Source organism: Lactuca virosa, chromosome 5 (genome assembly GCF_052849685.1).
Source record: "Lactuca virosa cultivar CGN04683 chromosome 5, Lactuca_virosa_CGN04683_v6, whole genome shotgun sequence".
Taxonomy (NCBI): domain Eukaryota; kingdom Viridiplantae; phylum Streptophyta; class Magnoliopsida; order Asterales; family Asteraceae; genus Lactuca; species Lactuca virosa.
The window spans coordinates 377796855-377868943 of record NC_136430.1 but is presented as its reverse complement, the minus strand read 5'-3'; the positions used below and the strand labels follow the sequence as shown (position 1 = coordinate 377868943).

Sequence of the window (72089 nt, the reverse complement as noted above, 5' to 3'; positions counted from 1 at the left end):
TCTGCTACATAATGACAAGCGATAGGAGCACTTGCCTGATCAAATCCAGATCCGAAGGTACTATGTATCCTCTGGATGTCTCTCTAATCATAAGCAAACCGCAACTATGCTTCCACTACAAATAAAATGACACTTAGTGGCACAGAAAAAGTGCCACTAAAAACCAAAAAAGTGCCACTAAAGACCCCCTCGTCAATCAGCGGCACAAAAAAAATAGTGCCACTAAAAGCGTTGCCACTAAAGGCCTTTAGTGGCACTTTTCAATTGTGTCGCTGCAGCCATATTAGGTTTTAGTGGCACTTTTTATTATGCCACTTAAGCAATTGTAGTTTTAGTGGCACTATTTTTATGTCGTTGTTTAACTACTAAAATAAATATTATTTTCATGCTTGGTGACACTTTTTTTACCACAAAAAAAACTATATTCATAAATTAGGTCTGATTTTTTAATTTTAAACGGATTATAAAATAATAACAAGACAATTAAGATAATAAGTGAAAAACATAATATCATTAATTTAATTCAAACTGTTCTAACAACAATATTATCAATATTTAAAACACAAGGATTTTCAAATGTTTTTGTTATCCCGTCTTTACATCTAAAATCTTTAGTAATTCTCCATCTCATTGGACTACCATTTCTTGCTCCATTTCTTGTTCTCTTCCTTTGAAACCTAGAATTGGAAAGGGGAAACAAAACTGTTAACTACGAAGAGACATAGCTAATAAAAATTGTTAAACAATAAGCATATATCTTATATTCTTATTCATGTACGAAGAGACATAGCTAATAAAAATTGTTAAACAAAACCATTAAACATGGAACAAATACAAAGTAACTAAGTTGGAAATGCAAAACAGTTGAGCATAAATCTTATTCATGTCCTCTGTTAAACAATAAAATTCCACTAAACAAAAAAATTGTTAAACAAAACCACCTCAGCTATGTACCTTTTCCTTGGGCCACATAACCATTAAAAAAAGCAACCAAATGTATCAAACCTGTTGAACACAAATTAATCATCGAGAGTAACAATCAACGCAAAATCAGTTTTCAAGCATAAATTAGTTCATAATATCAAAGAAAAAAAATCATAAATTGGAGTGAAATAAATTCATATTCTATAAACCATTCATCAAGACAATTAGACAATCTCATTTCAATATAGAAATGTAACAAAGTTGATAGTTCAAACCCATTTCTGAAAATTGAACACAAATCAAACAAAATCAGGGGAATAAGCTTACCATCACCTCATGGTTGCGGATCCACCAGGTCCAGCATTGCTTCTAGCTCATCCACCATCGACCTTTTTGGCAGCCCTAACCATGATATCAGCCCCCTACTACAATCAAAACCATTTCCTCAAAAACTACACATTAAAAAACTCATCATGTCAATGGTATAAAAATTGCAATTTACCTCAATGGCGTCAACAATAAGAAGCAGCACAATGACCTTCTCAGAGAACTTCTGCCTCTCCTCTGCATCGACAACATTGTACTGTACTGCACCTGAATGACAAAAAAAACATCACTCAAAATATGATTCATCTTCACCTTCTTCTTGATTAAAATATGAACTTTAACTTGAACTTTTTATCTTAGACATTTCATCAAACAGGTTATGTGCATCAAAAAATTCATCTATATTTTAAAGTCCTTCATAAATTTCTTCACCCAAAATTATTTCAAAACATAAAAATAGGATTAAATACTTGAACTTTTCACAGAAATCGAAAATCAATCCAATTATCCAAGGCTGAGACTGAAGCAATCAGTTGGCCAATTGTTTTCAGGTTGAAGGAGAGTGAAATTATTGAAGAATGCATACCTAATTAGGATTCTTGTTCATCATGAGGGAATCGGCGGAAACCCTAAATCTGCTCCAATGTGCGATAAATATGATTTTATATACCATACCATCCGATCCTATGTGACATACATATGCGATTGACCTCCGAAATATAACATACATCATATTTGAATATCTGATGTGATAGAAGAAAAAGCCTCAATATTGGGGGGATTATTGGAGGTTTATGTTTGATCCATAGAAGATCAAGACAGTGTTCTGGTGTTGTTGATGAGGTCCGTGAGGAAGATAAATAGTGGTGCTCCATTGATCGTCGTGGTGAGGAGAGAAAGAGAGGTGGAGAGGTGGCTTGGAGAAGCGGCAGTGAGTTTATGAGGATGAAAATATGAGTGCTCTATTCCTTTGTGCCATTTGATTTCATGAAAAAAGAGCGGACCATTTGATTTCACCAAAAAAAGAGCGGACCATTGAGGGAATTAGGAGCGGGACATTAAAAATAGAATTTTAAGTAGATATAGTGGCACATAAATACATGTGCCACTAAAAAAAGATATAGTGTCACAAAACAAAATGTGCCACTAAATGTAATTTTATTTGTAGTGTTCCTATCCAAAGCAGTATCCGAAGTCAGCTGGCTATGGCACTTCAAGCTAGCTCATCTCAACTTCAGATACATCAACAATCTGGTCACCGGAGAACTCGTCCGAGGTCTTCCAATCCTCAAGTTCAGCAAGGATACTCTATGTCTTGTATGTGAATGTGGAAAGCAATCCAAAGCAAGTCACCCTATGGTGATTGATTCTTCAATTTCTGAACCACTAGAACTCCTGCACATTGATCTCTGCGGTCCATCTACCATAGCCAGTCTTCATCACAAGAAATACATACTGGTTATAGTTGATGACTTCACTCGGTTCACCTGGGTCTTTTTCTTAAGACTCAAATCAGAAACTCCGCAGATACTAATCAATTTTACCAAAGAAATTGAACTTCAGATCAAGTTACCAGTACGCCGCATCCGAAGTGATAATGGAACCGAGTTTACCAACCATCTCTTAAACAGTTTCTTGGTTTCTAAGGGCATCATTCACAACTTCTCAGCTCCCTACACACCTCAACAGAAAGGAGTAGTAGAGCGAAGGAACCGCACTCTGGTAGAAGCAGCCAGATCTATGCTCAACTTCCCACACCTTCCTCTCTACTTCTGGGCCGAAGCAGTGGCCACAGCATGCTTTGTGCAGAACCGAAGCATTATGTGCAAGCGTCTCAGTAAAACTCCTTATGAGGGCCTTAACAACCGCAAGCCAAATGTCCGATTCTTCCATATCTTTGGGTGTAGATGCTTTGTAATCAACAACAGAGATCATCTTAAAAAATTCGCACCAAAGTCTGATGAAGGCATCTTCCTTGGCTACTCAACAAACAAAGTTGCTTATAGGGTTCTCATTAGACGCACAAGGCTAATAGTTGAAAGCTTCGATGTCAAATTCGATGATTATCACATCCGCAACACTGCTCCATCAACCGAAACCAAAGCAATTCTGTAAAGTGATATTCCTGCCTCTTCGGGTCCACTAAACCTATTTGAAGTAAACTATGACGATCTCTTCGACCCTGTAGAAACAACCAATTTATCCGAAGTTCTTGTGTCCCTGGAAGCTCAACAGTAGCATGCTGACGTATCTGGTCCTACACCGTCCGATGAGGTATCACTAAATACTTCCACCTTGCCGGTTGAGGGGGAAACTCAACTCCGAACCATACAACAACCATCGAGGTTCCAGTACTAGAAGATGCAGATCCAGTCCCTCTCCGCAGAGGATTTCAACCATCACACGTTTCTTCGGACTCGGATGATGAAAACATAGAGAACATCGATACAAGAACAGACTCCAGAGTTTTCACAATTCCAATAATCCAGGGGGAACCTTCTCAAACTCAAGAGGAACTTCCATCATCAATCCAGGGGGAACCTCTTCAAATTGCTCAAGAAAATGCTAATCTCGCTCCAACAGCCCAAGATGATTCTACAGGATGTTCTCAAGTCCAGGGGGAACTGCCGTCTCCAACCGCAGAGTCTTCTAATATTGAAGACATTCCCTCTACCGCAGCTGCTGATCATCTACAACCCCGTCTACACGTATGGACGAAGGACCACCCACCAGGTCAAATCATCGGCAACCCATCCGCAGGTATCCAGACTCGATCTACCAAGGATTTATCTGATCACTGTCACTACGCAGCATTTATGTCCTCGGTCGAGCCCCGAACGATCAAAGAAGCATTACTAGAACCAGACTGGATATCCGCAATGCAATAAGAACTATAAGAATTCAAAAGAAACAAAGTGTGGCAACTCGTTCCGAAGCCGCAAGGTCACACTATTGTTGGTACTAGATGGGTGTACAAGAATAAGTTGGATGAATCTGGTGCGGTCATCAGAAACAAGGCAAGGCTAGTTGCCAAGGGATATAGTCAACTTGAAGGTATTGACTATGATGAAACATATGCTCCGGTGACACGAATGGAAGCCATCCGAATCTTCTTAGCATACGCAGCTCACAAGAACATCAAAGTACATCAAATGGATGTGAAAAGTGCTTTTCTCAACGGTGAATTAAAAGAGGAGATTTATCTTCAGCAACCTCCGGGCTTCGAAAGTCTTGAATTCCCAGACTACTGCTACAAGCTTGAAAAAGCAGTCTACGGTCTAAAGCAAGCCCCAAGAGCGTGGTACGAGACTCTCTCTGAATTTCTTGTCTCGTCCGGATACAAAAGAGGAGTGATTGATCCCACTTTATTTAGAAAAGCAAATGGTAATCACCTTATGCTTGTACAAATATATGTGGATGATATCATCTTCGAATCAACTGACCAGGGAATGGTGGATGAATTTGCTAAGCTTATGACCAACAAGTTCCAAATGAGCATGAATAGAGAGATTAACTTCTTTCTAGGACTTCAAGTGAAACAAGTCCCTCAAGGGATACTCATCCCTCAGGAGAAATACACCACTGAACTACTAAAGAAATACTCAATGGACAACTGTTCTTCGGCTAAGGTCCCCATGGCCTTCGGATATAAGATATCTGCTGATCCTTCCGGCGAATCAGTGGATCACAAGACTTATAGAGGTATAATTGGTTCATTGATGTACCTCACCGCAAGCCGACCAGACATCGTCATTGCAACAGGTGTATGCGCAAGGTACCAGGCTGATCCAAAAATGTCACACATGACCGCAGCCAAGCAGATTCTAAGATACTTAAAGGGCAGCAAGACTCTTGGTTTATGGTACCCCACAGGGAATGACTTCAGCTTATAAGCATTTACTGATGCGGATCATGCCGGATGCAGACTAGATCGAAAAAGCACCTCCGGTGGATGTCAATTTCTGGGTGGAAGACTCGTCAGCTGGTCATCAAAAAACAAAATTGTGTATCACTGTCTACCGCAGAAGCTGAATATGTGGCCGTAGCCAGCTGTTGTTCACAAGTCTTGTGGATGAAAACACAACTTATGGACTACGGATACAGGATGCTGCGGATACCAATTTATTGTGACTCTGAGAGTGCTATAGCGATTTCCCACAATCCAATTCAACACTCTAAGACAAAGCATATTGAACTACGGTATCACTTCATCAAAGACCACATCCTGAAAGGTAACATTGAACTGATTTTGTCCATACTCATGAAGAGATTGTTGATGTCTTCACAAAGGCACTTGACTCTATAAATCTCAACGGTTTCTTACAAATGTTAGGAATGATGAATCCGGACCCACAATTCTTTTTGAATTGATAGGTACCGCAGACCATCCTTCGTCTCTGTTGCGGTCCTAATTGAAGTTATTTATGATAGATAGTTTTGGTATATCCTATGTACCACAGTATATTCTATGTACCGCAGTATATCTCATGTACCGCAACTATATCTCATATCTATCTTTCAATGGTCCTTATTGTTTGTTGTTACTAATTTTGTTCAAGTGTTCTCCTCAGTTCTTCTACTGCAGTCATCTAACCATCCATCCGCAATGACAAAAGATTCATCCTCGATGAAGTCTCAATCCGCAATCACATTGATTGATTTCTCAACTGCTTCATAAATTCTTGGAAAGTGGTGTGCTATTTAATGATCCTTCATTAAATAAGAAAAACATTCAAAAACATTCTTTGTGTAGCATATCACTGTCTCAGTTCTACTTTTTGAATAAACCTTGTGTCAGACCTATTTTGGGTATGATGACAAAAAGAACGATTTTCCATAAAAATCTCTTTTAAATTGTCTCTTCCTATTACCCCCAAAACGTCAAATCCATTACATCTTCCTCTTTTGTACAACGGATTAACCCCTCACCACACGTTCTTCAGACGTGATGTTATAGGGACTGACATTTCATTAAATGCTACCCCTTTTGGAAAATTTCAAAAAATAAAATAAACCTTTTATTATCTCATCTGTGGCTGAGATTACTTTTCCTTAAAAAAAACAACCCAAACGTTTTTACCTTATCCAATTTCAGTTAGGGTAAAATCAATAACAGTTTCAAATCTGCCACTATAAAACCGTCTTCTTCTTCCCCAAGAAAGTTTTACGCTTTCTGAGAACTCTCAAGACGAACTTCTTCTCCTTCATCTTCTTGCACTCTGTTTTCCTGCAAGTTCTTCAAACTTTTCTAAAAATGGTGAAATCGGGTATCTCGAAGAAACACTCCAAGGCATCTGCCTCTGGTCATCCAACTGGTTCAGACTCTGCTTCAAGGAACCAAATGCCAATGATTTCTTCAAGCAATTTTAGGGCAGTGTTCGACGATCATTCTTCTTACAATGCTCCGACCAAGTTGATGATCAAGTTTCTGTCAAATCACCCACTGTTTGGCCCCTTTGATTCCTTCACAGACGTGGTACCTCTATCAACACTCTTCAGATGTGCCTTCTCTGCATATCGACCCTTCAACAACCTTCAAGAAGTGCATTTGAATCTGGTGAATAATTATTTGGTTATTCTGACCAAAGAGAAATTTCTCAACGCCATCAATCTGTTAGTTCATCCTTCAAAGAAGTTCCTCACCCCAAGCATGGCGGACATTCTTTCTGCACTTTACCAAATGGGTTACCAATAGAAGCTGAAAGGCATAGGCGAATTCAAGAAAAATCAGTTGCCTACGGTATGGCAGTTCGTTTGCCATTTCGTGATCCGCAGTCTATCCAGCAGAATCAGAGGCACTGATAATATGGGCCTCAAGCTGTTAGAGTTGGTGTGGAGTATTTTTACTGGCCACGATGTCAATTACGGTCAGATCCTATGGGATGACTTCTTATAGTACATCCCCAAGGAAAGTCCAAGAGAAAATCCTACCGAGCTCATCTTTGCAAGATTCTGGTCTCTATGCATCTCAGACCTTCATGCGGATGCAGGACTGAGCATGGGCAACGATATCAACCTCTTCATCACCAGAGATCTAAAAAGGTACAACCCCTCTAAAGATCAATCTACTTTTGGACCCATTAGACGGCTACCAGTTCACATATTGTCTTCACTTGGACTTGAAAACATTGATGTCCAAGACCACATAGAGGCTACGGAAGGTATTGACCCATACCTTCCTACCCCACCTCTTCCTAGTCAGAACATACAAGCCTCATCCGCACCCATCATCCCTGGTAGTACCGCAGTCCCATCCTCCACCACTCTATCCAACTTATCTCTATCAAAAAGGCACAAGCAGTTAGCCTCAGCACACCAAGGCCCCCGCAACACCATCAAGAAACATGGAACCCCAAAGAAGAAAGATGCTCCCAAAAACACTGAACCATCCAAGAAAAGGAAACTCATACAAACTGTGTCCTCAGATGACGAGTCAACTGAAAATCAATCTCACTCTCCCTCTATGAGTGATTCTGATGATGACGCACAACCCATTTCTATCCTCAAGAAAAGAAAGACCAATCCCACAGACCAAATGCATGACCGGACTGATTCCGCAGCCTCTCAAAAGGCTCCGGTTGTCCTTGGGGTGGCCGCAGACCCATTCAATTCAACCATCGAATTCTACTCAGACACAGAAAGTATGTCTGTTTCAACTGAACGTGGAGACTCACCCCCAGCTCACTCCCAAGGGGATGGAACTGGTTCTCGCCCTAAGGTCTCCAGGGCTTCCCGTCTACATTTCTTTTCACCCGAGGAGTTGAACTCCATCCTTTTGCCTGTAACCCAAACACTTCAAACACCTTCCCAACCGCAGGGCAATTCTTCCGCCCTTGCCAGAACTGAGTCGAGGCCAGACTTGACCACGGGTCGAGGAGACCGAGGAAGCTCAGGAAATCCTAATCTGCTTACATCTTTTCCAGGTGGTTTAGGCACGGTGAGCACCATTGTGCAAGGATCCGTGGACCCGAGGGACACCTCGGTGCGTTTTCAAGGATTTGACGGTGACGAATCAAATGATTCATGGCTACACTACAATCCGGTCTCAGAATCCGAAATCAAGAAATATGTCACTTTCCGTAGGGCATTTCAAGCATGGAAGGACCAACAAACCAAGCAGCTTCAACAGAAACACTAGGAGATTGAAACTGTGGCAAAGTATTGGGCTGACGCTATTAATAACGCCAACACTGTCACCACCATTCTCAAAGTACAAGAGTGGATGTCCACAATGGCTGAGACAGTCCGCAACGCTCATACCACTCTTGGTGGTGAAGGTACATCAAAACTCCCTCCAACTCCAACTGTTAGAGATTCTCAAGATGATGGCACCGCAATAGAAGTTAGCTCCGCTCCTACTTTCGGATTCGATGACTTTGATCTCAATGAGGTAATTCAACCTACCCCTTCTGATGACGATTTAATGATTTTTGATGAGGAAGAAGCTTCGAGTGGCTATCAACACTCTACCTCCAAGCCGAAAGAGAAAAAGAAGAAAAAGAAGATTGTCGTGTCCAGAAAAGAATTTCTGAGTCTACAAGCCAAAGTGGATCAGATTCTTGTTGCGGTTAAGCCCACTCAACCGCAACCTGAAGACCTACCGGGACTGCAGTCACTTATTGAAAGAATCAAACGACTTGAAACTCGTGAACGACTAGCTGCTGAGCGAATTTCTTTAAAAGTTCAAATGGGAATCCGATCCCTAGATACAAGTCGTCAGGCTGATCATAAGCAGTTTATGGCTCCTGCGGAGCGCCTCATCTCTGAGGTATCCGCAATCAAGGCAGATCTTCAAACAGCCATTGTGGATCAGTCCACTCACTCAAAGAAGTTGATAGATGAAACTCATACTGCCTATGAATCCACCATCTCGGTCCTACAATCTACCATCAACAGACTTCAACGCTCTCTATCTTCCAACTTTCATGGTCCTGATATTCTTCAACATACCAAGGAGATTCATCGACTACTCTTCAACACCGCCATCCCAAACAATCAGCAACTGGGTGATGTACTCAAAGCTCAATTCTAGGAGGTGTGTGCTAAAGTCGATGGTCTTAAGCAATGGCTTGAGGAAGCCCCGTTTATGCATTCCTCAAGAGGGGGAAGTGATGAATACCATCATTCAAACAGCATCTCTCAACAAAGGAGCCCCCTTGTCACAAATGAAAAAGTTCCCTCACCGCAACCATCTCCTCACAAGAATCCAAGCCATCAGTCACCACCGCAACAGGAAACCATCTCCTGAGCGACCGGAGACTCCTCCCCACTTCAAGAACCTAGCATCCAACATGTAATCCGAACATTCCAATGACTATCCTGCAACAAAACAGAAGAAAGCCGATTGGAAAGCAGCCAAATTTGCTGAGCTTATCTGGAGAGAAAACGGATTCGACATCACCATGGATGAATCATTAGTCAATTCTTGGATCAATCCCCACCGAAGATTGTTGGATGATGACTATAAACCCTATCTTACTTATGCTGAACCCCCATCTGACGGTTACTGGGATATTCCAATCTCCCCCAATGCAAAATACTTCACTATATTTGAGCAGTTTGACCGCAACTTACCTGATCACAAGAGACTGCCCATGGAATTCGAAAGACTCAATCTATTCCATGCTAAACATGCTTCTTCAAGAAAGCTGACTTTATCCAGTATACTCTTACAAGAAGGAATCAGGACTACGTCCGCACCCAAGCTGACTTCCCATGCATGAATCCAGAAGAAGTCTTCCTGATAGCAAAGGTGTTCCAAAACAAATCTGAAAAGTATCCGAAGATGAAGATAGCACTTGAAAGGGCAAGCACATTTCTAAGGGAAGTTGTCTGTGACTTCGCAAAAATTGATGCAGACATTCACCCTGCCCTGGCCAAAAAGTTCGATCTACCACCACTTGATCCTGCACCGACGCTTATTGAAGGTTATCAAGAAAGATCTTTGGGTGCAACAAACTTCCCTCATCTTGGAGTCATTTTTAAGTGAAAGCTCAATGAAACCAAATACTTCATTCCTATGACTTCCATGAATCGTCTCACAAGGAAGCAACTTGAAATTTGTCGAACCGCAGTTCAAAAGTCAAAACACACAACTGCCGAAGTCAAGTTCAAAATTTTAAGGAGAATCACCTGGTTGGAGAATGTCAGAAAGTTTTGGTGGATTCTTATCAAGTTGATAAAACTTGATAACTGAAGAGAAGTTAAAGAGGTCACTTAGGGGGAAATTGTTGAATCATAAAAGTGACCCTCTTAAACTTGGTCTACCGCAGCCTTTGAAGATCCGCAGTCAACTTTGTTCAGCAACCCCATCCGAAGTCATCATCATCCGCAGTTCACTATCTAGCTGTCTTAGTTTAACTCTTTATCTACTTTTGTTAGAAAACTCTCTATTATCCAGTATGCCTTGCATGGCTACGCTTAGATAGTTGAACCAATGTAATATTTGAGTCTCTATATATAGAGCTCAATCTTTCTTATTCAAACACATCTCTCTGATTACGCATCTTGAATCTCATATCTTGTGTTATTGATCTCATCTCTTTCTTACACTTAAAGTTCACTTGAACATAACTTATTATTATCTCTCTTCGGAGCAAGTTATTCGTGTCTTAATCACTAAGTTTGATCTCACTTACTAACTTGGTCTGAATGCATTCCTTGTTAAGAATCAACTTATGTGTATACTTGATATAACACCTGCTGTCATTTATATTTCCTTACATTTCTGCAACTAACTCTCTAATTATCTAACTCATTAACTTATTATTATTGTTGAGCTTTTAGATCCTTTGAGATAAACTATTCTGCAACTATACTTGTTCTAACGTTTGTTCAAGTGTGTCTCAAGTTTTTCTCTCAACAAATGCACATGTAGGTATCTCTCCTAGATTACTCCTCTACTCAAAGCTCTCTCTAAAAGATTCTTGCTAGGTACTCCTACTCAGCACATACATAGAGCAAATAGCAGATAATATCAATCAATTGTATCCCCTAGGCTAAGGCATCATGAATCAGGCAACTCTAGCTCTAAATTCCTAAAATACCTAGCCTATCATCTAGCATGCAGCTCTAATATCTCATAAGTATCTCATCTCATAATATAAACAAGTAATGGTATTTTGGGGGAAATCACCGTTCGGGCTCTGGCTGATTGTACACACTGCTTCGTCTCGATTTCTCTTAAAAGCTCTTACTCGTTTTAGAAAAATCATTTCTTTTAGAAAATTTTCTCAAATCCTCAGTTTGAGTACAGACATACCCGAGAGTACATCTGAATCCCTCAAACCAAGGCTCTGATACAAACTTGTAACACTCTAATTTTTCAAATAAAATTTTTCACTTTTAATTCTCAAAATATTACTCATAAATCCAAGTCATCATACAAATTGTAAGTTATTATCAAAACAACATCAGAGTGTCCCAAAATCCTCAAATCTCTATAAGCCGACGGATGTGTACAATCGAGCCTTCGCCCTCCCGAAATCTACAGAAGTACCTCAAACACATATCACACAACACTGTAAGCACGAAGCTTAGTGAGTTCCCCAAAATACCACACACAAATAATTAGCCTCTCATGGTTATCTCAATAAGGACCGTCGGGTCATGTGTCTCAGTGAAGACCCTCCAGTCTCACAGCTCGAGTCGGACCCTCCAGTCTGGTATCTCAGTGAAGACCCTCTGGTCTCACAACTCGGTTTGGACCCTCCGGTCCTAACTCAATAATGATGGGTTTTGAGCATTCTAACACTCCTATGGTGTACATGCAACCCTAGAAACCTTGGATCTATGTTTGACTAAGATACATGCAAATAATTATTTTTCCAAGGTTCTTATCCTAACTAGCATGGCATGGGATACTTGAATCAAATAAAACTAGTAGAATTACTTACCTTGTAGTAGTAGTTGATTGCTTGGAGTTTGAGAGCCTAGCACCAATAATGTGGATGCCTCAAATGGAAGTCACAAATCACCACAAACTTGGAAACTTGAGAGAATAGTCACAAACTTCTTGAAATCGGCCCTCTTGGTTTACACACATCAACTAGTGCAATTTCAAGAACCAAAGCCTCCTTTATATAGTGTGGTGGATTAGGGTTACATCCATGTAAACCCTAATACCCATGTCTTTTCATTTCCATGAGATCCATGGGTTAAAGCTCCATGGAGTATCCATGGACTTTCCATGCAAGCCTAGCCCATTCCAAATAAGCATTAGCCCACACTATATAAATACAAGAGTCCATATTTAATTAGTCATACTTTTGATCTCTAAATTAATTCTAAATTAATTATAGATCAATACTAATTAAATAATATGATTTTATATTAATATATTAGGACTTATAATATATTAATAAATCATAACTTATACTATTCTCAAACGATTATCCATAAATTGTTCGGGTGAAGTGCAACCCAAATGGACCATGCCGGGTCGGGTCAAGTACATACCAAATATAGTTATGACTTAGACACTATATCCAACAAATAAGGCATAGAATAATATACAACATAAATCACAAAGACAAAATGCATAATATCAAATAACTCGGAATAAGCACATAAGACCCTCCGGTCGGTAACTCAAATAAGACCCTCCGGTCAATAACTCAATTTAGACCCTCCGGCCACACATTATTACCACTCAGTTAAGTATAGTGAGAAGACTCACCTTGCAGAGTAAAGCAATGTATCCCACACTCGAGTTACTGGTCTAGACTCCGCCTACACATATCACAATCATCTCTACTTAACAATTATATAAAAATGTTAAGCTAACTCCTCTACTAAATCTCAAAAAGGGTGAAAGACCATTTTACCCCTCCATGTTCTCCAAAGTCCACAACTTGAACCAACCCAAAAAGTCAACGGAAGTCAACACTTGAGTCAACAGTCCATGTTGACTCAACTTGTCGAGTGCAACTTATGAACTCATCGAGTCCCCCCCAGAACTCAGTAAATCGCGAAAGCCCGAGTCAACTCGCCGAGTTGCTAACCAACTCGTCGAGTCCATGCAGTGACCAGAAGATCATGGGAAAACCCTAACCACTCGTCGAGTTGTCCCATCAACTCGTCGAGTTCTCTCAGAATCCAAAAATGGGAAAACCTGACTCAACTAGTCGAGTTGGGTGCCCAACTCGCCGAGTTCTTCAGCCATTACACATTAAACTCATTCCAGCCGATTCCAATGCTCCAAACTTTAGATCCAACCTCCTAGGATGAAGTTACCAAGCAAAGTTGCTAACTTTACGATCATGCAAGGCCTCACAAGGCTAAAACACCCAAAACTAAGCTCAAGAAGGGGTTTAGGACATGAAGACGGGTCAAAGTGTGACAACCCGAAACTTTTTTTTCCGTTTTCATTAACCGATTTCCGTTAATAAAATTTGAATTTTATTAAGTTCCCGTCAAACTTCTTGGTTTAGAAAATCATCTAGTTTTATATAATTAAAATTTATTATGAGTCGGAACCAAAACTTCACGAAATCTCGAAATTTTCCTTCGATCAAAACGTCGGTTTTCGGCCTGACTGAGTTTACGGCAAAAACCTGTGTACGGTCGTACACTCGTTTACGGCCAGCATCGGGTGGACCCCACCACCGACCACGAAAACCCCTATAAATACAAGACCCTATCCCTCATTTACACTTTTCTGACCGGACACCCTCTCCTTCTCTCTCTAAAATCTCGACCGTACACCCCAAAAACACCCTCATTCATCCGAGAATCATCAAAAACCATCGTTGGGAGTCATTTCGGAACATCTAGAACACGTTTTTCATCGAATCCAGCAACCTTGCTCTTGAGTGTACGGCCGTACACCCTTCAAATCTGCAAATCTTCATTGATCGTACACCAGTTCACGGTCGTACACGCTTCAAACCTTCAAAGGATGTAAACCCTTCGAGAGGCAGTTCACGGTCGTAAACTCCCTCCACGACCGTAAACCCCATTCACGGCCGTACACACTTCCTAAGTGGTGCTTTAGTCTGAAAACCCACTTTCCTCGATTCAATCAAGTCCCGGTAACATTCCTTAACCGAAAGCAAGTGTTTTTCTAACACTTTATCTAACGAAATCGCTAATTTAGATACATATATGTATTTAATTGTTATTAGGATTCCATTAAGTGCCACACACTTCAACTCGAGGGTCTTCATTCCAGTTCGTTGATTCGATGTTTGCACACATCTATCTGTGAGTTCATACCCCTATGTCTTTACTGTTTTTAACGTTTTCAGGGGGAATACATAGGGGTGTTCGTTTGGATGGATCGGTTTGATCCGATCCAATCAAGTGAATCCAAATTAATTTCGGTTCGCGCTATTGGCCACTAACCACTCGCTCGCCGGACGCTCGGGCTCTGCGTTTCAAGTTCGTTATCCTAACCGTATCCTCTGCTCCACCGGGAGCCTGACCCCTTTTTTCCGCTATCGCTTCCTCTAGTACTAGCTCTGATCTCTCTTCAGCAGTTGCAGTACGATTCTTTAATTCATCTCCTGTCCTTTATAGTCGTAATCGCTAGAAACTCTAACTCTCTCCTTCCGATGCTGCAAGCTGAGATAGTTGAATTAGATGTCAGTTCCTCTAGCAGACAAGAAGGCCATCAATTTTCAAAACATGGATCCGAATAGTCCAAACTAAATTCAAATCCGATCCAATTACAATTCGGTTGGATCGGTTTTTATAATTTGGTTTTCAAAAACCGAAACATTTTAAAACGACATATAATTATAATATTACCTAACTTTACACAACAGCAAAAACAAATTATTTAGTTGTCATTTGAAATTTATAAACAACTATTAAGAAGATATACTATAGTTAAATATTTTATAGATAGAAAACTTTTGAGCGAAAATGCATATTAATGTTTATTTATCGGGTGAAACGTTTTGAACCTATTTGAAAAAATAAATTAAAAAATTAATAAATAACTATAGATATATATTATAAATAGATAAATTATAAACGGTTATTCGGTTTTTTTGGACTATTCGGTTCTTATTTTATAAACCAAAACCAATCCAAAATAATAATTCGGTTTTGTTGAAAACCAATCCAAAAATCCGAATATCCGAACCAAATAGTCCAATCCAAATTGTCCAATTGGATAATTCGGTTTTATCCGAATAGTGAACAGCCCTAGGAATACAAGTCAAACATAAATGATTTTGTGAAACTTATACAAAAAGGATTTCAATAAACTTAAAACGGATGCAATTGATACAATCATACAATTTCTATACTTTTATAAAATATGTAGATATTATATCCCTTTTGTATTATGCAGAGCATAAGGGAAGTTTTCATCATAATTATAGAGCTTTCAATGTAAAACATGAATTGATACATGAATGAACATATAAACTATAATAGGTATAGTTTTTGGAACAATTAACATATCAATGTACAAATCATAGATTCAATGCAACCAGACATATAAACTATATAATGTGTAGTTTATGAAATATATAGACAACAAGTTAAATTCAATGAATTCATTTTATTCTACATGTAATCGTTAGTATAGCATTTTATGAGTAAGCATTCTTCGCGTACTTATTTAAGAACTAACAAATGCCATGAGATTATAATCAGAGTCTCCTGGAGGGATAACGTGAGTTTGTGTATAGATCTATACGGGATTGACAATCCCGCACCATAACTGCTAGCTACAGTTAGGCCGGCAGGCCTGGGTGACAAAGTCATTTCGATTCCGACACCTGAAGAACGTCGTTCAGGCAATTCAATGGTTAAGTATGGTTATAACAACTCATAAATTTGGTACTAAGAAAATATGATTAATGTATGGATGGTAATAACTTTAATTAGTTTTATTATAAAGTAATAGAACTCTATACATATTACAGTTTTCAGAACTTTCCGAACTTACTATACATACTGGCAATAATCTGGGTTTTTCATATAAAAAGAGGTTTCTTATTCAATCAAACAATTCACAACACATTACATGAGATTCAGTAACAAAATACACATGTTAGAAAATAATGGATTTTCTTGGAAGCATACAAATACATTTATTGATTCATTAACCGATTTTTCATTCAAAAACATGCTTATGCACTCACCAGCTTTATGCTGATACTCTTTCAAAACTGCTTGTATTCTCAGGAAATCAATAGACAGGTACCTCCTGGAGTTTTGAGAAGACGGAGCGCATAGAGTCTCGTCTTTTACTTTTGTCGTACTTTTGATGTCTATCAACATGAATCAAACCGATGTAAATATTTTACTGAATTATTGTAATGGTTGTGTTTACTTTGATTACTGTAATGCAATGGTTGTGATACGATACATGAAGTCATCCACCCCCGAACGTTTCCGCCGTTCCGGTTTGGGGTGTGACACAAAGCTTCATAAAGCTTGAGGCTTTATGCACATGGGGCCTAGAGAAGTCCAGATCTGAAACTCATACCCACTGGACAAGCTTAACCCGAGAATGGCCCTCATTTTGCACCAAAAAGCCCAAAAACTCACATAAGAAGAGATCTAAGGAATGGAAAACCAAGGTAAAGACTTTTTACCTCCCATTGGATGCCAACACGATGTAGATGTTGGATCTACAAGCTTTCTCTCGTTCCAAGCCTCAATGTCCTCAAGCCTCTTCAAGGAATGCACCAAAAACACACTTTTGGCCTCACACACACACACACTTATCTCGCTAGGGTTACTCTCTGGACATGAAAGGTGGTAAGGGAGGCGGGGTAAAGGACTTAAGGTCCTTTAAATAGGATGCACACCCGAGAATTAGGGTTTCATCACACAGCCTCAACTCATCGAGTCCAACCCTTCAACTCGACGAGTAGGCTTCCTAACCTATGCGTCCTGATCAACTCATACACGACGAGTTGGGGCCAACCAACTCGTCGAGTAGGCCCTTCAACTTGCACTAAATCCTCAAGTTCCACATCCAGGAATCGGGGTGTTACATTCTCACTCTAATTACATTAAAGTAATAATTGATTCTCCATTTTAAATTTTCTCAATCTAACTATATTAAATTAATAACATTAGATTAAAAAATAAAATAAAGTTAATACAGATTATAAGGTGATATAACTTCACGTATTTATTTAAATCAACAATTATAATTTTATATAACTAAAAAAATATCTATTAAGTAATAATTTATTTAAAATAATTTATTAATAATTTTGATTTTTTAATATTAAAATTTAATTAATTGTATAACCGTGATTCTCACGGGGTATAAACTAGTTAAATAAATATATGAGAGTATCTTAATCGACAATTAATGTCTTCTATTTCAGTCTAAAAAGATACTTATTGCATTATTCTTATACTAGTTGAATTTTAATTAAAAAATTACACACAAATCTTGAATAATTTTAGCCAAATTTATTTATATTGGAACCATTCATGATAAATGTTATAATATATTTACTTCAAATTTATTTCCAATGCATTTTGTGCAAATATCATTTGCAAAAGTAACATTTCTCAACGAAAAAAAATTGAATGAGAAATAACATTTTCACATATAAAATTTGCAAAAATGACATTCTTAGCAAAAATTTGACTCAGAAATACCATTTTCGCATATGATATCTACGAAATGGATTTTCTAGTAAAAAATGAGTCTTAATTCTAAAGATAAAAAAGAACATTAAAATAACTTTTTTGGCATCTTGGGAGTGAGGTTTCTGACACGTTTTGCGAGCCGACTAATTCTTGAACGACTACCCTTTTCGTGAGTAGCTCGGAGTCATCACAGTGAACCTTCGTGTACACAAAGTGGTTTCTGCTCCTCTTTGGATTAGAATTTGTGAGACAATTGAAAAAATATGTAAAATTCTATAGTTTTGGTCTAATAAAGTTTAATGATGTATTGGTGGTCCAATTTCGGATATTTTGTGTGGTTTTGGTCCCTATAGTTGATATTTCTGTGTGATTTTGGTCGATACCCAACCTAAAATGACCAATATGCCCCTAAAATAGTTTTTTTAATTTCCTTTATTTCCATATTTTTTTAATTAAAAACCCAAAAAGAAATCCAATTTCACTCCCTTCTTGAGTCAACGTCTTCTCCACCTCATCCTTACTCTAAAACCCACCATCATCAACCTTGTTGCACCATCTCAACAATCGAAATCCACACTAATGTGATTGTTTACCATCTTTACGCTTCATCATCTCCATCAGTGCAACTGGTAATGAAAGTTAGATTGATTTCCCAAAAATCGAAACCTTGGGCTTGGGTTGAATGCATACTCCACAATGGTAATGAATGTTATAACGATTTCCCAAAAACCAGAGTTTGGCGACGACGATGATGGTCTGAGGGAAGTCTAGCTTGTATCGCCTCTAATTCCCCCTCCCGTCTCTATCGTCTCTGTAACATCCAACAACTATGTCATGAGAGGTCTCGAAGATGATGTTCCTGTTCCGGAGAAAAAGGATGTTAATCATAAGGGTATAATCGTCAAAAATCCCAAGGTAATACTTCTACACAGAATGTTCATTTGGTACCTGATTTGGAGAGGACGTCTTCGTTTGGGTCTGCTTCTTTATCTCTAGATAATGCGGTTTACGTGGTTGCTCGTGCTTCAATGGTTGTGACGAGTGTGCCATGATAAATTCGAATTCGATTTGGCTTTTAAAAAGGTTCACCATTACCATACAATTTTTACTCGGTCGCATCCACAAATTCAAGAAAATAGCTAAAGTTGCACTCAAATTGCAGGTAAATCGATGGTAATTCAAGAAAGTTATGCCTTTTCACAAGAACCATCTCATTTGAATCATCCTTACTAAATATCCTCCGATTTGAATCGGTATGAACTATGAAGCCCTCACCATCATTATTGACTTAAAGAACCTTCCAGTTTTCCATTGGATTTGTCTTGAGGCAAAAATCAGTTGTAATTTTTTTACAGATTTCGATGGGGTGAGGGTGGGATTGAATATTTGTGGTGGAGTGTGGTGGCAATCGATGGTGATGGTGGCGGATGGTGGTAGCAGTTGGTGGTGACATTCCGTGGTGATGGTGACAACCATTAGTGGTGATATATTTATTGTGTGTGTGTGTGTTTGTTACGAGAGATGGAAAGAGAAATAGGGTGGGTGGACATTTTTTTAAAGTTAAAAATAACAATTAAATTAATTTATGTATTTCAACAATTAAATAAAATTATATATATATATATATATATATATATATATAAAAAAGTGGCATAATTGTGTTTTTAAGTGTATAGAAACCAAAACCAATAAAAGAATCCGGACCATTTGTACACTATTAAAATTTTTTGAACCAAAAATATATAATTTTATCAACCATAGGACCGTTTTTATAACTTGTCAATTTGTGACCTTCATATTTAGACCAAGTTCTTACCAACTCAGACAGTATCCTTATGGTTAAATACTTCTAATACCATAAAATTTGTTCTTTGAAATGAGATCAACATTTAGGCATAATATTAGGGTCTATTGTTCTTTGAAATGAGATCAACATAATATTAGGGACTTAGGGTCTATATGCGTGAGAGTGTTTTTGAAAAAAAAAAGTAAAAAGTAGAAAAACTTTGGTTTCCAGTTTTTTGTGTAAACAAGGAAAAAGGCGAAAAAAATTTTTAAAAAAAATGTTTAAAGTCAAAGCATTGAGAGTCAGATTGCAAACTCAGGAACCACATTGGAAAATTCTTATGGATTAAAGATGTGCATTTAAAAGTAACGAGCTTCATATGGAGGGTCAGATTAGGGCGAATACCAGCTGTTGTGTAACTCATCAAAAGAGAAGTGATGGTGGATTCAAACATTTGTCAACAGTGCAGGAATGCGGAAGAGACGGTGGATCACATTTTAATACAATGCCCTTTCACAAAGTCAGTCGTGGAGTGGATTTTTAGTTGGTGTAATATCCCTTTGGTGAGCTTGAATTCGGTGGTTGATGTTTTAGATTATGCCTCAAATTGGGGTAATTGTCCAAAAAAAGTGTGAGATTCGTTGGTATATGTTACGGAATGATGTGAAGTGTGTGGAAAACAATGAACGATTGACGGTTCAACAAAAACAAAATGGCACCTACAAAAATTGCTAATATCATCAAATCCATCACTTTTGTCTCATGCAAACACAAAAGTGGTAATGGAAGTCTTAAATGGACGGACAACTACTCTAAACGAAGTGGTAATGGGAGTCTTAAATGGACGGACAACCACTCTAAACGGTGGTTTTTTCTTACAATTGTCTACATACTTTAGCTTCTTGCTAGGGGCTTCTTTTTTATATTCATTTGCCGGTTCAAAAATAAATCTACGAAAATCGACAACATCATTTTTATGATTTGGCAGATACAATGCAAAAAGGTTGATTATTTACATGAATTTATGATAAAATTCTTAAAATAATTAATTTATAAAGTTGAATTTACATTATTATCCAAGAACATATGAAAGAAAATATAAACACGTATGCAACCAAAATAAGCATTTCCAATTTTAGTACATGTCCTCTTTCACGTTTCCATTGTTTTAATTCTTTCTTCTATGTCAAACTTTGTACAATTTTCTTACCTAAAAACCCCCATATTCAAAAACCCTAACTAAAACCCCAAACCCCATCAACGGCGCGTGCTTTACACTTACTCGCACAGCGTCTGCCCAACATCATCACCTAAAAACTTCGCAAGCATGTCATCGTCACAGTAACCATTACTCGAAGCATTGACCAAACAACTCCCATCCTCCGCCTCTATCCACCCACGCGTCTCCTCCCCAACACCTTCCCACGCGCCACCGTCACCAAACACAGAACCACATCCACCAGCTATCCCCGCCATATACGAAGTATCCGAATCCGAAAACGAAGATCCACACAGCTCCTCATTACCGTTAATCGTAATGTACGACGCCGCAGTCTGAAAAATCACCGGATGCCAGCAAGGATCGTCGATGATCTTCACCTTCATCGGATGCGTCTTCTCCGCCGAAGCTTCCAGAAACTTCGATAACTCAATCGCGTTAACCTCATCGTCATTTTCCATCGAGAACAACCAACTCACCATGCTGTCTACCGCCTCGCTCACGTCCTCCGCCTTATACTCACCGTCTTCTCCGGCGACCGGCGATCGTTCTCCATTGTTATCCTCCATTTTTTTTGTCTGTTAACTGCAATGTTTACTACTACTACTACTACACTCACGGGTCTAAGTATATATATAGATATAGAGAGAGAAAATCTGTTTTAGAGAGAGAAAGTGGTGGTATGATATGCGTGTACGACTGCTGTACTGATATGGATTATCAAGCAGAAAAAGACGGATAATGACAAAAGTGGAAGAAAATGAAAAGTAAGAAGATGACAGGGTGGCAGATGGAAGGTGACACGTGGATAACGATGGAGTGTAATGCGGAGTGTGTGGGGTTCCACAACAAAACAAAAAAAGAGTCGCTTAAGATATAAATGTTGGTGAAATATTTAAAATCAATTAATTGTTTAAATAATTGAATTTTAATGAGTTATAAAAAGTAGTTGAGCTATTAAAATATGTGGTTGGAATTTGGATATACATTTTTTTTTAAAATGTTACAGATTTGCAGCAGTTTTTTAGGAAAAAGGAACATTAAAACTTATTCATATTTATCTTATAATAATTTAAAAATATGTTCAAACTATAATAGTAACATATATAGTAATAAAATTAATATCCTCTGTAAAACGCTTTGAATACATATTGACCTCAACTTTAATGCAACATAATTGGTTTTATCATAATAAGTTTTATAAAATAAACAAGTTTGGAATTTTATTGGTATCTTCGTTTTATCATGAATTCACGTTAAAAAATTACCATAAGCATAAAAATGGTGGTGATTTTTATACATTTTAATCATACATAATAATTTATGTTTTATATAGTAATAAAATATATTAATAAAATATACTCATCTAAATTATAAATTATTATGAATAATTAAAAAGTGTTGGTATAAAATACAACCATCTAAAAAACTACCCTTAAAAGGATGATGAGGGGTAGGTAATATTTTTTATAGCTATACATAATAATTATGATTTCAAGAAAGTTGTGCATTATAAAAAAAAATTCACATAAAACGATAGATTAGAAAATATATTAGTTTTTTAAGATCTTTAATATAACAATTTTCATTCCATGACAAATTTACATTTAAGCTTAATATAGCAATAAAGTTTAAGAAACATAAACGATTTCAAGATGGTTGCTTTTGAAAACTTATTGTTAAAGATAATCATTAAGATAATACTAGTAGTTTTTAACAACAATACTATTATTTCATAAAATAAAATACGTGTTTGATTTTTTGTAAATGTTAAATGATTAACTTTTTCTTATTTTTTGTTTTTGAGTGACAACCAAATAATATCTATATTTGTCATGTTAAGTGTATGTTTTGTCTTAGTGTCTTCGAAACTTATCGTTCTCCAAAATTCAAATTGTTTTGAAAATTAATTTCTTTCAAAATTATTTTCTGATATTTGTAACTTCATAAAATTGATGTTTTGCTATGGTTTCATAATTGAAATCGTAGAAAAAGTACCTGCACTTAAAAAAATATTATGTTTTATAATAAGTCGGCTGATGAAAAATAATATTCGATAAAACTAATTGAAATATGAAAAATAATATAAAAACATTTATAATAATAGGTATTTTTAGAATTAATTAAAAATATATTTGAAAATAAATAAATAACTAGCTACTCTAATAAATAAGTTTTTCAAAAATTCACTTATAATCTATTTTTTACCTTACTAAACATGTCGGTTTAAAAAAACCAAAAAATAAATAAGTTTTCAGTGTGTCAAACACATCTTATGTATTTTTATAATATTTTGGTGGAATTTGGGGAATCCTTGGGAATACTTTTACGATTCTATGACGTTTAATGAACTAAAAATATGTGGAGCATAGTGATTGCGACAAATGTTCAATGGATAATAATATACGAGGCATTGTGACAATGACAATTGAGTAAAGTTTTCAATGGCAATAATAAAGTCGATGCTTTTATATCGATAATGTTTATGAAAATTCTTCGAGAACTTCATAATAATATAAGCAAATAAACATGTGAAACATTTTTCACATGAAACCCCATATTAACGAGATATTATGAAAATTGAATATTTTTTATGGTAAGAGTGCATTTTAGTACACTTGATAGAACAGCAGGGTTGATATACAAAACATAATACAGAAAATAATTTACGAAGGTAACAAACTATTGAGTGTGCTTATATTTAGTCACTTTTCTTTTATTTATAGATCATATACTATCAAACTTGATGAACCTGTTTACATTTACCATTATGACATGTTACCGTAAGTAAAAATGGTAACATATGAACAGTTCAACAAGTTAGATGATAAAAAAATGACTAAATGTGAACAAAAAAATAATTTTCTCCACGACCTCCAACAACCTCCTCCACCACCACAGTTATCGTCGTTGCCTCTACTATCACCACTACCTCCACCTCTGTCATAGCTAGGGATGGCAAATCGGGTCATCGTGTTGGGTTTTTGTCTGACACGACACGACAAGCTTTTATGTGACACGAACACGACACGACACGATGTCGTGTTTTTTTTAACTAACACGAAAACGAACAAATTAAAAAACAACAAATACGACACGACACGACAAATGTAACATAATATAAAAATTAGTTTATTTAATTAATATTTAATCATACATAACACGACAAACACGCAAACACGTCAAACAAATGTTTAATCGTGTCAATTTCGTGTCAAAATTTGAACACGAGCACGACATCATGTTTTTATACTTGACACAAACACGACACGAACACGAATTCGAATTTCAGTTTCGTCCCAGTTTCGTTTTGTGTCGTGTATTTTTGTCGTGTCGTGTCAACAATTGCCACCCCTAGTCATAGCTACCACCACTGTCTACCTCTACTTCTGTGGCCACCATCACCTCCGCTTGCACTACCGCCTCCACATCCACATCCATCACCTCCGCTTGCACTACCGCCTCCACATCCACATCCACCGCCTCCACCTCAGCCATCGCCATCGCCTCCGTCACCACCACCTCCACCATTAGTGCCTTCACCACCGCCGCCACCACCACCACCTATACCATCGTTACTGCTACCGCCCCTTACAACCATCATCACTACCACCTCCACCATCAACATCGTCACCTTTACTACCACTACCACCTCCACCTCCATCATTGCCTTCGGTGGAGGTGATGGCGGAGGTGTTGGTGCTGGTGGCAGTGGCGATGGTTAGAGGTGGTGGTCGTGGTGAAGGTAGAGGTTGGAAGTGGTGGAGGTTGGATGTGATGGAGGTTGGAGGTGGCGGTGGTAGCGGCGGAGGCAACGGTAACGGAGGCGGTGGTTGTGGCGGTGGTGGAGGTGGAGGCAGTGGTGGAGGTAATGATGGATGCGGTGGCGGTGACGGTGGCGAAGGCGATGGTGGAGGGGGTGGTGGTGGTGGTGGTGACAGTGGCGGCGGTGACGAAGGTGGAGGTGGTAGAGGTTGTGTTGGTGGTAGATAAGGTGGAGGGGGAGGTTCTTTTTTTGTTCACATTTAGTCATTTTCCTTTTGTACACTATGTACCATTCAACTTGTTGAACTGTTCACATATTACCTTTTTACATATGGTAGCAGGTCACAAGGGTAAAATATGAACATGTTCAACAAGTTTGATGGTATATGGTATGGAAAAAAAGGGACTAAGGTGGTGTTTGTTTTTTATCCGCAGATCTTTATGGCCTCTTCTGTCTGCGCGGCGCAGACCATACACAGACATTAGCCTTCACAGACTGTTTGTTTTTTTGAAGACTTTTTGGCCCAGATGTGGACCAGAGTCTTCTAACATCTTCAGACATCTTCTAGCCTAAAAAAACACATATACTTTATTTTATTTTATTTTTTGTTTTTTTGAATATATATTTATTCCAACTTTATTAGTGATAAACAATTTGAAAAAAAAGTTCGACGACACAAACATAATATTTTTGAGAAATTTATAAATAATAGTTTATTACAATAATGGTCGTTGAAGTTGTTTATATAAATATGAAAATAATAATAATAATAATATATTCTTATATTGTGTGCCAAATTTTATAAAACATTATTTAATAAAGCATCGTCAATTTCTTAGAAAAAATATTTATGGCACGTTTTTAATTGATTTAATTGAAAAAATCGAAGTTTATTTCCATTCATTTATATATCAAAAATTTTTATTCCTAGTTACAATGTTTAAGCATAACTTTGCGACCAAAATTGTTGGTTTTTATCAAATATATACGTTTATTTGTATCATTTTAATTTTCACTTTTTATACAATAATACATAAAAGTTGATTTAGATTTGTTAATTATTTATAACAAAGTCATAAATATATTAAAAAATCACTTTGTAGTTTAAAAAAAATCAGTTTATTTAGATTTTAGTTTATTTAGTAGTCTGCAGATGTTAAAAAAAACAAACAATCTTCTTTTTTCAGACTGCAGACGTTTGATTCACATCTTCTATTGCAGAGGTCTACAGATGTGGTCCGCAGACTGCGTTTGATTCACATCTTCTATTGCAGAGGTCTACATATGTGGTCCGCAGACTGCAGACATTTTGCCTCAGAAAAAATAAACAACACCTAAATGTGATGAAAGAGAAAATTTTAGAAAAGTTACAATATTTTGGATTAGTTTACAAAATAGTCCCAAATTATTATTTTTTTTACAAAAAAAATCGAAAAAAAAACGGTAAAATGTTGCATTATGACCATTTTTTTCCGAATCAGTCGGTAACAAATTAATTTATGATTATTCCGTAAACTGATCCAAAATATTGAGACTATTTCGTAAACTGAACCAAAATATTGAGACTTTTCTACAAAAAAATTTATTTTTATTTTTCTTATTTTATTAAAACTCAAATAAGTATATTATTATTTAAATTTTGTTATTATTAAATAAATGCATATATAAATATATTTTAAATACATATTTATAAATATAAAAACGTATTTATACGTAAAAAAATACATATGAATATAATAAATACATATGAAAAACGTATTTATATATTTTTATACAATAAAAACGTTTTCAAAGTTCTTTTCATTTAAACATATTTATATGTTATTGAGAAAAGAATTGGATGATGATAGAACATATTGATACAACGAAGAGATCAGATGATATTTAAGTATGGTGGACCAGGCCATGCTTAAGTATGGTGTACTAGAAATATATGGTGGACAGATGACCATATTCAACATGCCTAAGTTTGGTGAACAAACGACCATACGTAGACCAAACCATGCTTATGTATGATGGACAGACGACCATACTCGACATGCGTAACTGACACAATCTATACAAAAGATGTGACATCCCCATTTCTCGGCCAGAAAAGACCGATTTGTTTATGCTTTATTTAGAAATCAGAGTATCCTTTTGAGGAAAAGTGTTGCGGAATTTGTTCCCAGAAAAACAAGATAAATACGTTATCAAAGCATTTCCGAAGAAATGTATTTTTATTCATTTTAAAACATTGGGATGTCATCGTTAATACAGAAACATAAGCATAAACAGAACTTACACCAATTATCATTAGTGATTCATATCTCCTTAATCTCTCAGTGTAATGTAACCTCATATCGACATTTGTGATATAAATAAACTGAGTGGGTCAGGTTGGGAAACCTGGTGAGTACATAGGGTTTTCAACCCACAATAATATAATTATTATGTTTAATCATCAACAATTAATCCAATTACCCATCCTCATTATCTTCTTTACTCTTAAGGATTTACCCTAAGAATCAACTATTCCTCGTTCATTCTTTCCTAAGGATTATCCTAAGGAATCGGCACGAAGTCCATCGTTGCCACAGTTTATCCAACAAACACTAAGTCCATAGTCACCAGGGTTTAGGCACTAAGTCTGCATAGTCGTCCATCGTTGCCGTTTATCCAACAAGCACTAAGTCCATAGTCACCAGGGTTTATACAATAGGCACTAAGTCCATAGTCGCCAGGGTTCAGGCGCTAAGTCCATAGTCGCCATGGTTTATCTCGTTTATTGACAGTATGATTTTCAAGAGTCCACTCGCAATACATGTCAATGTGTTTTTAGAGTACACCGGGTGAACACATCGTTCACAACACTTACAGGTTGCGAGCCTGCTAGTGTTCCACTGGACTGTCTAGAATAGTCTGTGGTTGTCATCCATACTCTGCTAGATGACGGGGCCAACGCTTGGGTAAAAGGCTCCTCTCATTGTTCACCTCTTACCCTCATCTCATGGTCTATATCACCTCTCATCTCATCATCCAACTCATATTTCATCTACCCATGTTTTACCCAACATATTTTGTAGATATAAAATACATATACAGTTTAAATCATTCAAAACATATATAAAATCATTCATCCAGTATATACAGCAAGTATTTAGACAATATGCACACATAGCACGTAATTTATATAAAATACTTCATATCTATGTGTAAGATGAAAGTAACTATGCACTCACTTGTTAAAGTGACGACTCGAAATTCGAGCAGCGCTTCGCTTCTTAACAATATGATTTCCTTCTACGAAACCTAGTATTATTACCACTAGATTTTAGTCTATTATTTATTACGACTAATTATTAGTCTAGATTCATCATTAACTCAAAGTCTACTTCATGATCTATCAAGTAAGGAACAACCAGGTAGGATCATATCGGAGGTAGGATCCGTTTGGTATACGAAGTATACTGTTTGGAAATCCCACTTTAAACACCTCACTAAATCACAGCCTAGACATCATCCCTGTAAGTAGACCAATTAGTATAACGACTTTGAATCACTGATAAACCTTATTTATAGGTTCATAATAACGATATTGTATTTATATATAAGCTATGTTTAAAGTACGATAGACGTATCTCACTTACAACGGGTTTTTATTAAAAATCGGGTTTCGCTGGAGCAGCGTTTCCGAGCCGAAAAGCCCTTTTTCTCGGAGCCGTCGGGCGCTCCGGGGCTTCCTTCTAGTGCTAGGGGGTTCCCTAGGCTTTGGGAGGGTTTAGGAAGGCTAGACAGAGAGTAGAGAGAGAAATGATAAGTGTGATTTTTCCGGCTGCACCTCGCATCTATTTATAGGCCGAGGCCTCTCATCTACACGGCGCGTAGTTTCGCTGAACGTTGCGCGTTCCTCGGTACGCAGGGCGTACGAGGGTACGCAGCGCGTTCGTACTGCCAGATGTCCGAAGATGGCTGGGGTAACGTGGAGCATCCGAGACCGAGCCCTCCTACGCAATGCGTTCCTTCTCTACGCAGGGCGTAGCTCGTACGCGCGACGTTTCTTGTCTACATTGGGTGTCCGAAGTACATGTGTCAGCATCCAAAGGTGAGGCCGTGGGCAGCAAGCAACGGCTAAGATCGTGCCATGTCATCAACTTCGCAGATTCACCTCCCGACTTCTAAAATTCGTAACTTTCGCATATGAGCTCCGTTTTCGACGTTCTTTATATGCGCACGTAGGTGAGACCATACTCTACAACTTTCGTTTAGACTCTATTGGCTAATTTTGACTTTATTTTTAAAGTTATATTTTTAACAGGTCGGGACAAGAATAGTCCGTTAAAAATTCATAACTTCTTCATCCGACGACCGTTTTTGTCTGTCTTTTTATCGTTACGCTACTATTAACGATATCTTCGATTATCGTTTAGGTTGTGTTGGCTAAAAATTGCTCGATCTAATATTCGAACTCCGGGTTGTGTACTTCTAAGCCGAAACTTAGAAAAATCATAACTTCCTCATACGAAGTCAGATTTGGGCGTTCTTTTTATGCACGCTTTCGGTTTGACGTATTCTACAACTTTCGTTTAGATCGCTAAGGCTAAAAAGTCTTGTATCATAAATTCACTATTTACATCACACAACGTCGTTCCGGTTTTGTCGCGAAACTTCGACGGGCCATAACTTCATCGTTATAACTCAGATTTCGGTGTTCTTTATATGTACTGAACCCTTGTGACATATTCTACAACTTGGTTAAGATTACTCCTTCTAAATAATCTTCCATCAAAAACTCATTTGATGCTCATTGTCTCTAAATTGACTAGCCTGAATCTGCAGGCGTTACAAAAGATTTGATTAGATCAAGTAACCAAAAGTACATATATCGGGTAAAGAAAATACCGGAGATCAATCTTCAAACCACTTTCACATCAATCTTCATCACCATCTTCACATACAAAGATTATGTGGGCTTATGTATAGATCGTGTCAGTTAGGTATGTTGAGTACGGTTATATGTCCACCATACTTAAGCATGGCATGGTCTGAGTATGGTCGTATGTCCACCATACTTAGACATGCTGAGTATGGTTGTATGTCCACTATATGTTTCTAGTCCATCATACTTAAGCATGGTCCAATCCACCATACTTAAGCATGACCTGATATGTTCGTTGTACCGATATGTTCTATCATCATTCAGTTATTTCTCAACAACGTATAAATATGTTTCAATGAAAAAACAACTTTAAAAACATTTTAAGGTATAAAAATATATAAATATGTTTTTCATATGTGTTTATTATATTTATACGGTGGGGCGTTCCAGTCAGGCTGAAGACTCTGTGAGCGTACCAAATAGACTGTAGGCCAGTGGGGCATTCCAGTCAGGCTGAAGGCTCTGTATGCATGTTGTTTATTGGTATATGTTATCTGTTCGTGTGGTGGTATTTTAGGGGAACTCAATAAATTTTGTGCTTACAGTTTTGGTTTATGGTTTCAAGTACTTCAGTGGACCGTGGCAAGGCGAATACGTGACCGTACACATTCTTGGTTTTACTACCGATTGGATCTTGGGAGGCTCTGATATTAAATAATGTTTTGGAAATAATAGTTTGTAAACACTTTTATTAATAAAGGGGTTGCTTTTAAAATGTTTAAATTTATCGAATTTTTTGGGATGTTACAGAATACTCAAAGATTCTTCTTCAATCTCTCTTAAATCTTTAATTCTAACAAGGCATGATAATTTTTCTTTTACAAACCGAACACAATCCATTTAACTATACAGGTCATCGGTTGACGGGTTTGGAACATCAACTGAACACGACTTGTCAACCTATTTATTTATTTGGGTTTGCGGGTTGCGGGTCAAATTCGGATTCGCAGATTAGATTCAGGTTTGTAGGTTGTAGGTCAGATTCAAATTCGTGAGTTCATGGGTCATATATAAAAATATATTACACACGAACTAAATACGAATATTATACCCAAGTCAATAAATGTATATATTGTTTTATCTAAATATATCACCGGTGGGTTTATTAATGGGAAAATGACGCAACGGCCCTATTATATATTTTGAATTTATCTTTCAGTTCCTAAAGTTTTTTTCGTGCTTTTTAAGAGAAAAAAGTTGTTTTTGTCGGGTTTAAAATGTCCCTTTCCAAATTTTGAAGGGGTAAACCGATTACCCATTTGCCATGTCACTAAATGAAATGCTAGATAAGAGCATTTCTTATTAAACAAGGGCTCTCTCTCTCTAACCAGAAGACAAGAAGGGTTGCTGCCCCCTCCATTCCAACCTCAGTTGCAACTTTCTTTTATCAATATTTACAACCATGATCTTCTTTCTGTCTGTAATAAAATTTTCATTATTTTTTGTATTCTAAGACTCAAAAAATATGTACACTTAAAAGTTAAAACCATATTCAAAATATACAACGACAAACAAAAACAATATAATTCTTCATATCTTTTTGCAAATATATAAAAAAAACCACAATTATGATATCAAGGGCAAATAAATAAATAAAAAATGCTTTGCTACGTCAACAGTAAGCATAGACGACAAAGAGTAATATCCATTTATCCCAAATGCACAATACAAGCACATCACGTGCACTTTTAGTATGTCTTTAATTTAAAATATAAAGGGGTCACGAGTCAATCCTGCAGTTTTTTTTGTAAATCAGTATACGACCCGTTTAATACTCGACCCGTTTTATAAGATGCTCCTTCTTGTTGGGTTGACTACTTTTTGCCTTTACCATTCTATTTCCCATACAATTTCTTCACATGTCCTTCCATGAGTGCAATTTCGAGATGGATTTATCCCAATTGTTAATGTCATAGTATTTTCCTTAAAACAATAATAAAACTGTGAGAAATATATGAATTAATTTTGTTTACATTTTATCTTTAACATATCAAATATCTAACTAACAAACATAAATAAAATACACTTAAACCAGCTACATCCATATCGACTCAACCGCATTAAATTAAAGATTCATTTATTTGTGGAGTCCAACCTGAATCCTACCCTATCATCAACCATAATTTTGGGCTACTGTTCATAAATGTACAATAAACGATACACATAGTACAAACCACACATCATGAGACATGAGTCATGATGACTCTTTACGCCCAATAGACCAGAGCTTCCTGTTTTAATTTGGGTTCTTCTTTCTTTTTCGATTATCGCTGGCGTCTTTGACACCCCCCCGATCTCCATAATTTCTACTTCACTGATCCGATCACTGGAATTAAACTACAGGTATGTCTATCAGCATAGGTTTCATCTAATTATTCTAGATGTTTTTCGAATTTGTGTTCAAAGTTCGATAACGGCTCATCAATTCGCTTTTATATGAAGTTCTGTTTATGGGTTTTCGTTGTTGTTTATTGTTGATCTGTAAAAATTGGATCTTTTATCAGATGTAGTATGAAATTGTGCGAATTTTGATTGTATATAGTGTTTTTAGGGATCGTTTGAATGGCGACTCCCGGTGGACCTAGACCAGGTAATCTCCCACCGAATTATAACCCTAATTCAATCGCCAATAATATGCAGAACCTTCAACTTAATCGCCCTAATCAGCCACCTAACCTAGGCAATGGACCTAGAGGTCCACCTCCGCCGTTTGGGCAACAACCCCCACCTCAATCCCAATCTCAGCCCTTTTCGTCTCCATTTTCTAGACCTAATCGTCCAGGACCTCCACCACCTGGTGTTGTTCCTAGAGGTGTAATGCCTCCATCTACTGGACCTCCACCTGGTACATTGCCTCCTTTCATGGCTGCCAACCGAGGTCCACCTGGAGCTGGAGCTAATCCACCACCACCATCATCTGCTTCAAGGCCGATGCCCTCTGGACCTTTTTCATCCTCTCCTTTGACAACCGGACCGCCTTCACTGCCGCCAAACGCCGGTGTTCCTCCGATGAGTAACGGGCCACCAACTCAAGGTGGCCCTCAATATCCTCCCGCCGCCAGCATGAGACCAAGACCATCAACCGGACCACCACCCATGCCACAAACCATGTCATCATCATCTGCAGGGGGCCAAGGCCAACCCTTGCATTCATTTCTTGGAGGTCCTGATAATCAACCACCACGAGGGCCACCACCATTTTCAGCACCTCCAAGAGGCATGCAGATGCAACCACCCTCTTCAGCACCTCCAACATTTTCAGCTCCACCACAAAATCCTCCATTTGGAGCTCAACCATGGCAAATGCAATCCCGACAAGTAAGTTTCCTTTTTTATAAATATCTTTCATAACATGTATCATGATTCTTGATTCTTGATTACTTGATAAATGTTTGTAGAATGCACCACCAGTACCACCTCCTTTAATGTCACCTCCTTCACTGTCACCTGGGTCTGTTCAACCACCAAGAATGTTTGGGATGCCACCACCTCTTCATAATCAACAATCAATGGCTACAATATCACCTGCAATGGGCCCAAGTGGAAATGTGGTTTCAGGCCCATCAAAGATCGACCCAAACCAAATCCCTCGCCCTGTTCCAACTTCATCTGTTCTTCTTCATGAAACTCGCCAGGCCAACCAGGCAAATCCCCCTCCGGTATTTAATATATTATCAAATTATCATTTATCATTTATCATTTATCTTAACTTTTCTAAATATCATTTATGCTAGAAATTCAATTGGCTTAATAATTAATCTTATGTTGTTTGATTATTGAAGCCTGCTACAAGTGAGTTTATTGTAAGGGACACTGGAAATTGCAGTCCTAGGTACATGAGGTGTACCATTAATCAGGTAATACTTGTTTTCTTTCATTTTCATCAACTTTTCTTGTGAAATGTTTATTGCTTACTTTAATTGTAACATTCATTTGATTGTTGTTTGTTTAGATTCCTTGCACTTCAGATCTTTTGAACACATCTGGCATGCAATTGGCTTTATTGGTTCAGCCATTAGCTCTTCCACATCCATCCGAGGAGCCTATCCAAGTAAGACTAGAAATTGGAAAATACTTGTTTTCTTGAAAATTTGTGAAACTGAAATATAAATATACTGAAAAAAATGTGTGAATTATTTTCCAGATAGTGGATTTTGGTGAAGGTGGACCTGTTCGTTGTTCTCGTTGCAAAGGCTACATCAATCCATTCATGAAATTTGTTGATCAGGGAAGACGTTTCATCTGTAACTTTTGTGGTGAGTAGTTACTTTTCATATCTCTTGATTGTTATAAATAATAATAATAATAATAATAATAATAATAAATATATGTTTTTATTTTTTTCAGGCTTCACAGATGAAACTCCACATGACTATCAGTGTAATCTTGGGCCAGATGGAAGAAGAAGAGATGCAGATGAAAGGCCTGAGCTTTGTAGAGGAACAGTTGAATTTGTTGCCACAAGGGAATTTCTGGTGAGCTTTTTAGTTTGTTATCCAATAAGTAAAAAAAGAAACAAAAAATATATTATTATATTATTATATTATTCATAGGTACGTGATCCAATGCCAGCTGTATTCTTCTTCCTGATTGATGTATCAATGAACGCCTTGCAAACTGGTGCAACTGCAGGAGCTTGTAGTGCTATTAGCCGAGTTATTGCTGATCTTCCAGTGAGTTTAATATATTATATATAAAATTATTACTAAAGTTTGTATAAAGTTAATGATTTGTTTATAAAATGATTGTTACAGGAGAGTCCTCAAACAATGGTGGGAATTGCTACATTTGATGTGACTATACATTTTTACAATCTGAAACGTGCATTGCAACAGGTGAACCATAAATAATCACAGATGATTATATAACATTAAAAAAAAAATTGTGTTTAATCTTGAGTTCTTGACACATTTTGTTGTTTGCAGCCATTAATGCTCATAGTTCCTGATATAGAAGATGTTTACACTCCTCTTGAAACTGATGTGATTGTTCAGCTTTCAGAGGTAAAGTTCTCTACTTGTTATTTAGTTTAAATTTAAATATTGTGTTTCAAAGTTATTATTATCATCAATTATTATTTATTAATTTATTATTATCATTAAAGTGTCGTCAACATCTAGAATTATTGCTGGAAAGCATTTCAAGTATGTTTCAGAATAATAAAACAGCTGATTCAGCTTTTGGTGCTGGGATGAAGGTACTAAATTTTCATTTTGATTTATAAAAATAATTGAAATTCAAAATTATATATCCAAATAATTGAATTTTTTTCTACTTAGGCTGCTTTTCTGGCAATGAAGAGTACAGGAGGCAAACTTTTGGTATTTCAATCAGGCAAGTTTACAATATTTTTATATTTGGAGATTCAAGGGCAGAAACGTAATTTGACTGTTTTGTTATTTTATAGTCCTGCCTTCTGCTGGAATTGCTGCTCTTTCTGCTAGAGAGGCTGAAGGAAGAACTAATATCTCTGCAGGAGAGAAGGTATTTTGTGATTACATCATATTTGGGGAAATAGAAGTAAAAAAAATAAAATAAACAAGGGCAAATTCGTAAAAAGATGAACTAAATGTGGAAAGCATCCTTTTCCTGACTTTTTCTAATAACTCGTTCTTTCAGCATTAAGCCAAAAAGAAACATTTAATAAAATGATCATTTTACCCTTACATTCCAGAAAAAAAATTTCAAAATATTCATCAATTTTAAGTTTTTAACAAAATTCATTAATTTTATGTTGTTGAGCTGCAGGAACCTCATAGATTACTTCAACCAGTAGACAATACTATGAAGACAATGGCTATTGAATTTGCAGAATACCAGGTGAAGCTTTTTTTTATAACTTTTAAGTTTTTCTTTTTGATTAAATGATTAAATGAATATTATTTTCAGGTCTCTGTTGATGTATTCATTACTACTCAAAGTTATGTTGACATTGCTTCAATCTCTGTTATCCCAAAGACAACTGGAGGCCAGGTATATATTCATCAAACACTTTGTATCACTTTTCTTGATGTTTTTAATAATTTATATTTAAAAATTTCACATTTTTTTTTTCAGTTATATTATTACCACCCATTTTCTGCCCTTTCTGATCCTGCAAAACTTTACAATGATCTTCGATGGAATGTCACAAGGCCACAAGGTTTTGAAGCTGTGATGCGTGTTAGATGCAGTCAGGTGTGAGCTTATCAGCTTAAGGAGGGCATTTTCGTCTTTTTCCTTTGTTGATTTTTTTGTTTTCTGTAGGGTCTTCAAGTACAAGAATACTCAGGAAACTTCTGTAAACGCATTCCTACAGATGTTGACTTACCTGCGGTTTTATACAAATCTCTAAACTTCAACCTTTATATGTATTCTTCATTCTTGTTAATTTTTTATTTAAAAAATGATATTTTTTCAGGTTGATTGTGACAAATCTTTAATGGTAACTTTGAAACATGATGATAAATTAACTGATGGCACAGAATGTTCTTTCCAGGTATATATATACTTTAAGCATTTCTCCTTTCTTTCAAATTAGGGTTAAATGAAAGCTTTTTATTAATCTGTTTGTTATTATAGCTCCTTTTCAAAGTATAATGTCTTACATTGGTATTTTATCCAGTGTGCACTTCTTTATACTACTGTATATGGACAAAGAAGAATACGAGTGTCCACCTTATCCTTACCATGCACCACCATGCTTAGCAATCTTTTCCGTTCAGCTGATTTAGACACCCAATTTTCTTGTTTTCTAAAGCAAGGTAATAATAAATTAATTTCCATTTTTTCATTTTTCTGTTTTTATATAAGTGAATACTAAAAAAGTTCCATTTATGTTGATATTTTCAGCTGCAAATGAAATCCCAATTACGCCCTTATTACAAGTGAGGGATCGAGTCACAGATCTTAGTATCAACATTCTTCATTCCTATAGGAAATTTTGTGCAACTGTTTCATCATCTGGACAACTTATTCTTCCTGAAGCTCTCAAGTTGTTGCCTTTATACACTCTTGGTATGTTTATATCATTCTACTTTCATTTAATCATATAATAAATAGATGAATGAGAAAATAGATTGCTATTTCTTGAATTTTTTTTTTTTTCAGCTTTGATTAAAAGTATTGGATTGAGAACGGATGGGAGAATAGATGATAGATCATTTTGGATCAGCTATGTGACTTCTCTTTCTGTTCAATTAGCAATCCCACTTGTGTATCCTAGAATGATAAGTGTTCATGACCTTATTTCAAAGGTATAGAATAAAACAAAATGAATCTTTATATACATAAACAAACATTGGGTTTTGATCTGGTATTTGTGAGTCCACAGGAAACAGATGGATCTGGATCAGTTATTCCTCCACCTATACCTTTATCTAGTGAACATGTGAGTGATGAAGGAATCTATCTTCTTGAAAATGGTGAAGATTGTTTAGTTTATGTTGGAAGCTCTGTAGATCCTGATGTAACACAAAAACTGTTTGGTATATCGTCTGTTGGTGAAATCCCTACTCAGGTATGTATGAATGAGGGCAAATTTGTAAATAGTGAAAGACAACATCTTTTTCTGACTTGTATTTGTGTGTTTAGTTTGTGTTGCAGCAGTATGACAACCCTTTGTCAAAGAAGCTACATGAGGTCATAAATGAGATACGAAGCCAAAGATGTAACTACTTAAGGTATGTGATTTTTTTTTTTTTTTTTTTTTTAAATTAAAGAAGATAAAATGATTGTTTTTTTTTTAATGGCATTGTATTTTTTGCAGGTTAAAATTATGCAAGAAAGGTGACCAATCAGGTAAGGCATAGCGGTTTGTTGTTAATAATATAATTTTCAGTGTTTGATAAAATGTCTAAAATGCCCTTGAATGTATTTCAGGAATGACGTTCTTTTCTTATATGGTGGAAGACAAGTCTCCAAATGGTTTGTCATATGTTGAGTTTTTGGTGCATGTTCATCGGCAAATTCAAAGTAAGATGCAATAATTAATGTTGAAAGAAGAATCTTCAACTCTATTTTTGTTTATGGGTTTTGGGTAGTATTTATATGGGGGCAAAATGGTCAAGTCAGAAAAGAAAGAAAGTTTGAATCTTGGGTGAAAATGAGGGATAGTTCCATCCGTTTTTTTTTATGGTCGAGAACAGTTTTGTTAGTTTGAAATTATTTAAAATGTAGAGCATAAAATAAACAGATTTGATTATAATGAGATATAAGTTCAGTTGTATATGTAATGGAGTTTTTCTCTTCATAAGAGTCAAATTAGGATCAATTTCACTCGAGGACTACAACCCAATTAGTCTAAATCGGGTGTTTCGTCAGAATCCCAAATGTTATGTTATGAGATGGGTCATTTTTGTAATTATTCATTTTTATATTTATTTCAATTTTTTATTATTATTGCACATCCCATTTTCACTCCTATAATTGGATAGATGCAATAATTAATGTTGAAAGAAGAATCTCCAACTCTATTTTCTTTATGTTTTATTGAAAGTTTTTAGATGTTCAACCTAAAACCATTTAATTAGAAGTTGGTGTTGTAAAATAATTATATCATTTTTGGAATTTTAGGAAAATACGCTAATTATAGTTGTGTATAAAAAATGATTCAAAAACTGTCTGGCTTTTTGATAATTTAAAACTAAAAAATCATATGGAGAAGTAAAAAACTAATTTTCCTGTTTAACATAGGTTGAACTTCCACCCCAAAAAAAAGAAAGACAAAATCTTAACTCGAATGTTCAAATCTCATAAAATGTTTGAACGTATAGGAAAGGAACTACAAAAAAAAAAAAAAAAAAAAAAAAAAAAAAAAAAAAAATCTGGTCTTTCTACATCAGTTGCATTGCAATTCCTTAAATTAGATTCCAATTCCTGTGACTATTCATTTCAAAATTTTAGCGTCTGATTGATAAATAGATTCATTCTCAAGCTCTGGATTCTATGTTTTCTAATACAAAATTAACAAAATTTCTCAAAAAACCCAACCAAAACTCCAGATCTTACTTTCCTTTTTTGCTAACAAAAGGCTGCAAAGCAATCGGCAATTCATTCACCTCAGTAATCCTCTTTTGCTTCTTCTTATCCCTTCCTTCATTCTCCTCAACAAACCCCCTCTTTGCATTCTCAATCCCCTCCTGTTTCTTCCTCGCCACTTTACTCGGCTTACTCCTCCCCTTCGTCTTCTTCTTCACCGCCACACTCTTGGCGGCAGCCACCGCCGCCGCCTTCTCCTCCTCCACTTCCGCCTTCGTCTTCTTCTCCTTCCTCTTCACCTCCCTCATATTCCCAACCTTTGTGGGGTCCAGCATCACCGATTCCGGCGGCAGTTTATCAAGCAACACCCTCACCTCCTTCTCCCGCCTCTCCTTCACCGTCTCAAACGGATTCGCCACCCACGAATCAAAGTTCGGTTCCCCAGACCCTGGAACCAGAATCGACGAAAACCCCATGGAATGTCCGATTCCGAGCACGTCTTCGTAAGGTCGGAATTGGATTCTATTGATTTGGTAACCTTTTGCCATTGTATGAATCATGTATCGATTGTAATTTGAAGAATCTGAAGATTGTAAAATCTGTGTGAATGAGCCTGTGGAGGCTGCAAGGAGGCCTTTTTGGCTGAAACTTAGGGTTTTGGCATTTCCGGGAAGAGTTTGTAGGGTTTTGTAGGTTCTTAAATCCCAGATTTTGATTTTCTTGTCCATTCCAGCAGTGGCCATGAGGTGGCCGTTTGGGTGGAAGGAGATGGCGGTGACCGGGCCATGGTGGCAGAGGATTTTGATTAGCGGGGTGGAGGTGGTGGGCTTCCACATGCAGACTGTGCCGCCCGAGTGGCCGGAGGTTATGACACTGTTGTAAGGGTTTAGTTGTAAAACGTCTGACCGGCCAAGGGCAGTTCGGTAATTTCCCACCATTTGACCGGTGGTAATGTCTTGAAAGCGGAGGTGGCTGGATTTGTTTATGGATGATAGAAGGAAATGGTTTTTGAGAAATTGAAGCTTCAACACTGCTCCATGTTCCTGAAGAACAAAAAATTAAAAATAATACATATAATTTGAAAAATCTATCTAATTATAGGAGTGAAAATGGAATGTGCAATAATAATAAAAAAAATCAATGAAAGTATGTTGCTATTTCTTGCATTATGAAAATTTTAAAATTTATGAATGGTGGGACTGACCTTCAGGCAATGAAGTTCTGTGCCAGCACGGTTGTAAATATATGTGTATCTGTATATAATTAGAAAAATAATCATATAATTGATATATAAATAAGGATGATTTTCCAATTCATAACTTAATTTACTACAAGGAAAAGAATCTTTACTTCTTTTGTGCTGCAGCAAAGAACAATTCATTGTGCAAAAACACCACATCGCGCACAGTTTCTCTAACCTGAAACAATCAACAACTTATATTTTTAACTAATTGTTTTCAAGTAAAATATTAAGGTTTCAAAGTATGCAACTTCTAAATCTAATTACCTGAAAGTCCTTAACAGGTTTCAAAGTATGCATGTCCATAATCGCCAGGTGGCCTTTGCGTCCTGCTGTCAACATATATCTCCCACTTGAGGTGTAATCAATGGTGTAAGGACCAAGATCTGTTCAACCACATTCAGTTTGTAACATTTACAGGAGAAAAATGAGCCCACTAGTTACATAAGAAAGATAGATCATTTCAGCTTTCTAGAAAAGTGAAATGTCTTCAACACTTATAAATTATGTGCGGAAGGTTATTAAGCACTTGAGCATTAGATTCATAACAAGACGAATGCAGGTGGGAACCTGGTAAGATGATATCAAATTGATTCTTTCTACTAGCAACATCCACTTCCTGAGCAATAGACTGCTGACTGAACCTCCATGTCTTTTCAATACCTTCAGGTTCCAGAAGGCCACTCTCAGTTTGCATAAGCCACTGAACAAACCAACCGACATCAATACATGTAAACACATAAACAAATTACGCATTGAAGAAAACCAAAAGTGTAAAACAGCAATGAAACTCCACCTTCTCAGCTTTAGCAGCAGCATTAGCAGACTTTTTATATAGTTCTTCTCTATTAGCAAGCTGGCCTTTCAACTTTTTGTCTTTCAAGCCCTGCAAAAAATGAGGAATAATTCAGATTGAAATGTTAACAAAGCCGAATGTGCTGTGGTATCAATCAGTGATGCGAGTTGTACCTCTAAGTCGGCACTTTCACCTCTCTGGTATTTTTTAACTTTGACAGCGATGTCATCCGAAAAATCCTGAAACCAAAATAAGTATCCGCATGCTAAGTTGTCGATATTGATAGAAGCATTTGTAACAATAATCCACCAGATAATTTACGAGAACAAAATTACAACTAACACAAACATACACACACACAGGAATAAAACACGATAAACATTGGGATGTTTGCGAGAGATACGTACCTGTATCTCCATTTTCTTATGAAATTTGACCAGGTCGTGAGCGTTGGTGGAGTCAGCGTCCGGTGCCTGCGGATGTGGTGGCCGGAGAAGGGGTCGGAGGAGGGATTCCGGTGAGCAGGTGATGGTGGCGCAGTGAAGAGAGATGACCTAAACAAGTTAAGAGGGAGGGTTTTAATTCAATATTTTGTTAAATTGCTTCTTTCTGGGTTTATGCACTAAAAGCCCCTTGAGATTTTTTTTTCGGACTTATACCCATTTTTTTTACGACTTCTCCAAGGGGAGTGAGATATACTATGTGGACATCGGCAGAAATTATGTGAACTGGGGTCCATTTTATAAATAATATAAAAAATACATAAAAAATAATAATTAATGAAACGTTGAAAGCTAATATAATATGCCTATTAAAATTAAGAACCTTTAACTAACTATAAGTCAATCTGTCTCTACTTCAGGTTGAAAACCATAAAATATGAACATTCCAACTCCTAAAAAGCTAAAACAAACCGGTCCATAAATGATGATTGATGGCAACAGATTAAGAAAGAAATTATAAAGAAAAATCGAAATCAGTTGAAGAGAAGAGAGCTTACCAAAATCAGTTGATGATGATGCTTTCGTTACTTGTCTCTTGCTTCAGATTGAAAAAAAAAAATCGAACTCAGTGTTATCAGTTTAACAATGAGAGGTGATTGAAATCGAACTCAAAAACAGAAATCAGAGGAGAGGTTGAAAAAAGTCGATTAGCAGCAGGTTTAGAGAGAAATCGAACTAAAAAATCAGTCAATTTAGAGTGTTTCTACTCCTATTTCCTCGTCCGTCGAGTGTCGACTCCTCTGTACGATTTTCAAAGGGCAGGGATTGGTATTGACGATTGCAGTTATCAAGCTTTCAATTTGGGTTCATGCCTTTCATTCTTTCCGGACGCTATTCTTCTAAGACAGGAGAACTGGGCTTAAATTTTGGGCCAAAATAACATGTATACACTATTAATATTTGGATAAAAAATATTAAATATGCCCCCTTCTATTTCTATTTGATGTCTTGGGCCGAAGCCTAACTTTATGTAATTTTCAAATACAAAGTTTTAAGTGGGTGCCACGAGATTTTTTTTGGGACCATCTAATTAAAAGAAATATATATATATATATATATATATATATATATATATATATATATATATATATATATATATATATATATATATATATATATATATATATATATATATATATTAGTAGTTACCCGCACAAAGCGGCGGCGTTGAATAGTTTTTTAGGTAATTAGTTTCATTTAGAAACATGTTATATTATAAGAAACATAAGAAAAATACATATTGTTATCGGCCGGTTTGGGATGACGATTAGAGTCCTTTCAGCGAATGCCGAATAATTTCAACACCCATAGTAAAAAAATAATAATAATAACAGTAATAATAAATTATATTTTAATATGGTTAAAAGAAAATTTTAATAATGACTTAACATTGCTAATCCAATATTTTTAGGGTTGGGGGGTATGTTTAGAATGAACTGTAATCATTTATCGTATAAAATATATTGACGTATTCTATAATAAATTCACATTAGATATATATTGTCGGGATACTTATAGTTTTTAAATTTGTATAGATTCATCTAATTAAAAGTATCACCTTTTTAGCTAAACTATTTGATAGTATGTGGATCTATTTATAGTAAACTTTTGGGGTGAAAACTGATGACATGAAACGAAAAAAATACACGCTCCGAAATAAAATTGGGACGAAACTGAAATTCGAATTCGTTTCCGTATCGTGTTTGGGTCAAGTGTAAAAAACACGGGGCTGTGTAATGTCATGTTGGTATTCGAAATTCGATACGAAATTGACACGATTTAACATTTATTTGTCGTGTTTTTTTGTGTTTGTCGTTTGATTAAATATTAATTAAATAAACTAATTGTTACGTTATGTTATCTTTGTCTTGTTATGTTGTATTTGTCATTTTATAATTGGTTCGCTTTTGTGTTAGTTAAAATAAACATGATTGTCCAATTAGTCACCCTAGTAAAATAAAACATAATTGAATTTTAATGATATTTTCTAAAAAAATCCACAATATTTTAATATCAAATTTGAGAAGAATATAACAAATATTAAAATTTATTGTAAATCCATAATTAAAACAATTAATGCAACTTTTTGTTCCAAAATGGAACTCACGCTTTATGTTTAAAGTTTTAAAATAAGTAAAAAATTATATTTGTTTTGATATTAAAAGTCTCATCGTCCAAAAAAATTAACAGAATTTAGACTAAGTACATATAACTTAATAAAATACACACTACGATTTTTTCGTATTGAGTATAAAATATTTGAAGTGTATTAAAAATATTAGATTCATCTTTTAAGAATAAAAAGAACCGCTAATTGTTTTTTCCTTCTCTTTCAACACTTATTTTATTTTCTTCTAATTCATAATTAAATGAAGAATGCATAAAATATATGATATCCTTGTATCAACTATTTTTTGTTAACTTACCACCATATTTACCATCTCTCCGGTCAATTTTTTAATATTCCAACCCTTAATGAAAAATAGATTTTCACAGTTGTAATTATGACCACCATGATATCCTAGTAGTCGATCAATCATTCCTCTTTAGCTGTAACTATGACCAAATTGCCCTTGGTGAGCTTAACTGATATGATCTCAGGCATAACTTAACTGTAATGTGATAGAAGGGAATAGAATATGATATATTCCCAGATTGCCCATGCAGCCTCCTATGTGACAAACTCTTTGCTTTTTCTGTTGTGAAATATTCTCTTATTGGTTTGTTTAGTTTAAGATTGAAAGTATGAAACTATTTGTTGAAATTGGTAGATTATGACATTTTGAAATTGGTTTGTTTAGTTTAAGATGTAAAGGTTGGTTAAGCCAGTTGAAGTTGTTTTTTGGTATGGTGGAGATTGGATGGCAGCTGTAATTTCTTTTTGGTGTTTAGTACCTTCATGATTGTCAAATCATCCACTGGGCCATCGGGTGCTTTGTTAAACATAGATCCCAAACCATTTCATCTTACAATCTGCATGAAAACTTTAATTTCTTTGGAGGATTCAAAGGTAGTTGAATTTGCAGCAGTGACAATAGAAGACATTGTTCCTAGTTTTGCAAAAATATTTCCAGCTATCAGTTCACAACCTCTTTATGAGCCCTTTACTGTTGTTTTTGTAAAGGATAATAACATACATCAGTAAACTAATTTTTTACAATGAAATTGTTATTAAATTATTCATATTTTCTATGGACGAAATATTTTTTTGTGGTGTTGCAATATCTAATAAATCAAAACAAGTCAGGGGAATACATACATGAAAGTTTCTTTTATAATAATGCATATAGTCCTTTTACCAACTAACAAAAAACCCACTTTGAATATTGAACTACCAGCTGAAAATGAATGTTGATTACAAAAGAGAAAGAGACAAGACTATCCTTCTAACATGGCCATATACCCTGCTGCATACTATAAATCGTGAACCACCAACTAAAAATGAAAGTTATTACAACTTTGTCTACTCTCCTATGTGATAAGCTTTGCATATGCAGCCTCCACCTGTTATAAGAAACAAAGAACATTCCTATTTCTTGCTAACCCTAAATAAAGAAAAACCAATAGTGGATACAACAAAGGTACATGAACTGCAATAAAATATTTTTACACTTTATACCATTTATACAAATTATACCAATTATGCCCTTCATACCCTTTAGTCATGAAGAATAAGTCGTTTATGCATGTTTCAAGCCCTAATAACAACAATATCAAATCATTAAAATAGTAAAATAATAATATTCAATAACATAAATTACTTTCCATTTTTTATAATATTAATTCTTGTAGTTCCATATAAATAAATAAATAAATAAATAACTATAAACTCTACTGACCTTTTTTATAAAACTTTTCAACAGAACTTGTTTTTGTCAAGTAAATTGTTGGGGTATCGGAATCTTCTAGATGCCCTTTTTACAAAAATAACTTCAAAACCAAGATTTCTGTTAATAGAATTGGATATGGATTTTTACCTTGCAAAAAGACGAACCATCGAACCAATATCTACCATGTTCAAATCCATCATGCTTTTAGCAAATTCAAATTCTGTGAAAAGTAGGAACACCCCTATCATAAGTCAAGAAAGAAAGGTAAAATAATTACCTTTTAAACAATCGTGTATTGAAACAACCAGGAGAAGAAACGGAAATGAAGAACTTTCTCAAAGAGAAACCTAAATTTAAAATATTTCGAATTAAAATTCTTATTTTTGATGTTGCTTTCTGCAGGGGAGATATGACTCCCAGACAAAGGGTTTTACAAAGAAGATAAGCCAATAAAGGTTAAAAGAGAGACCCTATAACAACAAAAATTGCAGCATTGGGAAAGATAGTGCTTCAAGTTAAACTAAATTTGGTCGATTTCACCTTTTTGAAGCAAATTTTGCTCTTTTTAGAGCCCTATCCTTCTTGAGATCCCGACCATTCTTATTCCTACACAAAAAATGAAGAGGGCGAGATATGTGACGAAGATAGGGAGAAAATAGTTGTGGAATGTTTATAGACCTTGGGTTTTTGATGTTGGGTTTTTAGCAGCAATGGTTTCATGGTGACGAATACAGGGAGAAAATAGTTGTGGAATGTTTCTAGACCTTGGGTTTTTAGCAGCAATGGTTTCATGGTGATGCATATACAAAGAGAGACGAAAAGTAATGGCAATGGTTTCTATAGAGAGATAGAGAGGTGTTGGTGGCTTCGTTTTGGGTTTGGTTCGAGAGAGAGAAAAACGAAGGAGATGAGGGGCAGTGGCGTTGATAGAAGATTGGTGGTAGTGACGTTGGAGCAATAGAAGATATGAGCTCGTGGTTTGTGGTTGTTGTTGCTGGTTCCGAAGGGGCGGCGTTGAGAGGTTTGGCCGTTTGGGTTTTTAGAGAGAATGTGGAGAGACAGTTCTAGGATTTTAGAGAGAATGTGGAGAGACGGTGGTGGAGTATTGGAGTCCATGGAAAATGGAAAATGGTGGTGGTTAGGGTTTACAGTGAGATGAAGCGGGGCATTATCTAGAAGTGTGCAACACCAAATCCTCTCATTCCTCCGTATGTATATGGTTTCTTTCCTATTTGAATGGTTCTTTCATTTTGAATTGGCCAAAAATACCGGTAATTTGAATAAGTCTTAGCTAAAATTTGGGAATATATTAGGAAAGATAGCTAAAATTTGGGAATATATTAGGAAAGATAAGGAGACACGGGAAAAGTGAAATGAGATACATTTATTGCTAAATTGTTTGATTATACTTTTAGCTTATAAATTTGGACATTTTAAATTTTGATTTTATTTTATTAAAGTCTGGTTGTACCTTAAGCTTAAACACTTGGACGTCTTAAATCTATTTTTAGAAATAGTAAGGTTTGTATAATAATATAGTAATATATATATATATATATATATATATATATATATATATATATATATATATATATTGGGACCCAACTTTAAGTGGGGTCCAAGCACCCCACTACTTGTACATTGCATCCGCCACTGGACATCGGGTACCAATGGGTATGTTGGAGGCACCAATAAATTCAACCCTTGTGGTGGAGTCAACCCTGTTATCTCTCTCCTCTCATTTCCCTTCTTCTCCCCTTTTCTGCCCCCGAATGTCCCGTTACTTAGGGAAAAAGCCATTTAAGAGAAGATCTCCCTGAGCATCCTATCCTTTTTCTTCTTCTTTTACAATGTATCTTATAAATCGTTAGTTGTACCCAAATATGAGGGGTGTAAGGGATGATCATTTACATGTGTTTAGAGAAATGAGTGAAATAACGAGAAAAGAGAGGAAAAAAAAGTGATAGTGGAGATAATATGGCTTCGAAAGGCAGGGATGACACGGATGGATATCCACCATATTACAATATTTATTTATTAAAATCAGTTAAACATATTACAAATAGTTACAAGGACACAATCCAATCCAAAAAAAAAGATGGTCTAAAATAGTCAACTACAAAAAACCAACCAACCATCTACTCTAAAATAACTCAAAAGAGTTCCAAATCGCCCAATGTTGGTTGGAATTTATCGGAAGAAGTGGATTAATGTCTTGCGGAATATAATTTTATGCAACTAAAATATTCATAAACACATGTTATATCCTTATATTAACTTTGAAATATTAAAATTTACATTGATATGAAATATTATAACTTTCTATCACCTCACCAAATGAATTCGGTTCTAGTTGGACTCTTCTAACGTACGCTTTTTTCACTAAGAATCGATATATCTCAAAATTAGTTTATGTTTTTTAATGGGAAAATGACTTAATACTTAAGAGGGTAATCTGGTATTTATTTTGTTCACATTTAGTCGTTGAAGTTTTTTTTATCTATATTTGATCAGATAACTTGTTTTTTTGTACACATTCAGCCCAACTGGCTGACCTAATATGATAATATAATTTCCAGATTGTACATATTTAATCATTAATGTTTTTGTACACATTCAATCCTTGTGACTGGTTTCTTTAGGTTTATTCATGATATCCTACGTGTAACAATCATTAATGAGGTGTCTTATACGTGGTTCATCCATCACTCATATCAACAACCTAATTCATGAATCGGTCAAATAATGTTGGTGTCATAGTTTTCTCCAAACATAAGATATCTTCAGCTTCGGTTTCATCTATCTTCGTAACAAACAACGAGATTCTTTGCAATTGCTTCCTCCCAACTCGAATTTGCAATTCTGAGACAAAAGATACTCTGGCAAAAAATTTAGAATCTTTCCTAATTTATACATGGTTCACAATAGGGATGAGAATTTGGCTCGAAAACCCGACATAACCGAAACCCGAACATAACCGAACCAAATTAGGCCCGAATAAGCAATTCGATTCGATTCTCGGGTATCTATATTAGGCTTATTTGGTTCTCGGGTTATTCGGTCCGGGTTACCCGAATAAGGGCTTATTCGGTTCTAAATACCTGACTCAGAATTGAAAAATCATTTTTTTAATCGTATTTTTCTTGCTGCATCAAATGACCTACACTTAATTGATCCGGTCGTGTTTTTCTTTGTCCTTCCTTCGATAATCGAGCCATACATTCAAACAAAAAAAAACCCTGTTGCATCGTATTACCGAAGTCGACTTTCCACTCAATCGTACTACACAAATTCTAACCGTTTTTTGCACATTTGAAACAGTTATATATACTTTGTATTATTTTTAATTAACAAATTTGTTTCTTTAAAAGATTTGTTATGGAATCATAAACTACAAAAGTCATAAAAAAATACAATGTTTATAATCATATTATAAATGTTATTTGGGTTATAGATTCTTTTCGGTTATATTAGGTCTTTAATTATCTTGTACATGTTATTCGGGTAATAACCGAACTGAACCGATTAATACCCGAACCGAACCGAACCGAACCCGTATTGGTTATTTGGTCTGGTGTTTGGTTCATGCAATTACCTTTATTCAGTTTAGTTTTCAGGTTATTCGGGTTCGGGTCGGTTCGGTTCGTTCCGACCCGAATAACATCCCTAGTTCACAAAAAACATAAAGAAACATCATAAAGATTGAATGTGTAAAAAAGTTGAAGAAACCAGTTATAAAGGTTGAATGCGTATACAAATATTAATGATTAAATGTGTGCAAAATGAAAACTATATTACCATATTAAATCATTTTTTCCGGATTAACCTTGACCGAATGTTTATAAAAAACAAATTAAATGGTTAAATATGAACAAAAAAAATCGAATAACAAAATTATACAAAAAAAAAAAATATATTACCTCTATTAAAGCCATTTTTCATTTTTTATTGATCACGGGAAAATTTCCTTTTGCTTCTGATAATGAAACTAGAATAAATAATACCACTACAATATCAAATATTTTAGTTTCAAAACAGGTCCTGCTGTTTGTGTCTAGTTACATTCAAAATCTATCCTTTATTAAGATTTCAAGTTATGACCTTTCTGCCCGTGCTTCTTATTTTTCTTTCATTTCAATTATTTTCTAATTTCGACTTAGTAGTGCTTTCAATTTTCCTGATGTTAAATATACAACTACACACACTAAGTTTACATTTCAATTATTTTCTAATTTCAATTATTTTCTTTCATTTCGACTATTTTCTAATTTCGACTACTTTCTAATTTCGACTTAGAGGTTGGCCCTTCAAGCAGGGGCGGAACACGGCAAGTAAAAGTAGGGGGGCCGAAACCGAATGTCTAAAAAAAATCCAAACATATGTATTTATTATTTAGTTAAATTGTCGATGTCAATGATATTAGTCTGTTTATCAACTAAAGAACATATAAATTCTCTTGCTTTAGATTATTTTTATTAATAAGAAAATATACAGTTCTAAAATATGAATAAAATGGTGATTTAATCATAAAATATTATATTATATCACGAAAAGCATTTATTTGACAATACATTGAATAGGCAAAAAGCAAAAGCTGACAAAAACTTAAAGGCTACAGGCTTCTCTCATTTACAACGAGCAAAGACTTTTTGTGTTCACAGTTTCAAAAGTTATAAAAGTAAAAGACGAGAATTCATAAATTAGAGATTGAAGTTGTTAAAAGATAAACGATAGAAATCTACATACAAGGAGACCTTGGAAACGAGATGGGCAACAGACGTTTTCGGTCAGACATAGAGGCGACGAAGAGCTAGAATTTCCGGCATTGTCCGGCGTCAATTTTAAAGCGGCGACCAAAGATAAGAGAGACGCGGTTAGGGTTTTTTAGATTTTACTCTTTAGGTTTCTTTGATCTACTTTTTATGGGTTTATAAAAGTCTTAATTGAGGTTGATTACTCCGCTTTTATCTATTAGAATATAGAAGAGTTTATTTATTTATTTTTTTGATATTTTTATAGACTCCCGATTTCTCAAAGATCAATTAAATTTTGATATCAAATGTTTTAGACCCTTAGTAACTTACCTTTTTTTCTCAATTTTGAAATTGTGTCGATACATTCTTTTTTGGATAGCATAATCCACAGCTCATTTCAAACACATCGTCAAGAACCAAACTCGTCAAGATTTTTAGGAAGTTATTGGGCAAAAAAACGGGGGGGCCATGACCTCCCCTGGCCCCTTAAAGGATTCGCCCCTGCCTTCAAGTCTTGAAAAATTATGATGACGCACAAACTTTCAAAGAAAAAGTTGCACAAAAACTACTACTTTATAAAAACCGGCCCAACCTCTCATTTGCTGCTATTATGTGTATATTTACAAATATACCAAAGAAAAAAATTCCCAGTACAATGTAACATTTTATCTATACATTTCACATACAGCAATTTGCCCGCCAAAACAACCCTGAAAAAAAAGTCAAACAAACCCAAAAAAAAAAAGTCAACGTGACCGTGACAATAACCTCAAAACTTCACCATAATCGCTCATACTCCCACTCGAAAACCTCTTCATTCTTTCCCATAATTGCAATCGTCTCCTGGGCCTCAATGGGCCCGAACTCGAGCTTATCCTATACGAATCTACATCAAGCCCGAGCCCTGAAAACCCACTCTCCACATCTAACGGGCTCTCATAGCCCGTATAATTGGACCGGGTCGGGCCTGATTCAGGCCCGGCCCGCTGGTCAAACTCCATGGATGCTAAATCCTCTTGGCTACAACTTCTTGACCCCAAATCTTGTGTCTCTTCACACTCATTACATACCAATTTCAAAGCTTGAACCACCTCACCCATAAAAGGCCGATGAGACACCTCGGGTTGCACACACATTGAAGCGATTGCAGCCACTTTGGCTATACTATCAAACGGGACTTCCGGGCTCAATGACGGGTCGATCAACAAGTTTAACCCTTCTGGGCTCGGGAGTAAGGGTCGGGCCCACGCAACTAGGTTTTCTTGGCCCGATGGCATTGACATGTCAACGGGCTTCCTTCCGGTTAGTAGCTCGAGAAGTACCACACCGTAGCTATAAACATCACTCTTTACAAGAAGATGGCCCGTCATCGCGTACTCGGGGGCCACGTATCTACAAAAAAATCAAGAAAATTGTATGATTTGGAGTGTAAAGTGTTTTTTTTTTGGAGGGAAAGAAATCGAAGGATGTAATGTACCCGAATGTGCCCATGACACGGGTGGAGATGTATCGGTTGTCTTCATCTAAAGCAGTTCGGGCCAACCCGAAATCGGAAACTTTTGGAGTGAAGTCGTCTTCTAAGAGAATGTTGCTAGATTTGAAGTCGCGGTGTATGACTCTTGGGCTTGAGTCTTCGTGCAAGTAAGCTAGCCCACGGGCTGCACCTAGGGCTATCTTTAACCTGGCCCGCCAATCTAAGGGTGAGGTTTCCTTGTCAATTCCTGAAACAACCAAAGTTTACCATCTTCATAAACAAAAGTCGAGCACAAAAAGTCAACCATTTTGAGTTTCCAAAGTCGACTAAAATATTTTTTTGGCTTAGATGACGTTTGACGTCCGTGTTATGTAGCAGATGACAGGTTATATACCGAGACTGATGTCACTGGGACAAAATTTGTAATTTTTTGTCTTATCCAAAAAGGTGGAAGACATGACATGACATGACACAACATGTTATATTGTTGTCTAAAAAGATGGAAGACATGACAGAACACGTTGTATTGCTTTAGGATGTCAATGGGACAAAAACTACAAATTTTTTGTCCCATTCAAAAAGGTGAAAGAAAGGACATGACAAAACACATTATACTACGTTTGTCATGCAATGTACCGGAACCAAAGTCAACGAGACAAAAACTGCAATTTTTTGTCCCACCCAAAAAGACACCGCATTGACTCGCTCTTTTCTCATCCATTTAAAAGACATAAATACCCTCCTCACACTGCTAGTCTTAAAAATATATCATAGCTATACCATGAAGATGAGATTCAACGCTTCCATTTGGGATGAGCTCATAAACCAAACACCGGGTTTTTTCCTCAGTACAAATACCGATCAACCGGACTAAGTTTCTATGATGCAAGCGGCTAAGCATCTCCACTTCAGCCAAAAATTCACGCCCCCCTTGTTGATCATCTCTCTTAAGTACTTTAACTGCAACTTTTGTTCCATCTTCAAGAACACCACTATACACACGCCCAAATCCACCTTCACCAAGAACTCCCAATTCATTGAAGTTATCGGTTGCTTTCTCCATTTCACTTGAAGTAAATGTCTTAGCGGACCCCGTGTATGCTATACTAGAACGGAATGATAGTGAATTTGACTCGGGCCCACTTCCGATCGATGCACCCACCCCTGCAATACAAGTTTTAGATATATGAAAATGAGGTGTTGTTTCTTTTCGACTTAATCTGATAAGCTATATATAAGTGTTTCTCTTTTACTTTATACAAAAAGAACGACTTGATAGAGAAAGTCTCCCCCATCAAGTTGGAAGTTTTTCACAAATTTGCCCTCGTGCATGTTGTCGTGTTTTCAAATATTTTTAAAAATCATTTATCTTAAGATAAAACTCGTCAATAAAGCTCACACATGTATGTATATGTATGTATGTATGTATAGTCAACCTTATATGTTTACTTTTAGGGTCAAAAAATTGAAACCCAATATGAACTTTATTTACTGATATTGTAATAAAGTTTAGGAAAAACACCTAACTATTATTAAAGTTCCGTTTAGGTCATTCAAACTATAAAAAACTTCGAATGAGGACACCCAACTATACAATCGGGTTCATCAACACCACATCCTCCCAAAAATGACAAAAATAGCCCTAATTACACATCTGTTTAGCCCAATACAGAAAAAATATAACTTTCAACAACTTATTTTTTCTGAGGTTTCTAAGTTTGGCAAACAAACCCCCAAACTACGGGCTAGTTTTTGTTTAGTGACTTAACTTCAAAACTGAATTGAAGGGTATAAAAATGACCATTTTACCACTTTCCAGTGTAATTTCTTCCAGATTTGGTGTAAATGAACCCAGTTACATCGTTTGGTGTACTTCGAAGTTTCAAGGGTATAATAGTCATTTTACCATTTTTCAGTATAATTTCACCCAGATTTGGTGTAGATGAACCCAAATACATAGTTTGGTGTACTTTCATCTTTTTAGCCTAAAAAGACCTTCTTCAATAGTTCAATGACAATTATAATCACTAAAACTTTTATTTCAATTTTGAGTTACCTGATGATTTTGTGACAGAAGGCAAAGTAGCCGGTGGGTTTGACCCTGATTGAGCCCTGGTCCTATCTTTAAACAACAAAACCCAAACCACAACACCAACTAGAACCACAGCTACAACCACTGAGAAAGCTATTATAGCAATCAAACCACTATTCAGCTTATTGCTATGCCTCTGTTTACTCACATCAACACCCAATGGTTTCACATCCCTTCCATTGTTTCCATGACCATATGGTTCACCATTATAGCTTGAAGATGGCAAAGGTGGTGATGGAGGAAGCCCTGAAAAAAAAAAAAAAAAAAACAAGTTCTCCAAGATAAGCACTTTGACTTTTCAGGTCAAACAAACTCATTATCATCACTTCATATACCTGGATATTTCACGAAAAGAACTTCATAATCGCCAAAAAGTGAGGACTTAATCGGGACTTGTTTCATCCATAATCTTTGAGCCACAACATATGCTGTATAGTTTTCAAAAATTTCACCAAGGGGTACTAAGTTGATTATAGCAATTGTTTTTTCTTGATCTTGATTGTCTTCATTTGCTCCCATGATTCGAACTTGACTTGATTTTAGAAAGAGTCCAGAAGCCATTTCAAATGCCAGCTCAGATACCAATGGGAAGAAGGTGTATAATGAGATGCTAAGGCGGAGCTCCACTTGCATTGGTAATACACATTTGCATGGTGTTCCAGGAGGGGTGTTTGTCAATGGATCCACACATATTATTGATGAGCAATCTACAAATTAGATAAAAGAGTAAAATCAAGAAATCTTGAATGGATTCTTGATGAGAGAAATAACTCAATAAGAAAAGTTTTTATATATGTATACCTTCATTGGGAGGTGGAGGTGGTAATGCTTGAAATGGCTTTGGAATCATTGGTGGAGAACGAGAAGGGGAAACTTTAGGAGAGAGAATCGGCACTTGCAAATATAAAGATCATAAAAAGATAAGCTTTTGAAGGGTAAAATGGTCATTTTTATCAAACTCAGACTGTTCATTCGGTCTAAAAAAGAAACAATTTTTGTTGATACAACATTAACCCCTATCTGTTTACAAATTTGACTTGATACAGAAAGAAAGACTTAATAGAGAAAGTCAAAGAATGAAGACTATCCCCCATTAAGCACTATCTGTTTACAAATTTTCCTTCATTTAGTTTTTCTTTCCGTTTCCCTAAGAGTGTTATCATTTTCTCAAAAGAAAATTATACATTATTTATTCAGATAACATTTGAGGAGTTTCTTACTTGTAGATTGTACATGTGGAGGTGTTGTAGATGGAGAGATCGAAGGTGAAATAGAGTTTTCAATTGGAGGCACAGCCGAATCTGCAAATCATTTGAAAAAAAAAATTGTAACTTTTTGCAATGTAAAAGTAGAAAAGATTAAAAAAATATATATACAATGATAGTGTGCATGCATAGATAATGCATACCTAGACTTGGTGGTGGAGGGGTATGGTGGCTTGGCTTACTCGCAGGACCTGGTGGCGGTGGTGGTGGGCGGTGGTGCATTGGCCTACTTGCTGGTCCAGGTGGTGGTGGATACAATGGTGGCAAAGATGGTGGTGGATGAGATTCTGAAGGTGGAGACTTGTAACCTGAATGTGGAGGAGGAGCATGATGCACAACTGGAGCTACATAAAAGAAAGAACAATTATTAAAATATTAATTTTTGGTTATACTCCATATAATATAAAAATATAAAAGGAATTAAAATAAAAAAAAACCTTTAACTGGAGAACGTGGAGGTGGAGTGATGTTGGTTGTTCGATTTGGTGGTGAAGAAACTGGAAAACTGTCTCTTGGAATAGGAGTTGATATGGGAGAAACTGCAAAATTAATAATTAATTTATTAATTATATGTTTATATAGCATCCCTACTTTCATTTCTTCCTATTACAACATTGTACTTTGAGCAAAAAAAAAAATGAAAGTAGAATGTTCAATGGAAAGAAATGAAAGTAGGATGCTATAATAAACACATATTTGAAAGTACATTGCTATTTCTTGCTTTTAGCCCTTTATTTTTATACAACCAATATATCTTTTGGGATAGATGAAGTAAAAAAAAAAAAAAAAAAGACACCTGGTAAATTTGGAGGAGGAATGGATGAGTTATGGTGGATTGGCTGCAAATTTCCTGGCGAGTTTCTTGGAGGCAATGCAACAGGCCCTGCATCAGAAAATGAAATAAATAAATAAATAAATAATCAGATGAATGGAAATAGATATGCTGCATAAATATGAATTTATAATTCACCTGGTAAATTAGATAGTGGTGGTGATGCAACAAGAGATGGTGGTGGTGGTGATGCAACAGAAGATGATGGTGGTGATGATGCAACAGGAGATGGTGGTGGTGGTGATGCAACAGAAGATGATGGTGGTGGTGATGCAACAGAAGATGGTGGTGGTGGTGATGGAACAGAAGATGATGGTGGTGGTGATGCAACAGGAGATGGTGGTGGTGATGATGCAATAGGCACTAAGATTGTAAATTTTATGACATAAATTTGTAGTTAGAGTTATGCCACAAACGAACAAAATACAAGAAATAGCAACATACTTTGATTAATTTGTGTATTATAGCATCCTACTTTCATTTAATTTCATTACAACATTGTGCTTTCAATTTTTTTTTCTTATCAAAGCACTGTATTTTGAAAAACCAATCATATTATAGCATTGAAAATTGCATAGTAATTACATGACATTGCTATAGCTAAGTAGATTTTTCAAAATACAATCCTATAATAAACTAATTAATGAAAGTACTTTGCTATTTCTTGCATTTAACCTATTAAAGAAACCGATTTTTGCTTACCTGGCGGAGATATGGCGGATATAGGCGGAGTTGGAGGTGAATATCTTGGCAATGTGCTTGGGGGTGAAGTCATAGGGGCTGATTAGTAAATTTTATGAGAAAATATTAGTCAGAAAACGTGAAATCAAATAATTAAAAATTATAAGCTTATATTATTTATGAAAATATTAAAAGATTTTATCCCACCTGGCGAATTTGGCGGAGGTATGGTGGATATAGGCGGACTTGGAGGTGAATTTATTGGCAATGTGCTTGGAGGTGATGCAGAAGGGGCTGATTATGATTTGCATATAAAATTGAAAAAATGTCAAAATATTATTTTTGGATTTGCAACAAATTCATGGTTGGTAGATTTGTAAAACAAATATATATATATATATATATATATATGTTATAATCAAATGTGAGATTCATCATTGAGGAAAGAAAGGGTACAAGAGTAAATTGCTAACAAAATTTATCCATTATTGTAATGATTACTACTAAGGGCAAAGAGGTAATTTTCAATTTAGTAGTCACCTGGTAAGTTGGGAGGAGGTAGAGGCAATGTAGGAGGTGAACTTGGTAATGTGCTTGGGGGTAAATCAACAGGAACTGCATTACCAAATAACATGACAAATTTATAAACATTTATGATAAATAAAATAACATGTAAAAAACTTTCATATTTTAAATTTTAAAGAATGTCAGATTTGGTCATTTCATCTATAATTTCTTTAAATAATCAAAATATTCCAAACACTCTGAATATTAATTATATGATGATTACAACTTCAAAGAAAAGAAACACATCCTAACACTCCCATTTTATTACAGTTAATTACATTTCACACCAAAAATTGAAGTACTTTATGAGCCAAAATTTAGCCATGATTACTAAGGGCAAAAAGGTAATTTTCAATATAAACCTGGCAAGATAGGAGGAGATGGAGGCAATGCAGGCGGTGAACTCGGTAAGGTGCTTGGTGGTAACTCAACTGGAACTGCATTAGCAAATAACACAGGAAATATCAGGTAACAAAACAACAACCACCTTTTTCAAGAAACCTTATCATAAACATTAAACACACACCCAAATGATGTTTTAAGAAAAACCTTCACTTTTTATATATAAAAATTCAAGAAACATTTCCAAACAAGACTTATACCGGTTTTCACCGTGTGAACTAAAAAGTCAAACAGACCTTTTCTTATATAGTTTGGGGAATATATATATATATATATATATATATATATATAGTTTAGAAACAAGATATATTTTGCACATTTTCAAATAGAGAAAATAAAAAAAAATAAAAATTAAAAAAAAAAAAGAAATAGATATTCCATTACGTGGCAAGTTAGGTGGTGGTATGGGCAATGTAGGATTTGTTGGTGGTGATGCCACTGGCAACTTGTTTGGAGGCGATGCAACGGGCACTACACATTTTATATAAAATATTAATTTTTGAATATAATTCTTGATTGGACAAAAAAATTCATGATCATATTCATACATACATACATACATACATACATACATACATACATACATACATACATACATACATACATACCAGGCAAAATGATTGGTGGTGGTTGGGGGACGGATAGTGGCACTTGTGGCATAGATGTTGGCACTTGAGCCACGGGTGGCGGATTTTGAAGCATGTCTTTTGGTGGTGGTGCTATTTGTACTGCATTGAAAATTCTTAAAAGTCAATGCAATGAGTGTTTCCTTTTGACTTAATGGGGACATGACTTAATCTGGTAAACTATATATATATATATATATATATATATATATATATATATATATATATATATATATATATATATACTGGTGTTTCTTTTTTAAACATCATTTATCCAGACAATACAGTTTACCTGACATGGTTGGTGGACTGACAGGAGATTTAGAATCCGGTCCCTTTTCCAGTTGAGGAATTGGTGGCACGGATACCGGAGCGGTTGGCGGGACAGCTGGGAGGCTTGGTGGTGAGCTTTCTGTGATTGATGTGATTGGCCCTGCAACTAATGTCATGTATTTTGAACATTAATTTTGATATGACTTCTTTTGAGTTTTAATTAAAGTTCAAAATCATTTGAAGTATGCAAACAAATCCATGTAAATTTCAAATTTTGACCATGAAAATTAAAGTGGAAAGGAGCATACCTCCGGCATTTGGTGGTGGTTGATTTGGAGATTCAAAATGGGGAGGATCTGAAAGGAATTGGTAATTGAATTAGATTTTTTTTTAAATGTTTCACAACAAAATGTTTTTAATAAAATAAAAGTTTTACCATTTGGTTGAGATGTTGGACCAGGTGAATTGCTAATTATTTGGCCTTCATTAATGGGAGGAACACCAGAAAAACTAGCCGATGGTGATATTGTTTGCCCTGAAAGTAAACAGTATAAATATTTTAATACAAGAATGAAATCTATTTTTCAAATTTTCTTAAAGGTGCTAAAGTTCATGAATTTTCTGGAAATATCATAAATCTTCCGAATCTAATGACGAATATAAGCATTGTTTTTGCTAAATTGTAAAGATTCATCGAATTACATCAAATCATGATTACAAATTGATTGAATTACCATTCATGTTTTCACATTTTTAGACAGTAATTCATATTTTCGCAATTAGTAATCACAAAACAAGAACAACTTGCTCCATCGAGATTTATCAGGAATGTAGCTCAAACACAAGAACAATAATTAAAAAGGAAGAAACAACCAAACCCACTTCAAAATTTCATAAATTTCCCAAATGGGATCTCAAGAAATGGCTAGATTTGGATATTATCCATACAGAATCCAAAACCTTGAGAAGGGTAATAAGGGAATTACCTGAAGATCCTTCAAGAAGCAGAGTACTAGCAATGGCACAAACTTGAAACACCAAGAAGAAGTACTTCACCATCGAACCCATCCCATGAATACGAAGAATTAGTAATCCCCAAAACACCAAACCCAAATTGATCCAAAAAGAATCAAACCCAAATAATAAAAATAATAATAACTCTTGTTACTTATTATAATAATAGACTGAACATGTAAAAACTTGAAGCAACAATAAAAGAAGAGAGAGAAAAAGGGTTTAGATCAAAGGACACCCACAAACAGTGAGCGACAAGCAATGAAGAGAAGGAGATGGAGTTCCTTGAAACACTCCAAAAAGGGTTTCGGTTTTTTTATTATAAGAGCATAAAATTATGCTCTGTAATTTGCAGAGCTGATTCTTAAAGGTCGACAGGATCATGTTACTATTACAGTTACATACAACTGTTATCTTTTGTTTTCAAGAATAAAACTAAATTTAATTATATACTATTAAAATGAAAAGAACATATTCTCGTATATTACCAATCTTTATACTAACCCAGGATTAAAAACAACAACACTCGAGACAATCAAGATTAATTCTTTATTGTATTAACTTCTGCAAAAATTAACAACTTTTTCAAGAATCAAGAGTGTACCAAACAGATTATAAAAAAAGGGGGGTTTGGTGGGATTGAGGACGGAGGAATGGATGTTTTAGAGACTTTTTTACAGGGGGATTTTCTTGAAATTGTGAAAATAGAGGAAACCCCACCAAATGTTTTGTGAAAAAAGAGTTAAAAATTAAAATTGTCGGTTTCTGTTGAAAATTTTAGAAAAGGGTTTGATGGGTGGATTAAAAGGGGGTTGCTTTGACCAATTTGGTTCCTGGATTTCGGTTGATGGTGTTGGCCATTCAAGAAGATGGAAAATAAGAGAGATGGCATGTGCCTATTTGCATTTGACAACTCACCTTCTTTTTGTGTGAATGTCAAACAAATCACGATAACGATATTGTGTTAATTTTTAGGTAAATCTTTAATTTGGTACATTGCATTATTTTGGAGATTAAATACAATTTACAATCAGATGGGTTAATCTATATGTATAAATTGTAATACATAAAATATGGGCCTATATAAAATAATGCACAACATGCTAATACTCTACTACGTCATTGCAGTTTGAAAACTTCTAAATTGTTTCTAAAATCTAGGGATGAGCGTGGGACGGAACCGGTACCGACCCGTACCGTTCCCGAATTCCCGAAAACCGAATTTTATCGAAAGTCAATCCCGAGTACCGAACCGAATTACCATCATCGGTACCGGTATCGGGAATGGTACCGGTTTTTGGTACTAGTACCGGTACCGGTGGTACCGAATCCCGAATTTCATGTATTTGGAGTACCGAGTACCGTCCCATATTTTCAAATTCGGTACGGTTCGGTACCGGTTCCGGTACGGTACCGGTACGGGATCGGGATTTGGGACAAACTGCTCATCCCTACTAAAATCTATGAATAGAGATGTATCTGAGTCTAAATGAGAAGTGGCTTCAGTTGTCCATATACCAATCGGTGTCGGGTTGATCAATGGACATAGCGCCAAAGGCTTAAACCAAGTCGGTAGCTTGATTATCAAAAGGTGGGAACCACTCCCATGGTAGAGAAAAAGAAGGTGTGGCGGCATGAAGTGCATCATATTGGTGTTGTCGTATTGGCGAGGCTACGACATAGATTTGTTGGGAGTTGCGTTGGTTATACTCGACTGTGATGAGGCAGCAACTTGGTTGTTGCTTTGTTTTGATGGCGTTGTTGTTGTTGGAAGCGACTGTTAGGTGAGGAGGAAGTGGTTGGTAGGTGAGGAGAAGGCCACAGAGGTGTGAGGAGAAGGCCACATAGGATGACATTGCCCAACCATAAGTGTGACATAGTACACTATATGGAAGCCACAAAAAAGTAGGTAGGTTGTAAGCGCCGGTTAGAGCATGAGGACGTCGGTTTTCATAATGTTCACATCTTCGTTTGTTAGAGGAACGATTAGAGTAGTGGTTACATTGTGAGTTATCAATGGCTCTATAGAAGGGTTGGAGACTTGAGTTGATATGTGAAGTATTATAGACGAAAAAGACTAGCCATTATGGGTCAGACGAGATATGGGAACTTGAGACATGTGTTGTTCCTCTAGTGAGAGCATGGAGCGAGCTCGTAGAAAAGCAGGCAGCGGATTGCGGTAGCGGATCATAGTGGTTATATTGTCAATTTTTCTAGATAATCCATTGAATAAATAACTAACAAAAAATGTGTTTTGGATGGTTTTGTTGGATTAGGTGTCTAAGCCCATAACTATATTTGGTATGTACTTGACCCGGTTGTAGCATGGTCCTTTTGGGTTGCCTTCACCAAAGCAACTTGATTGGATGAATAATAGAGAAAGAGGTTATTATGGTTTATTAATATATTATATGAATATTATATTAAAAGAGGAATCATATTATTTAATTAACATTGGTCAATAATTAATTTAGAATTAATTTTGTGGTCAAAAGAGGTTAATTGAATTAAGGGGACTGATATTGTAACTATGTGATAATTGCAATATGGGCTGAGGAACCCTAATGATAGGGGTGGACGAAATTCTTGTGGAAGCCCACTGGATTTCGTCCATAGTAGGGATTCTGGAAGATTCATGTGGGCTGCTTAGGGCTTAAGCAACCTGATTAGGTATTTGACTGAAACCCTAATTCTTCAGCTATATAAGGACACCATTGGCTTCACATTTTTGGTTACCATAACCTTAGAAGGATTACTAGAGCCGATTTTGAGCCTCCTCCCTCTCTCTCTTGCATTCTCCAATTGCTTTGGTGTTTGTGATCTATTAGAGGCATCGTATTTGAGGTGCTAGGTTCTCAAAAACTCAAGGATCTTCAAGCTTCAATTGAAAGGTAACATTCTTACTAGTTATTTATGTTGATTTCGATTTTTGTTGTATGCTAGATTAGGGTTTGAAAGCTTTGGATGATTATTGCATGTACAATTAGAAAAACCTAGATCCAAAGCTTTAGGGTTTGCATGTGCACCATAAGATTGATGTTTTGCTCATAACCCAACAGTGGTATCAGAGCATAGGCCGTTTTTCTTTTGTATTTGATGCATAGCTAAATTGTTCAAAGCTCAAAAGTCAAAAAATCTTGCATCTGACTAATGAAGTCGTCGAGTCACCTGATGAACTCGATGAGTCCAATCAGTGACTCGGCGAGTCGGGTCGACTGGTGGCTGATTTTTCGGGATTTTGACTGAAATTGAATTAGGATAATTACCAAAAACGTTTTTGACTGATAAAATTCGAGTTTTTTCAATAAGTTATTGATTATCCTAATGCAATTCAAAGATAATTGTCATAAATAAGATAATTACTTGTTTTATATGATAAAGATTGATTATTTGTATTTTGATTTGAATTATCTTGTCAAGAAAATAGTGATGGGTTTTGAGCACTACATCATTCCTATGGTGTACATGCAAACCCTAAAGCTTTGGATCTAGTTTGTCTAATGAACATGCAATAATCATCCAAAGCCATAAACCCTAGATCTAGCATGTGATAATCAAATAACATATGAATTAGGTTTTAGATCTTACCTTGATTGTTATGTAGCAATAACAATCTCAATTCCTTCTTGTAATTTGCTTTTAAAAGCTTAGAGTCGCAAATGTCACTCCTCTAATGTCTCACAAACACCAAGAGCAAGAGGATGAAGAAGGAGAAGATGAGAGGCACTCAAAAACGTCTAGAAACCCTAAGGAAACTCTTAGCCACGTTTTTGGTGCCTTAGGGGTCCTTAAATAGTGAGGCTATTAGGGTTATCTAACAAGGAAATCCTAATTTGACTGCTTAGGCCCTAAGCAACCCATGGACTCCTCCTTTAGAGGCCTTGGACGCTTTCTAATGGGTTTCCCCATAGAATTCGTCCACCCCTCTAATAAGAAGTTCATTAGCCCAATATTCAACTATCACACAGTTGATAGTTCTAGTCCCCTAAGTTTAATTAATCTCTTTTAGCCACAAAATTAATTCTCAATTAATTATCGACTAATATTAATTAAACAATATGATTTCTCCTTTAATATATTATTCTCATGATGTATTAATAAATCATAATTAATCCTCTCTCTCCATAATTCATCCTATCAAGTTGTTTTGGTGAAGGCAACCCAAAAGGACCATGCACCATCGGGTTAAGTACATACCAAAATAGTTATGGACTTAGACACTAATCCAACAGTCTCCCACTTGGATAAGTCTAATAACTATTCTGCGTATGACTTCAGATCCTGGTCCGCAATCGTAGCTTTCAAAAGTCGCTGTCAACTCTGATCTTATCAGAAACGCGTCCTTTAGACAAGGGATCATATATTCCTCCATTACCAGATATCGTATAGACGTGAGACATGGATTGAAATCATTCTCTCAGTCTATGTGTCGTTTCCCGATTTCCGATTTATGACAACTGACTAATTGAACAAATCAAATCAGTCCTGGCCCGGCCGAGCACTTTCCTTTGTCATCACTAAATCATCGAGGGGCCCACAGATATCGCTTTTATCCCACTTTGGGTAAAAGGAATGGATAAACTTCGACTCAATGCTCGCTTGTACTCACTCACCGAATCACACACAACAATACGTTTTATAACACCAAGTTACTGGTGCGTTTACATATTATCAATGTATAACCGACTCGCAAGATACAACTCACACATCTCGGTTTTAAGAATATAAGATATTATCGTCTCACCAATCGCTCGTGATAAAATCCATGAAGCGATCCAAGTGAGCATGGGTTTAATCCAATGCTCAAATCATATTCATAAGCACTCATGAACGTTGTAGCAAACTTTTGCTATGTCTAATACACTTTAGACAATCTACACACCAATTCATGACAATCTTCTTTCATACCTACTCCCAAAGTATGAGTGACTGTGGAACGTTCAAATAATTTGATTATTCTCAAATAACTCAATTATTTAGGAAGTCAAAACATGAAAATTGAAACACAAGAATAATACTAATCTTATATGGCCCCAAACTTTTGAGTATAAATAAAACACTTTTGTTTAATCACCATATTGATTACTCATTATTTGTTTTTTCGGGTAATCAACTTCTTACTTGAATTATAACGACAATTGTCCTATGCTCTTAGCATGCACACTATGTTTACTTATGGTCCTTACTCTGTGAAATAGTATAATTGAATAACATTTTCAATCACACTCATTTTGCAATTCCCAATCCTTACCACAAGTGTAAGAATACCAAATTCTTGCCACTTATAGAATATGTTAGATTCTAACACTTTATGCAACAGTCCTTTCGTAATGTCATGGCACAAAAGTCACCAAGACTCGGCCAATGAAATTACAAAAAACTCTATTGGAGATTGTTACAAGACAATTACATAGACATGAAGTCTCGCATTCAAAGTACATTCCTTTGAACATCCTTCTTGCATAAAAGTTTTTCTAATCTGGACATAAACTCTTAACGTCCAACTCCCAATAAGGAAACATTTCCATATTTGCCATATGACAACTCATTATTAATAGAATCATTTCTAATAATAATAATGTAAATATGGTCCTTCCATTACTATACTTCCAACTGTTCACAAGCGACCAATCCTTGGCGAACCTTAGATTATCCTTGACAGTTGTTTAACTAATTCAGTCAAATCTGATTCTAGTCCTTTTTCCCTCTTAATGCCCTAGGCATTTGGAAAATTTTAGAACGGTCGAATATTACAATGACATGATACTTTACCAGTCTTTTGCTATAATATTTCTATTTGCCATGTTCTCACGATTCGAACTATGAAGAGGGATGTCGTAATCATAATCGAGTGTGAGAACACAACAATTATTTCCATATATAGAATTCTCTTACGTTGAATCCTTTCAACATAACATTCATATATCTTTTTGACTAAATTTTATCAAAATTTATCGATCTAAACCTTTAGATATAAACGAAGTATAATATTATCTCCCTTAATTATAGCAAAACAACTATTCAACCTATGCAACTTTGCAAAGTGAAACTTTTGTTTTCTATAATTAATATTGCTAACTTGTAATAATAATCATGCTCCCAATAACATGATGATTATATCCATACCAGCATAACATTTATGCTCCCACTAGCTTTGACACGTATTCAGAAAACAGCTGAACTTCTAGAAAACAATGCTTATTGACTTTCTTAAGTTCATATTTCCAATACGATGTGCTTCGATAAGCCTTTATCTAAGCTTCTCAAATTCACACACCTTCCTCAGATAGCTCACATGTGTGTCTAAACTAATTCAGAACTTATATCACTAAGTCCCAAATGTTCAGACTAATTGCCAAATCTCACAATTCGAACTATGAAGAGGGATGCCGTAATCATAATCGAATTTGAGAATGCAATTTACATAATCGCTATCTCCTTAAAATCTCTCTTAGTGAAATCATTTCCTCACAATCATTTTCAAGAAGGAGAGAAACCTTATGACACTTAGATTTTATGGTGCATGTGTTCCTATCCATGCAAATTTGTCATAAGCATAATCGCAAGATAAGGTTTGTGACAAATCCAAACTCTTATGGACAGAACTTGTACATTCTTAATTTCTTGCCATCAAGGGTCCCACCATTGCTTTCAAGTTATTTAGCAGCTCACCTATGCCAGTCAATGTACTTTCATTGATCAAGGTGTTTGCCCTTATGCATTCAATTGAGAACTCGTAGAACTCATATGCATAATCACTCAACTGGATTGGCACAAAAATAAAATTTTGTCAACACGATAGGTTACAATCCTCAAGTCGTGTACTAGTGTTTAATAGGTTTACTTTTGAATTTGTTCTTGAAACTTTTCAAGATCTTTTAGACTCCCACTGACCTCTTGACATATAAGATTCTTTTGTCGAGAAACATTTCTTGAAAAAACAAATATTCAAGAGTCAGTGTATGTCTTTATCAAGACAAAACTACACACAATTTGGTATTAGCTGGTCTTTGTCTTATTCAAGACATCACAACTTATCAAAATGTGCAAATGTAAGAACATTCCTATTTAAGATTATGTCACTCAATTCACAATCTTGGAGTATGACTCTAAGAATTGATTTTGGTACGAAGTACGATTCATCTTATTGACTTAACCATTTCAACAATTCTCGACTCCTCTTCTTAGCCATACTAGTGTACTAAGGTGTCCTTTGAGGATGAATTGTAATATGGTTCTTATAATCTTTAAGAGAATCATAAAACATGATACAAAAGTACTCTCCCTTCTTCTTAGATTGGAGAAACTTTTATCTTTCTTGCCTAATTTATTCTTCTTATTCGTTCTGCCATTCATTGAAACTTTTCAATGATTCAGAATTACACTTAATCTTGTAAGCATAATCACGTTTACTAGACTTTTAGTAAATCATGGCGAATAATCTCATCGTTCTTTGTGGTGGACTTGACCAGTGCACAACATTGTGTACCAGAACTCATTATCCTTCACTTGACTCACATACTTATGTGAACAAGGAATTAGTCTTAATTTCCCAAATACGAAGGTTCTCATTCATCACACAATACCAGTTGCATGATTCCAAGTTTCTGTCCAATTGAAACTTGGGTGATGAGAATCTTTCCTCATTTGGTAAATTTCTGACATTACCACAAATAACATAACTAAGAATCAAATCCATTCACAATATTGCTAACAATAGAACCATTCAAACACCTATTTTCATAAAATCCATCGCAAGGAAACATAAATCAAAATTTATTTTTATTGCGGAAAAATATTGTCCTTACAATGCGATTACAAATGAAAACTATGTAAATATTACTTTGCAATTTATCCTAACTCTAAAGTAGTAGCTTAAATATCTGATCCTTGAATCATGCGATCAAAATCCATTTCTTCGCGATCAGACTCAACTTGCTCCTTCCTTTAAGCTTCCTTTCCTTTCTTCGATCCTTCAAAACATCGAAATGTAATCTTATCACATCATGTATTAAGAATCTCCAAATAGGAACTTAATAGAGTTAGATAGTGGATTTTTACCTGAAGCAGAGTCATACATCTTGACTCTCCCATCTCTTAGATCTCTCAGGTAGTCAGGGCAGCTTCGTAACCAATGTCCCTTCTTTTGGCAGTAGAAACACATAAATTCTAATGGAATTGTACACGGGACTATCTCAGACTCAGCCTTTCTCTTGCGTAGAGAAAACTTTTCTGGATTTCCAATGTTACCATTGCCCATAGAGGGCTGGGATATTGATTTACCAGACAAATTTGCTGACCAGTGCGCCAAATCATTTCTGATTCAGCAGCAATAAGCAAATAAGTCAAATCAATAAGAGTCATGCCGTGTTCCATCATATAGTACTCTCTAACGAACTTACCATATGATTCGGGAAGTGACTGAAGAACCAAGTCAACAGCCAACTTCCTTTAAACATCGATTCCTAACAATCCCAATCTATCAATATGTAACCTTTTATCAAAGACATGAGCACAAATAGACTTTCTATTTTCATGTCTTTTGCCAATAGGGCTTGAGTGACCTTGAACTTTTCAAGTCTTCGAACACGTGGGTCAGGGAGAATTATTGGAGGAGGTGGAGGAAATGAAGCATGATTTCCATTTCCACAATACAATCGTGGAACATCATCTTCATGTGGAAAACTTTTTCCAACGGATTTAGGAAGACCATATTTGTCAGACTTTGACATCTATGAAACGGGAGAAAATTCAAGTTTAGTTGATTGAGTCCTTAATAAAACACCCAAATGAGATATTAAGGCTAGGACCCAACACAATATCCTACAAATTGGAAGAGGGATGCCATAATCCAACTCGCAGAACATTTGAAGGTAGGTAAATGACGATTTACCAATTTCCACCATGAAAAACAAAAAGAAGGTTAAGTTTTAAATGAATTGAAACTCCTAGATCTTTTGAGATTCATTGAACTTTTCAATGTCATGTTTAATCTCGGTTATGCCCTTCATTTTTGACTGGGATGCCGAGGATCACAAATAAGGTGTGAATAACCATGCGAATGTACGCGGTGCCCTCAATGTTACAGTCACCTAATTGACGTGCTGGTTAACCACACACGCTCCATCGATCTATGACAAAACATTGAGTCACCCTTCGCTACCAATGCCAAACCCAACTTAGTGTGCCGGTTAACCACACACGCTCCACTAATTGTCTCGACAATGGTACAAATTGTAATTTCATGGAATTGCATCGATTTCACTTTTTCCTAAAGTAACTAAGATTTGGGAATTTTATAAAACATTTAGTTGCTTTATTCATTATACTTTTAATGATGAGAGGGTTCGCCCTATCCTACCCGTTCGGCTAACGACCCTCCACTAGTCAAGAGTGCGGTGGGTAAGAGTGGATACCCATTCAATCGTCATTTTATAGGCAATTTCCTTAAACACCCCTTATAGATCAGCTTCGTGAATGAGGCCTACTAACGGTAAGACTAGCAGTTTAAGTTATACATATATAATATTAGACTTTTAATGTTATATATAGTATAGGGTGTATTTTACACTTTTAAAATACTAGGTGGTTTAATTTTATAAATTACACTTTTAATTTAATTAAATATAAACCATATCATTATGGATTTATTAACTCTCTTTTAATTATACTATTAATTAACTTAATAAAATCATAAAGGTGTAATTTGAACTTTTTCAAAACTAGGGTTTTAGAATTTAAAATTTCAAAAATTAAACTTTTAATCAAAAATTTAAATTCCAAAACTTGAGGGCAAGTTTTGAAACCTTTCAAAATATTAAGGTTCAACTATTTAAATTTCAAAACAAAAACTTTTAAAGTTCAAATTTAAACTATAAAACCTAAAGGGTGAAAAATGAAACTTTTCCAAACTTTATCAAGAACGTTCTAGATCAACAATTCAAATAAGGCAATTAACAATTAATTATGGTTATATAATTTTGAGCTAGTCGAATTACTTGCAAGATAATTCACCAAATAACTAAAATAATTAAACATTATCTTATAAGACAACAAATATTTGATTAATTGGTAATTATCTACTATTTTGGCAAGGATATTCACCCAAAATCAATAAAAATCGGATTTTACTAATTAAAAAAACGTTTATGGTAAGTATCCCAAGCCAAAATAGCAAGCAAATCGCGAAATTGTGCTGTCAGACCCTTTGACTCGTCGAGTCTGACCTGGACTCGTCGAGTTCAGTCGACTCGGCGAGTCATGCAATCAGAACCAAAAAAAAATCGATTTTTTAAGCAATAAACGATCAAAATAGCATCAATTCATGAACAAACAGCCCTAGGCTCTGATAACACTGATGAGTTTTGAGCACTACATCATTCCTATGGTGTACATGCAAACCCTAAAGCTTTGGATCTAGTTTTTCTAATGAACATGCAATAATCATCCAAAGCCATAAACCCTAGATCTAGCATGTGATAATCAAATAACATATGAATTAGGGTTTAGATCTTACCTTGATTGTTATGTAGCAATAACAATCTCAATTCCTTCTTGTAATTTGCTTCTAAAAGCTTAGAGTCGCAAATGTCACTCCTCTAATGGCTCACAAACACCAAGAGCAAGAGGATGAAGAAGGAGAAAAGGAGAGGCACTCAAAAACGTCTAGAAACCCTAAGGAAACTCTTAGCCACGTTTTTGGTGCCCTAGGGGTCCTTAAATAGTGAGGCTATTAGGGTTATCTAACAAGGAAACCCTAATTTGATTGCTTAGGCCCTAAGCAACCCATGGACTCCTCCTTTAGAGGCCTTGGACGATTTCTAATGGGTTTCCCCATAGAATTCGTCCACCCCTCTAATAAGAAGTTCATTAGCCCAATATTCAACTATCACACAGTTGATAGTTCTAGTCCCCTAAGTTTAATTAATCTCTTTTAGCCACAAAATTAATTCTCAATTAATTATCGACTAATATTAATTAAACAATATGATTTCTCCTTTAATATATTATTCTCATGATGTATTAATAAATCATAATTAATCCTCTCTCTCCATAATTCATCCTATCAAGTTGTTTTGGTGAAGGCAACCCAAAAGGACCATGCACCATCGGGTCAAGTACATACCAAAATAGTTATGGACTTAGACACTAATCCAACAAATAGATTAGGTCAAATTATGTGATAAAGATTAATAATATGATTAATTAATTATTTTTCAAATTTGATCTAAAAGATGTTTTGAAAAGTTTCAAAACTTACCCTCAAGTTTTGGGATTTAAATTTTTAATTAAAAGTTTTAATTTTGAAATACTAAAATCCTAAACCCTTGAATTTTACAAGTTTAAAATTCAACCCTTATACTATTATAATATTATAAGATTAATAATTATATATATATGTATAAGATAAACTAGTCTTACCGTTAGTAGGCCTCATTCACGAAGTCGGTCTATAAGGGGGGTATAAGGTTACTGCCTATAAAATGGTGGTTTAATGGGTGTCCACTCTCACCCACCGCTTCCTTGATTGGTGGAGGGTCGTTAGCCGAACGGGTAGGATAGGGCAACTAATTCCTCATTAATAAGTATAATGATTTTAATAAAGTAACTAAATATTTTATAAAATCCCAATCTTAGTTACTTTAGGTAAAATGTGAAATGATGCTATTCCATGAAATTACACTTTGCACCTTGCCAAGTCGTTAATGGAGCGTGTGTGGTTAACCGACACACTAATTTGGGACTAGCAAAGGTGGCAAAGGGTAGCTCGATGTTTATCATAGATCAATGGAGCGTGTGTGGCTAACTGACACATTGATTAGGTGGTAAATGACATCGAGAGTACCAAGTACATATGCATGGTTATTCACACCTTGTTTGTGATCCTCGGTATCCCAGTCACAAACTTGAAGGGCATAATGAAGATTTAAACATGTCATTGAAAAGTTCAATGAATCTCAAAAGAATCTAGGAATTTCAATTCATTTAAAACTTAAAATCTTTTTCGTTTTTCATGGTGGAAATTGGTAAATCGTTATTTACCTACCTTCATATTATTTGCAATTAGATTACGGCATCCCTCTTCTGAATTGTAAATAATCATGTTGGGTCCTAGCCCTAATTTCTCATTTGGGTGTTTAATTGGGGATTATTATCTAATCTAAACTTTGTTCCTTTTCTATTTCAAATGTCTACTTAAAACAACAACGCTTCTGGCTCGACCCCTTCTGGCTCATTCTCACTCATGAACTTGTGTGGGAGGGTGATATTTGATGGAACCAATTTTAATGATTGGATCCGCAAAATACGCATGGTCACCCCCTACGAGGACAAAGAGTATGTTCTCGACAAGGATCTGAAGGAGGTTAACGTGAACACTGCTACTCCCGAAGAAATTGTTGCGTACGAAACTCATGAGCGAGATGCTACGAAGGTTCATTGCATCATGCTCGCAACAATGACTGCTGAACTCCAAAAGTCCTACGAGGACTATTATCTATACGAGATGCACCAAGATTTGATGGAAATGTACCATCAAAGTGCTAGGCAGGAGAGGTACGAGATCATCACCTCGATGATCACTACCAAAATGAAGGATGGAGAGTCCATCACGGCCCACTTGCAGAAAATGAAAAGGTTTATGGACCGCTTGCTGAAGTTGAACGTGAACTTCGACGAGGAGCTAGCCATAGATATCATTCTACACTTGTTGCCTCCTTGTTACGACCAGTTTCGTATGACCTATCATATGAACAAGGAGGAGGTCACTCTGAGCAAGCTTCAAGGCCTGCTAAGGACTGCTGAGAGTAGTCTAAAAGGCAAATATGTTGCATCTACTCCTACTACTACTGCCCCTGTCTTGGCTATTGGGCAAGGGAAAGGAAAGAAGAGGAAGGCTCCCTCAAAGAGTCACAAGGGTAAACCCCATGATGGATCCTCTTCTAGCGGGACCAAAGTTGGTTCTGCTACCCCCTCTTCCAACCCAAAAGAAGCAGAGTGGTTCTACTGTCACGACAAAGGGCATTGGAAACGAAGCTGCCTGAAGTATCTACAGGACATCAAGGACGGGAAGATAAAGCCCTCCTTCGCAGTTATTTATACTATTCAATCTAACAACTCATCACATGCTATTTCTTGGGTCCTTGATACAGGATGTGGTTTTCACATGTGTTCTGATTTGCAGGGTCTAAGAAGAAGTAGGGATGTGGAGCATGGGAAGATGAACCTGATCATGGGAAATAGGAAAGCGTCGCCTGTCACCAAGATTGGA

General features: G+C 35.9%; 4 protein-coding genes and 1 long non-coding RNA gene across 7 annotated transcripts; 2 read left to right on the top strand and 3 right to left on the bottom strand.

The window, feature by feature from the left end:
• Nucleotides 1–20630: 20630 nt before the first annotated feature.
• LOC145116342 (uncharacterized) lies at nucleotides 20631–21526 on the bottom strand. The gene has a single exon (XM_079052684.1). The coding sequence runs from the start codon at nucleotides 21395–21397 to the stop codon at nucleotides 20888–20890; it is 510 nt and encodes a 169-aa protein (XP_078908810.1). The 5' UTR covers nucleotides 21398–21526; the 3' UTR covers nucleotides 20631–20887.
• A 10103-nt stretch (nucleotides 21527–31629) lies between these two features.
• Nucleotides 31630–37891, top strand: LOC145117461 (protein transport protein SEC24 C-like). The gene is made up of 25 exons (XM_079053753.1): nucleotides 31630–31855; nucleotides 32064–32830; nucleotides 32911–33171; nucleotides 33295–33369; nucleotides 33465–33563; nucleotides 33657–33768; nucleotides 33860–33987; nucleotides 34066–34185; nucleotides 34267–34347; nucleotides 34438–34515; nucleotides 34617–34709; nucleotides 34792–34846; nucleotides 34920–34996; nucleotides 35261–35332; nucleotides 35402–35485; nucleotides 35570–35689; nucleotides 35759–35827; nucleotides 35913–35990; nucleotides 36117–36255; nucleotides 36344–36508; nucleotides 36602–36747; nucleotides 36825–37010; nucleotides 37085–37173; nucleotides 37260–37291; nucleotides 37373–37891. Exons 2-25 carry the CDS (start codon nucleotides 32075–32077, stop codon nucleotides 37477–37479), a joined length of 3222 nt encoding a protein of 1073 aa, XP_078909879.1. The 5' UTR covers nucleotides 31630–31855; nucleotides 32064–32074; the 3' UTR covers nucleotides 37480–37891.
• A 443-nt stretch (nucleotides 37892–38334) lies between these two features.
• Nucleotides 38335–41774, bottom strand: LOC145117462 (Transducin/WD40 repeat-like superfamily protein). Its single transcript, XM_079053754.1, has 9 exons — nucleotides 41507–41774; nucleotides 40914–41060; nucleotides 40680–40745; nucleotides 40507–40596; nucleotides 40281–40413; nucleotides 39978–40096; nucleotides 39821–39888; nucleotides 39675–39723; nucleotides 38335–39513 (listed from the first exon to the last, which is right to left on the bottom strand). Exons 2-9 carry the CDS (start codon nucleotides 40923–40925, stop codon nucleotides 38497–38499), a joined length of 1554 nt encoding a protein of 517 aa, XP_078909880.1. The 5' UTR covers nucleotides 40926–41060; nucleotides 41507–41774; the 3' UTR covers nucleotides 38335–38496.
• On the top strand, nucleotides 40084–40522 carry LOC145117463 (uncharacterized). Its single transcript, XR_013712676.1, has 2 exons — nucleotides 40084–40283; nucleotides 40380–40522. It is a non-coding gene; the product is annotated as an uncharacterized LOC145117463 (long non-coding RNA).
• Nucleotides 41775–50147: 8373 nt separating the features above from the next.
• LOC145117458 (Protein kinase superfamily protein) lies at nucleotides 50148–59655 on the bottom strand. Of its 3 annotated transcripts, none has more exons than XM_079053748.1 (21): nucleotides 58792–59655; nucleotides 58242–58340; nucleotides 58114–58161; nucleotides 57825–57965; nucleotides 57515–57634; nucleotides 57291–57377; nucleotides 56867–56941; nucleotides 56478–56552; nucleotides 56145–56231; nucleotides 55959–56036; nucleotides 55395–55619; nucleotides 55221–55307; nucleotides 54862–54963; nucleotides 54568–54768; nucleotides 54380–54460; nucleotides 53961–54053; nucleotides 53495–53866; nucleotides 53124–53405; nucleotides 51848–52231; nucleotides 51071–51314; nucleotides 50148–50985 (listed from the first exon to the last, which is right to left on the bottom strand). In XM_079053748.1, exons 1-21 carry the CDS (start codon nucleotides 58871–58873, stop codon nucleotides 50340–50342), a joined length of 3609 nt encoding a protein of 1202 aa, XP_078909874.1. In that variant the 5' UTR covers nucleotides 58874–59655; the 3' UTR covers nucleotides 50148–50339. The 3 variants fall into 3 exon arrangements, with proteins under 3 accessions (XP_078909874.1, XP_078909873.1, XP_078909875.1); XM_079053747.1 differs by having other exon boundaries at nucleotides 57825–57971; nucleotides 58792–59654; XM_079053749.1 differs by lacking the exon at nucleotides 57291–57377 and having other exon boundaries at nucleotides 57825–57971.
• Between the last annotated feature and the right edge of the window lie 12434 nt (nucleotides 59656–72089).

What these genes read in the sequence shown, in the direction of transcription:
- LOC145116342 (XM_079052684.1), bottom strand. Translation starts at nt 21,397, where the DNA reads ATGGAGGATAACAATGGAGAACGATCGCCGGTCGCCGGAGAAGACGGT.
- LOC145117461 (XM_079053753.1), top strand. Translation starts at nt 32,075, where the DNA reads ATGGCGACTCCCGGTGGACCTAGACCAGGTAATCTCCCACCGAATTAT. An exon ending in TTCTTGTTTTCTAAAGCAAG is followed by an intron (nt 36,256 to 36,343) that starts GTAATAATAAAT and finishes TGATATTTTCAG; the next exon opens with CTGCAAATGAAATCCCAATT. An exon ending in CAAGAAAGGTGACCAATCAG is followed by an intron (nt 37,292 to 37,372) that starts GTAAGGCATAGC and finishes AATGTATTTCAG; the next exon opens with GAATGACGTTCTTTTCTTAT.
- LOC145117462 (XM_079053754.1), bottom strand. An exon ending in ATTTGATATCATCTTACCAG is followed by an intron (nt 40,097 to 40,280) that starts GTTCCCACCTGC and finishes GTGGTTGAACAG; the next exon opens with ATCTTGGTCCTTACACCATT. An exon ending in TTTGCTGCAGCACAAAAGAA is followed by an intron (nt 39,724 to 39,820) that starts GTAAAGATTCTT and finishes AATTATATACAG; the next exon opens with ATACACATATATTTACAACC.
- LOC145117458 (XM_079053747.1), bottom strand. Translation starts at nt 58,873, where the DNA reads ATGGGTTCGATGGTGAAGTACTTCTTCTTGGTGTTTCAAGTTTGTGCC. An exon ending in ACCACTATCTAATTTACCAG is followed by an intron (nt 55,308 to 55,394) that starts GTGAATTATAAA and finishes TTTCTGATGCAG; the next exon opens with GGCCTGTTGCATTGCCTCCA. An exon ending in TCCTCCTCCAAATTTACCAG is followed by an intron (nt 54,964 to 55,220) that starts GTGTCTTTTTTT and finishes TTAATTTTGCAG; the next exon opens with TTTCTCCCATATCAACTCCT.